At 53.7% G+C, this 68,375-nt stretch overlaps 2 protein-coding genes and 2 long non-coding RNA genes across 5 annotated transcripts in view; 3 read left to right on the top strand and 1 right to left on the bottom strand.

Moving 5' to 3' along the window:
• LOC132317723 (maestro heat-like repeat-containing protein family member 2B) overlaps positions 1-3,820 on the bottom strand; it is an 18,044-nt gene extending 14,224 nt beyond the window's left edge. Inside the window, exons 1-7 of the mRNA XM_059822822.1 lie at positions 3,710-3,820; positions 3,060-3,199; positions 2,239-2,361; positions 1,545-1,710; positions 1,044-1,142; positions 403-554; positions 1-13 (exon numbers count right to left, since the gene is read on the bottom strand). The exon at positions 1-13 is cut by the window's left edge and continues 131 nt beyond it. Coding sequence (XP_059678805.1) covers positions 1-13; positions 403-554; positions 1,044-1,142; positions 1,545-1,710; positions 2,239-2,361; positions 3,060-3,199; positions 3,710-3,725 — 709 coding nt within the window. The 5' untranslated portion in view covers positions 3,726-3,820. The remainder of the gene's footprint in view (positions 14-402; positions 555-1,043; positions 1,143-1,544; positions 1,711-2,238; positions 2,362-3,059; positions 3,200-3,709) is intronic.
• A 7,527-nt stretch (positions 3,821-11,347) lies between these two features.
• On the top strand, positions 11,348-24,485 carry LOC132317685 (uncharacterized). Of its 2 annotated transcripts, XR_009484158.1 has the most exons (4): positions 11,348-11,396; positions 14,301-14,471; positions 21,910-23,327; positions 24,388-24,485. It is a non-coding gene; the product is annotated as an uncharacterized LOC132317685 (long non-coding RNA). The 2 variants fall into 2 exon arrangements; XR_009484157.1 differs by lacking the exon at positions 24,388-24,485 and having other exon boundaries at positions 21,910-23,396.
• Positions 24,486-26,291: 1,806 nt separating this feature from the next.
• On the top strand, positions 26,292-43,845 carry LOC132317722 (maestro heat-like repeat-containing protein family member 2B). The gene is made up of 33 exons (XM_059822821.1): positions 26,292-26,457; positions 26,969-27,108; positions 27,807-27,929; positions 28,458-28,623; positions 29,026-29,124; positions 29,615-29,766; positions 30,156-30,299; positions 31,092-31,161; positions 31,273-31,386; positions 31,866-31,939; positions 32,281-32,400; positions 33,426-33,533; positions 33,729-33,888; positions 34,274-34,314; positions 34,581-34,722; positions 35,307-35,359; positions 35,799-35,906; positions 36,113-36,232; positions 36,418-36,540; positions 37,368-37,523; positions 37,762-37,878; positions 38,195-38,262; positions 38,623-38,758; positions 38,864-38,959; positions 39,393-39,497; positions 39,723-39,846; positions 40,177-40,233; positions 40,799-40,812; positions 41,330-41,482; positions 42,080-42,183; positions 42,431-42,593; positions 42,890-43,086; positions 43,704-43,845. The coding sequence occupies exons 1-33, from the start codon at positions 26,442-26,444 to the stop codon at positions 43,843-43,845; spliced, it is 3,705 nt and encodes a 1,234-aa protein (XP_059678804.1). The 5' UTR covers positions 26,292-26,441.
• On the top strand, positions 33,868-34,617 carry LOC132317684 (uncharacterized). The gene is made up of 3 exons (XR_009484156.1): positions 33,868-33,888; positions 34,274-34,314; positions 34,581-34,617. It is a non-coding gene; the product is annotated as an uncharacterized LOC132317684 (long non-coding RNA).
• Positions 43,846-68,375: the final 24,530 nt, after the last annotated feature.

The following is a 68,375-nucleotide window of genomic DNA, read 5'->3' as shown; positions in this document are numbered from 1 at the left end:
CAGCCTGCTTGTCCTGAAGAGGGAAGGGAGAGGCTCTGCTTGGAGGGCTGAAGGTCTGCCTAGCACTCAGCATCGCCTGCACACCAGTCTGCCCTTCCCACTGGGAGGGGTTTCCCTTTCCCTTCTGCCCTGCAGCAGAAGGGCTCACTCCAGAGGAGAGAGAGCAGTTCCCCACGCTCGCACCCCAGCCCTCCCTGCAGAAAGGCCCCAGGACTCGGCTGCTTCCTGCCAGAGAGCCTCCAGCCCCAGGCACAGTGACAGCAGGCTCCCGGCCTGGGATGCTTTCTCATTCAGACTGCTCCCTCCCCTCACCCCTCTGCTCGCACCCCACCAGCCACAGACAGACCCACCAACGTGGACATCCCCGCTGTGGCCCCAGGCGTGGAAAGCAGCACTTCTTACCTCTTCTTCCTCGCAGCCCAGCCAATTTACCAGCGCGTAACGGAAGACTGGGTAAATGTCTTCACAGAGCTGCGCTTCCCCGTTGCGAGGGAAGGCGCATTGCTCCTGGCTGCCGAAGTATGTATTGACCCCTTTTGACCATTGCTCCAGAACTGCACCAGGAGAAAGGGAAGGGCAGCACGTGAGAGTCTGCAGCAGGGACGGTACCTTGCACCCTCACCCAAGCCTGCTCTAAGGACGGTCCCAGGCTCGGCAGGGCTCAGCCCAGGACCAGATCTGCATCTGAGGCCAAGCTGTGCCCTTGAGGTGTCTGGTTTCAAACACCCACTGTTTCTCTCCTCCTCCCCATCCTTTTCCTCCTCAATGGCCTGTTCCCCTCCAGTATTTCCCAGGGTAAACAGGGGAACAGAAGCCATGGGAAGGGACCCAGGAGTTCCCCTGTGCAGCACCGTCGCGTCCTGCCCACAGAAACCTCCGGGGCTTCTCCCGCTCCTTCTGCACACTCACAGTGGTTTGGGATCGCCAAGGCCTGACCTCACTGTGGGCTGACACCTGCCATGTTCCCTCTGAGATCACAGGGAGGCATCAACGGCCACCCCAGCCCCTGACCCTGGGACCCCAGCTGAGGAGCCGACACTCACCACTGCAGACGGCGCGCAGGATCCGGCCACTCCCCACCCAGCTCAGCATGGCACGCAGGGCAAGCAGCGTCATTCCCACGAAGGGGATGCACCGCAGGGCTGCAGAGAAGGCAGGGACAGAGGGACCGAGAGGGTCAGTGAGAGACACGGGAGACCGGGGTCGATCCCTGGCAAGGCTGGGGCTGCTGGGCCATGCGGGACATGCCAGAGGGTGTGGGGAGGGCTGCCTTCCCCAAGGGGGACACAGGAAAGCCCTTTAGGGAAATGGGGAGGACAGTGCGGGGCAGAGACCCTGCGGGTTTGTCTCCAGTGGGTTCCCATCCTCCAGGAACCAGGACTGGGCTAGTAAGGCAGAGCTGCCGGCCAGCCCTGGCACAGAGCAAGGAGGCATGGCGACTTCATAGCCCCCCAGTTCAACACAGAGCCTTCAGGAAGGGGGAGGGTGCTTTCTCCCCGTTATCACAGACCCCTACCCAAACCAAGAGGCCCAGGGTGCCGTACCGTAGCTGCGGGCCATTTTGCCCAAGGTGAGGAGCACGATCTCATCAGGGACCTTCCCCATGGCCTTCAGGTGGCTCTGGAGCTCAGACATGACAAAGTGGAAGCGGGAGCGGGCCAGAGCCACCAGGACGTCGCTAGCAGCCATCTTCACATCATCTGTCACACCCTGAAAAAGTGCCACAAGTTAAACACTCCCGAGAAAAAGGCTGAGGCACTCGGACAGGCTGAACGCCCCTGCCTCACCTGCAAGACCCCACGGGGCAGTTTGCTCAGGCCGGGCGCCTGCTGCCTCTTGTACCCTGGGGTAGGCGAGCAGCTCCCCGGTGAGACGAGGGAGGCTTTTCCCTAGCACAGCCCTGTGCTGCTGCCTTCTCTCCCTCTCTGCAGAGATGCCAGGAACAAACTGTCACAGACTCAAGGACCCCCTGGGGCCTCTCCACGGGGCTGCTGGGTTCCCAGGGCTGTTCCTCAAGTGAGCTTGAACCCAGCTCTCGCTCAGTTAGAAACAGCCCCGCGTCCACCTCTCTGCACTACTCTCTGCATCTCCTCTTCAAATGCCCTATAAGGAGGAGTCCCCTTCGGACCTCCACTGGGTCTGAATAGTTGAGGAACATCTCTGTGCTGCTCTGGATTTCCCCAAAAACCAGGGCCAGAGGCAGGCTGCTTTGGCAGCCTTGAAAGAGAACAAGCTCACCTGGGCTGCTCGCATGTCACTGGACACCTCTGCTATCAGGCGGTTCACGACACCGCTCTGCAAACTGCCATCGTCTCCTTGCAAGAAGCTCTCCAGCTCCCGGTATGTCTCCACTCGGTCACCCTGGGGACAGACCACACATAGGAGTGATGGGACTTGCTTTGCCCTCGTTGCCAGGGACCCACGAGAGAGACCTACTGCCCCCCAAATCATCTCTCTGCCATGGGCACGAGGTACGAGCTGCAGGCATCGGTCAGGACAGCCATGGGGAATGGCAAGATCTTCCACGGCACCTCTGACACTACCAGAGAGCCAGACAGGAAGGTTGATTCCACCAGGGTAAAGGGCCATGCGGGAGCCTAGGAAGTCATTCCCGAGGATGGGGGACGGTGGAGGTCAGACGGACAGTGCCAGGCGAGGAAGGGGAAGATGTGGGAATGAGACCAGTCCCTGAGGAGGGGGAGCCATGAACTCCCTGCACCTTGGGGCACAGTGTCGCTCCCCTCGCACAGGCAGGAGCCCAGGCGCTGGGACAGTTCTGGAACCAAAGCTAAGGTGGGGCCTTGAGCACTTGGGCAAAGGTGCTGGAAAGATGCTGGGATTTATGCCAGAGGCTTTGCCTTGTCCAGGAGAGCACTGCAAGCTCCCAGGGAAAGGAGGGAGGGAGCAGTGGCATTAGTCCAGCTGGAGCGGCAGGATCGGCGCTTGGGGACGAAGCGCCTGCAGGAGGGCAGAGGTGCCATCAGGCGAGATCCCCCTCTGCCACGGCACCTGGGGAAGTCAAGGGCTTGGAGGGGAGCCCTCGAGCCCCCTTGTCTCACCTCATGGTCTTGCAGCCGCTTTAGCAGAGAAGCCCCACTAGCCACAAAGGTAGTGACGGCTTCAGGGACAGCCTTCTTTGCCCTGCCTCCATCCTCAGGATGTGCAGGTCTGGACTGAGAACCAAAGCACGGGCAGAGAGCTGGAAGAAAAGAAAGAAATCATTTTGCTGGCTGCAGGGCTTTGCACCAGGGAGGGGGGAGGATCTTCCCAGCCTCTCCCACCACTAACACACTATGCTGGGCTGTACTGGCAAGAGGGCAGTCATTGGGACGAGAGAAGGGAGTCTTCCCCTCACTGCGGCACTGGGAAGACCGCACTGGGAATACCACACTGGGGGACTGGATCCATTCTGGGCTCCCCAGTGACAGAATGGCAGCAATGCGCTAGAGCGAGTCCAGCTCGGGGGCCCCGAGCTGGGCGGGACATGGACATGGGACCCTGCAAGGAGGCGCTGGGAGGGCTGGGGCTGGGCAGCCCCACCAAGAGTTGGCCGGGCCAGGTCGTCTTTGAGCAGTCCCCAGCTGCCCCACGGAGGGCAGGGAGAGGATGGAGCCAGAGCCCTCTCGGAGGTGCCTGGCAGCAGGATGAGAGGTGACGGGGACGCAGCCCCCAGCAGGCAGCAGCCCCCAGCCCCCCACCACCCCCTCACCTCTGAGTGCTCTCATCCTCCTCAGGGCAGCAGGATCCCCCAGATGGACGCACTGCTCTCTCTGGGTCCTCCTCCTGCAAACGCCATGAGAAACTGGGGCAGCACCAGCCCCTTGGGAAGATATAGAGCCTGCCCACTGTGACACCCGTGTGGGGCGCGGCGCCTCACAGAGGGCTGCTGTGACACAGGGACACGTGCTGGGGACACGCCGCGGGGCGGGGACCAGACACGCAGCACCCTGCGGATCTCCACAGGCCCCAAAATGCAGGATTTCCCCATTCTCCATCACTTGAACTCACTCATGGGCCCCAGTCCAGCCTGTCTGGGCCCTCGGGGCACAGCTGCTCCTGGCCCATCCCACCCTGGGGGCCGTGCTGGGCCTTCTCAGGGGAAGGCCCGGGCCCTCGCCCTGAGGCCTCGCAGCACGAACAGGCGGAGGGTGCCCAGCCCAGCCCCGGTCGGGCGCCCTCCTGCTCCCTCCCTCAGTGCCAGTGTCACCGAAATCGGGAATGGAACCCCTTCACACTGGTCTATTAAAGAGCAGGCATTACTTCATTCGGCACCGGGTGCGTGGGGGATCTCTCCAGCCAGCATGCACCCCGGGCTGAAATCATGACAGGGATTTAAAACAGGTGACAATGTTAGTTACGCCTACTGCTCCTACCCCTTAACTAACTATTGGTTAGTACCTTTCTTACTTCATCTTACAGATACAGTTCCAATTCCCTACGCATGCCCAGAGGGGAGGGGGCTTATTTGGGTTGGGGGCGTTTTCTAGCTAGGAGGTGTGGGTTTCACATGACAATGAGGCAGGTCAGCCTTAAAACAGTTTTGGCACTCTATTCTATTTTCCTAGACTTCGACCTTGTGGTAATCCTTACTGTTAGTTAGTGGAGACAGTTTTTAACTGTAATTTTATGTCTACATACCAGGTGCACGCATTACAAAGTATCTTCTTCACATTATTTCCATTCCTTTTACACTACTTTGACCCTGCGTTTCAGGATGTTCTGTAACACCAGCACCAGGCCGAGCCACTGACTGCGGGGGCCTGGGGTTGCGGCCGTCAGCTCCTGCTGAGGCGTAGGAGCCCCCAGGTGTGGGGGGGGCTGGCTCTCAGCCTGCGGAGAAGTGGCCTGTGGAGAGGGTCCAGGTCGGGCTGGTGCCCTCCCCTGCCCCAGCCTTACTTTCAGGGGCGCAGCGTGATGCTGTGTGGTTACGCACGGGTGGGCCGGGAGCGGCGAGGGGCTTCTGCAAGTAGGTTCCCAAGTGCTCGGTTACTGTGTTGCTCCTCTTCCATACTGCCCCTTCTGCCTTCCGTGCAGCGGATCAGCCTGGGGCTGAGTCAGGTGGGGCGAGACCTTGGCTGTCCTAAACAGGTATTCCCCCCTCGGGGCAAGGCGTCTTGGTGCCAGGCCTCTGCAAAGGGAGGACAGACTCTGGGTTGGAAAGGGCAGAGCCAGCCATCAGAGGGGTCCCTCTCTCTCCAGCCAGGTCCCCCACAAAAAGACAATTCAGGTGCCCAGCAAGCCCCTCTCCGGCGTCAGGGAGGTACTTACCAGGGCGGCTGCCGCTGCAGCTCTTGCTGCTGCCTGTTGGTCTCAGTGACGTGCTTGAATATGTCCCAGCCTGCTTGATGCAGCTCCAGCCTTTCCAGGACCCGGACCGCTCCTGGAGAAAGGTGGCTGCAACAGCAGGAAAAAGTCATCCCTCAGCTTCTGCTGGAGACCCCTTCTGCCTCCACGCCCGTCCGGCCTCTGCACCCACCCACTCCTCCGTCCACCCGCACTTTCGCCCCGTGGTGAGTTTTAGGCCTTGGCTGTGGGGGGAACCCTGGTCATGCCCATGTTAGGAGGAATTAGGTACACTTGCTTACTCTTTTATTACATGAGCAACAAATCACACACACACACAGAATCACAGAATCACCAAGGTTGGAAAAGACCTGTAAGATCATCAAGTCCAACCATCAACAAAAAGAAAAACAAACAAACAAAAAAACCCAACACACATCACACACCACCATGCCCATTAAGCCATGTCCCGCAATGCCACCTCCACACGTTCCTTGAACACCTCCAGTGAGGGTGACTCCACCACTTCCCTGGGCAGTTTATTCCAGTGTGTCACCATTCTCACAGTAAAGACATTTTTCCTAATGTAGATAACAGCAGAAAAGCTTTGGAGAAAAGCACCTCTTCAAATCTGTTATAAAGCTGTTATCTTCAAAAGCTACATACTTATTGGGAAGAGTTGAAGAGATGATTTAAAGGGAATATGTGAAGGAGAAAAAATAGTCTGTAAAGACTTACACCTCCTGTGCTTTCCAGTATAAACCTCCCCTGGCGCAGCTTGAGGCCATTTCCTCTCATTCTATCGCTAGTTACATGGGAGAAGAGACCAAGACCCACTTCACCATAACCCCCTTTCAGGTAGTTGTGGAGAGCGATGAGGTCTCCCCTCAGCCTCCTCTTCTCCAGGCGAAACAACCCCAGTTCCCTCAGCCGCTCCTCACAAGACTTGTGCTCCAGACCCCTCACCAGCTTCGTCGCCCTTCTCTGGACACGCTCCAGCACCTCAATGTCCTTCTTGTAGTGAGGGGCCCAAAACTGAACACAGCATTTGAGGTGCGGCCTCACCAGCGCTGAGTACAGGGGCACGATCACCTCCCTACTCCTGCTGGCCACACCATTTCTGATACAGGCCAGGATGGCGTTGGCCTTCTTGGCCACCTGGGCACACTGCTGGCTCATATTCAGCCAGCTGTCGACCAACACCCCCAGGTCCTTTTCTGTCAGGCAGCTTTCCAGCCACTCTTCCCCAAGCCTGGAGCGTTGCATGGGGTTGTTACGACCTGAGTGCAGGACCCGGCACTTGGCCTTGTGGAACCTCATACAATTGGCCAGGAGAAAATGCAAGGAAAGGATGAGGAGAAACAAAAGGAAATGGATGAGGAGAAAATGCAAGAAAAGTTGAAGGAGAAAGAGAAGGAGGAACACAAGAAGGAAGATGAGGATAAGGAGGAGGAAAAAATAGGATGAGGATGGGATGAAAAGGAACAGAACGTGGCGGAGGAGGAGAAAAATGAGAAATGAGCAAGCGGAGGAAGACGAGGTGGTGGAGGAGGAACAGGAGGAGAAGAAATAGGAAAAGGAACAGCAATAAGAAGAAGAGGAGGAGAAGGTGAAGGAAGAAAAAGTAGGAGGGGGGATAGGAGGATGAGGCGGAAGAGAAAGAGGAAGAGAGGAGGAGGAATAAGAGGAAGAAAAAGAAGCAAAAGAACAGAAGGAACAGGAGGATGAGGGTAAGGAAGAGGAGTGTTAACAGCATAACTGCATAACAGGAAGAGGAGGAAGAAAAACAGAAGGTAATAGAAGCAGGGAGAAGGATGGAGGAGGAGGGAAGAGGAGGAGGAGGAAGAACAGAAGTAAGAGGAATGGGAGGAGGAGGACGATGATGATGATGAAGAACCAGCGGAGGAGGAGGAAAAGGAGGAGGAGGAGGAGGAGGAGGAAGAAACACCTCCACATTCACACTAGAGTGTCAGCACATCAAAATTCTTGGATGGAGCACCTGCTACATCCCTTTGTCCATGGGGATTCACTAAATCCAAGCCTACTGGTGAAGCCATTACTCACAGGAGTTGTTCCATGTTGTGGCCATCACTCCTCTCGGGAACAGACGGGAAGGCTCTGAATGACAATGGCTGTCAGGACGCGATCCGGAAACAGAAGACGAGTGCAAGAAGATTCCCATCACCTAATGGCATAGAAATAATTCTAGCTCAATGCAATGATTATTGAAAATGAAACACACAGAACAGCATTCGCCATCAAAATTCTTTCAGTGAGCTGCAGGCTGATGACCTTACCATCACTGTCACAGGACCCCAAAAGAAAAAATGACTGGCAAAGAGTAACTCTACCCATAGCCCATACCTATCTAGCCTTCAAAAGTAGAGTAGAATGGCTCAGCCTACAGCTCTGAAGGTATAGACCAGCCTATACTTATATCTTGTGTCTGCCTATGCGATGATCTGTCCAGAAAGTCAAATCATAATTACCTTTGAAAGAGGGTGGAACTGAAAGGGGGGAAGGGGGGGAGAGAGAAAGAAATTGCTGAAAAAAAGGGAAGTGTAGGCACCCAATTAAAAAAGAAAGGAGCCGAGTTATCCCAAAGACCATCTCAGCCCAACTCACTTTCGCTGGCGAAAAGCTGTGCAGCTTGGAGGAAGAAAACCTGACTTGGTGCTGGGATGCACACAAATGTCTGAGTTCAGATCTGAAACAGCAGAAAAACCTTGACACAGCTCCTTTTCATTGTCCTCATACACGCGTGCATGCTTTGACTTCGTTTCCCTGAAGTCCTCTCAGACTAACAGGGAAGTGGCTTCTGTCCAGTCCGTGTGCCATGAAGAGAAGCAGTTTTGACCACTAAGGGGGCAGCAAATAACCGCATCTGCAGAAGCAAAGGGGCAGCCGCACCTTGGCTTCGGAGATGCCCAAACCTGCCCTGAGCCCCAGGAGCCCCCAGCGCTCCGGCATTTGCTTGGCCCTGAAGTTCTGTGGGGCCTGCCAGCACGGGGGAGCTTCGGGAACAGAAGCGAAGGACAGCGGCCAGTCCCCGCGGGGAGAGCGACGGGGGCTCTGTCCTTCCTTCCGGCCACAGGAGGATGTCCTGGGCCGCGCCAGGACGGGGTGTCTCTCCTCCTCATTGCCCAGAGGAAGGCGAGGCCTGAGGAAGGCCCTGGGCTCAGCGCAGAGCCCTGCCTCCTGCCAGGTGCCGGCCTGGCCGATGCGAGAGGCTCCCATCACGCAGCTCCTCCTGCCCAGGGCTGTGGCTGGCAGCACAGGCACACCTGCTTTTCTGGAGAGACTGACCACGCCAGAGCAGATCCAAGGGAGCGCCCCTCCTGCCCCGCTCCCTCTCCCCTCCCCGAGCAGGCCCAGACCCCTGAGAGCACTCAGGGACAGGGAGGGCAGAGCTGTGCACGCGCCTCGTGCTGCGGAGCGAACAGCCCCCGGTGCAAGGGCCCTGCTCGAAGGGCCCTGCTCGAAGGGCCCTGCTCGAAGGCCCTCTCCCCCAGGCCCGGCGTCCCGGCCGGCTGAGCACTGCGCTGCAGCACAGCGGGGCAGCAGGCACGGGGCAGCTCGGCGAGGAGCCCGGGCTGCCTGTGCCCACCCAACAACAGCCACGCCATTGGCCGTGGCTGAGCCAATCAGCGGAGCTGGCGGCAGCCTGTCAGCCCCAGGCAGCCTGAGGCGGGGCCGGAGGGGGCAGAGGCTGAGCAGGCTGAGGAGGAGGAGGGGAGGGCGGGGCCCTCGCCAGCCCTGGGCCCGAGTGCTCAGCCCCACAGCCAGGGTCAGAGCGGTTCCTGCTGCTGCCCCGGGGGTCCCCAGCTGGAGCCCGGACAGCTGGAGGTGAGTGTTGCCTGTCGGCAGGCCAGGGGAGGGCAGAGTTGCCTCCTCGCCGAGGGGCGGCTCCAAGCTGTGGAGCAGGCATGCTCTGGTGGGGACAGACCGGGTGCCTTTGCTGTCCCCAGGCCTTGAAGCGGGTCTCATGCTCATGGACAACCCCATCGCTGTTGACAGCCTTTCATAAAGGGGGCTTTCCAGACGTGGAAGCTGTTTCTCGCTCCTGGTGAGACCATGCACCGGGGCTTTGTTGTCAGAGAACTCGGTGGGGAGCGGCCCTGGTTGGAGGCAGCTCCCTTTGGCAGATGTTGGTGCCTCTCTCTCAGCCCCAGGTTCTGATATGTGCCTTTCCCCCCACCGATGCTGTGCTGCCGGCTTTTGGGAAATGGGGGTACAGAGGGTGGATGGTTTTACTGGAGCCAGGAGAGGCCGTATTAACTGTATGTGCGAAGTGACGGAAACAACTTGAGGGTTTTAAGGAGTCTGTCAGTTGTGATTAAGGCAGCGAGTGAGATACTCCCTGTAGGAGCTTTCTGAGAGGGCCAGAATGGGGCAAGACTGCATGTAAGGCCAGAAAAGGCTGTGGCAGCAGCTGAGCTATCAAACTCAAATAGGAGATGATTTGGGCAATATCTGGTGGAGTCATCCTCTTGTACGTGTTGCGCAGACTGCGTAAGGCCTGCCTGCGGGCAGGGAAGGGAGTGTGAAAGGAGTGTTGGAGTGCCAAGGAAGGGGGATGGGAATGACTCATTTCTCAGTTTTCATTGGGCTGTCTGTGTAGCCCATGTAACTCATCTTGCATTCAGAAAGAAGTGCCATGCTTCTGGTGAAAAGAAAAAAAGAAAAAGGTAATTTGTGACAGAGCTAGAACTTGGAGTGAGATTCCCATGCTTAGTCTTACCATTCTAGAGTGTTAAAAACATTTCCTTGAAACACTTTCCCAAAATCACAAGGCGTGACTTTCTGAAAGAGCTGTTTTCCTAGGAGCTGCATCTCAGCTAAGGCAGATTAGAGATTGTTGCTTGCTGTTAGTCACTGGGGCTGATGACAGGTCACCCAGCAGTTCTGGCAAGGACAGAACAAGATAGATACATCTGGTTCCCTGTGCTGACTGTAATTTCTGGAACGTGTCTTGCCTAAGTTGGTCTTCACATTTTGCAGGTTGTAGGTTTGGCAGGATCTATTGTGTCATTAGCAGGATGGTAATAACAAAGTCTGGTGGGATGGGGTTGAGAATCAGAAGGGTAAAAGTGAGAAAGAAACTTGTGAGTTGAGATAAAAAGTTTAATAAATAAAAAGAAATTAAAAAAAAAAAGGAAAAAAAAACCCGAACAACAGAGAGAGGAAAATAAAACCCAAGAAAAACAAGCGATGCAAATGAAAAGAATTGCTCACCACCAACTGACCGATGCTCAGCCGGACCCAGAGCAGTGGCCCTCCTGCCACCCTCCCCCCCAGTTTTATTGCTGAGCATGACATCCTATGGTATGGAAAATCCCTTTGGTCAGTTGGGGTCAGCTGTCCCAACCGTGTGTACCCCCCCAGCTTCTTGTGCACCCCCAGCCTACTCACTGGCGGGGCACTGTGAAATCTGAATTTACTACCTTATGAACAAGTGCATAACTGCCACTGTGAACTGGCACCTATGCGTGTAGCTTTAATGTTCTCCACATGTTTACTACTTCCTTGCCCTCTTGAAAGCCAGAATAAAGAAAAGGTAAGTACAGTGACGTGGATTTCTTAATCTCTAATACTTGATACTTTCTACAATAGTGGGAAAAAATAGATGAAGGCACGCCAAACCGTAGAAACGGAAGACCTGAACTCTCAGCTGACAAATAGAGAAAGCTTTTCTGAACACACAGCTGCTAATTCAGCATGGCAAATCTGCAAGAAGCAGGATAGTTAGACTTCAGTTTGTGGTTGGAAGTAATAATGTATATGCAAAGAATCAGAATTCTGTTACGTACAGATTATTTATTGTGGGGTTCTTAAAGAGTAAATTGGGCGGGGAGAAAACATAGAAGACTTTAAAATCTCTAATGTGGAAAGCATATGCAATTTTGGTGTGCCATCCAATCGATCATCTCGTTGTGTCCTATCTGAAACATGTTTTAACTTTGAAGCATGTTCAATTTTATCGTACTGTTTTAACTTTTTCATACTTCCAGCAGGACCTTTGATATTCCTCTCACTTTGTCCGGAGCAGTATTCTACGGGAAAGACTAAATTACGAAGAAAAGACACATTATTTTGTCATTGTTCAAGCAAATGTAAGTATAGCTCTCTTAACGACCATTTGTGCCACTGATTTGGGGGGGGTTTAGTTTGGAGATTGAGATTTTTCAAAGGAAAGGAAAAGTCTCGCTGAACTACCAGGTCTGATAATACTCTTCTCCTGAAGATCTTATTTAAGATTTATCTCGGTTGCTGAAAGCTTAGACATATTATTACTGGTTAAAAAAGCTTGCTCAGTGTGTGTAACAAGACAACCTTTTTGGCACAAGGAGCAAGTTGCAAATTCATAGTACAGCCCATGCATAAAAGTGCCTTCTGGTGTCACTAAGTGGTCATTTTCTAACAAATCTAGCGATGCTAATTTGATCTCAAACGAGTTTAATGGCTATAATTTGGTTGTATCCTTCAGGTTTGAAATGCATTTTTCTATGAAGGTATGATTTTTCTTTCAAGTTGTCTTGCAAGCGTATGTGGAGGTTTTGATAGAGTGGCTGGCAGTGGATAATGCATACGGAGAAGAGTGATGTTTAAACTGTATCTTATGTATCTGTCATCAGAGAAGTTTTTTGGTGCCCTTGAAGGCTGTGAAAGCTTTTTTCCCTTTTTGTCCTTCCGACAATAGCCGAAACGAAAACTTCTCCTCTGTTCTTTACCTCTGTTGTGACACTACTTTGTTTGTGGGAAAATGAGAATGCTCTGAAGCAACTTTAGATAGCTTGCTCCTGAATTCACACATTTATATTACTGTCATCCTGCTGATACAGAATTGTAGATACATTTTACAATCCACTTCCCTACATATTTTGTGGCATGTTCAGCATTCCCCCAATAGAAGACAGGCTCTGAGGATGTCTCGGTGCTTCTCGCACTCAGATATATTTAAAGATGCTCCTGGCCCACACAGTTACGGCTGTTGGAACAAGTCGTTTTACCTGGGTAACGTAACTTGCTGATCTCTTGAAAAGGAATACGTGAAGGCTCAGAACTGATTTGCCTTGTTGTTTTACCAATAATTTATTCTGCATTTATTCTGCTCTTTTCCTTTGATGTCAGAGCTGTGAGTTTCATGAGACACAGCACTCCTAGAAAAGTAACTGGGGTAGTTGAGCAGGTCGTGGTTTTCAAGAGACGGGCATGGCATGCAGCAGTGCGAACACCTCGCGTGAGGAGGGAAGCCTGTCACGCTGGGGGAGCAACTGGTGAAGGCACAGCTTGGGATCCATGGTGGCAGTACAACAAAGCAATCTCATCTTAATTTGTTCGTTCCTTTGAATATATGTCCTTAGACAGTAAATTGTCACCTTTGTGGTACTGGGTTTGGGACTAGAGCTGTGCTGATAGCCTCTGTATCGTGTTTTTTTATCATAGGGCAGCTTGCATGATGGAAATGTCTTGCAAGGCCATGTGTTTTCTTATGAAATCAATAACTCTGTATCTGTGCTTTGACCCAGTATTACTCAAGAGCACATATTGGGGGAATGTAGAAAAGATTGGTTGATGATGAAGGCTGCTCCTTGTAGCTGTTACTGTTTTTCATCATTGACCATGAAGAAAACTGAATTCAGAAATTCACGTATTTAGTAACTGTAAAGGTAAAGGGGTTCCAAGAACTGAGTGGACTCCAAAATAGGAAAAAAAATATAAGTATCCAGTCTGATTCAGAGCAATGACCTATTCGTCTTACGCAGATGACGATATTAAACAGCATAAATACTTAAAAAAAATTGCTTTTTTCTGTCAGTGTTATTCTAGGATAGGAGGGCAAGACTTAGCTAATGGCCCATACTCCCTCCGCAAGATTTTCTTTTTGTAAAGAAAAGCTATCACAACAGTTGCTTCATGAAAATGGAAATATTTTTGACTATTTTAAAAAAAGTATTGGATAGTCATGCTGGTTTTTTGCTATGATAACAAAAGAAGAAAGAAAGGAACGGTGAACTGTTGCTAGCGTGTACATTGTTCAGCATATTAAAATAATCCAGGTGGTTCCCACAATTCAGGAAAGTATAGTTTTATTCTGTACCATCTGGAAAGAGAAAAAAGAGACAATAAAGAAGTTGCAGTAGTCAATGGTGTCTTGTGTACCCAAAGAGTTAAAAAAACCCAAAACAAACAAACAAACAAACAAAGTGAAACCATGATAGATTGAAAAGAACCTGTCACGCAGCATGGAGACTTTTTTGGGATGCAGCATTGTAGCTGCTTTATTGTGGACAGAAGTGTTCTTCAACCTTTAAACCATGAGCAGTATAACTCATTCTCTAGACAAATCAGCTTTCCACATGGAGTACAGTTTGGAGATCTTAGATCAATCTCATTGCTGTCCTCTGGCTGGTTATTTTTTTTGAGGGGGGGTGGGGGGTGGGAGGTGGGGAAGGAGGTGCTAAATCTTTCCTAAATTGTGGCATGCAGAGGTGGATTGAGCATTACAGTCCATGGCCTTCCCACTGCCAATTAGAAAAGTAGCTGTTACTGCTTATGCTTTCCGTTTCTGTAAGTGAAAGTCCTTTTACTTACAGATAGGATCCGGTAGAGCTACACAAGGCAGCATAAGAGTACATTTCAGATTTTAAGTAAGGCACAAGGGACTCTCTATCTCCTACAAATATGCTCCATTTTTATATATATTTAACAAGACATGTATCTTCATCTCACACATTTCCTGAGAATTAATTTCTCAAAACTGTATTATTTCTGAGTAATAGATGTCTCACACCATTTCTTAATTCAAGAGGTAAATTTTTACCTCTTAATTGTATTTCTGAACCTTTATGAAATTAAAGGCTGTAGCTCGGAGGCGGAAGTTTCTGTAATTAGCTATTTCCTAGAACCTGGATAATTATGGTGCTTATATGTTTTGCCCTTCGCTTTAACTTCAAACTTTTTTGTAGATTCTGAGTTCAGAAAGTCTCACCAGATGTAACTCGTTTGCTCCACAGGACTGAGGACAGAATCTTAATGAGCGAAGGACAAGTACAACCAGCCTGACAGTAGATGTGCTCGATGGGGACGATTTGGGACCAATGTTTCTTCCTTGTGTCTTGGTGAATAATACTCGTGACTGTAGACCTCTCACCTATCAAGCGAGCTTGCCAGAACTGACTGATCCTGTAAGTCCTCTTGATTTTTTGCGAGTTTTATGTGTTTATTTTTTATGTTAGTTTTATTTCATATATATTTTTTAATAGATATAAAAATGTATATAAAATCCATTATTATATATATTGTAAAATGCATATATATAGTTATAAAATACATTTTATTTTTATATGTTTATTTTGCAAGCGACTGTCGTCTTTTTCTGTGGACGCAGTTGAGAACTGTAACTAGAAAGGTCATGTACGCTTTATGCCACATTTTATGTGCTAAACGAAAGAAAACCGTGGTAAGAGGTATGTAGGACTAGATGGTGCAGTTCTAGCTTTGATACAGTGGCAAACTGCTTGTTTCCTACAAGGGCTGAGTCTCTCTGAAATTTGGTAAATTGTGGAATTGCTTTTCCTGATCTGTCCGTGTTTTGCTCTCAAAATACCCTGAAGAAGCACCTTTGAGAAGGGACTTGACACATTATTCCATTCAGGCTTGTTACAGACCTTAGGAGAAAGATTTTTTGGAAGAGGAAGCATTAGTCACTAGTCCCTGAAAAGACTGTGTGTTGCTACGGTCTGGTTTTAATCAAGAGGCACTAAAGAGCAATGTTTTTTCTCATGTAAATGCTTGCACTAAGTAGATCCCTTAATGCATCAGTTAGGGTAGGGATAAAGGTCAACGTAAGGCTCATTTCACACTGGAACATGCGCAATGAATCACAAAAAGGGGCAGCTGAGAGCTTTATAATTTCTTGATGAAAGATGGTGCCAACTCCCCTTCCTTACAGGAGAACTGCTGCTTGGTATAATGGAGATGTGCGTCTCTGTGGTGGGTGAAGCAGAAGAATTAATTTCCTGACTGATATTGATACATGACCTTTGATTCATGTATTTCAGAATAAGAAAAGGGAGAACCAATTGAATCACTAGGTATTACCCCTCCGGATTGACATTGACATTAAGAGAACATTGAGTATTGACATTAAGATCATGACTTCCCTTGTTCATTGCAGGACACGCTCTCTGTTCTGCTTCCCCCGACCAGGAGACGGGGGAGGTTTAGGCTCTAAGTGTGGAGGTTCTTGCTATCCTCTCTGCCTTACTCATCCTCTCTGCCTTACTCATCCTCTCTGCCTTACTCATCCTTGCCGTCCTGTGCCTCGTAGTCTTTTGCCAACCTGCACGTTACGGTTTCCTGCTTTGTCTGGCCTCAGGGTCCCGCTGCAAATATGCTTGAGCAGGGTCACCAAGCACTGCTGCCACTGTGCTTGGTTGATTCAGATGATACTCTTAGCGAGTTTCAGAATCTCCCACAGTTGTTTTATTCATTTTAGGACCAGCTGAAATTGTGTCTAATATACAGCAGTTGATCAATTGCTTTTGCACAGGTTAACAGTACAGGCTCTGGTTTAATAACCAGTACAATCTCAAGGAGGTAAGACAGGGCTTATTGTAATCAAGGTGTGTGATTAGTGTGCCTTCTGGATAAGGGAGGGCTGGAAGAAGCTTCAGGGAGGTGGTATAAGTCTGTCTGGACCCTTTGGGAAACTTCTGGGAGAAGACTGGGTCTTGCAGGGCACGTGCACCTCCAACAGAGGTGATTTCTCTCTACTGGAGAATCACTTCCTAACAGCTGCAGCCTGATTTGTAAGGTGTAGCAAGACTGGAGCCTTGATATTCAGCTTGTAACAGCAGCAAATCAGCTGTGAAAGGGAAGGGGAGAGATGTTCCATATTTAACCTTGTTGTACTGACTTACACTTCTTTTTTTTGCACTTCTACATGTTGGCATTTGATAACCCTTTGTAACTGTGTTGTTTGTTTTTGACTTTATGAATAAATGCTTTTCTTTAAATTTTACATTAATTTGGCTTGGGCTTAGTGTCATTTTAAGGAAACTGGGCGACCACAAGTTACTGTCCAGCTGAGTATGCGGCCTATGCAGGGTGACAAGAGTATGACCCCATTGTATCTGCACGGATCTGATGGAGTGCCCAGTACAGAGGCAGTGAGGCAGAAATTATTAATAACCGCTGTTTGGTCGTTACCTTGGTTTTTGTCTGGTTATCTTAAGGTATAATGCAGATCATAGAATTTTCCTGATACAGCTCTCACAGATGAAAGGAATCCAGCTCTGTATGCGTTCCTGCCCTTCGTCAGGCACATACGCTGTGCTGGGAGACAAAGCAGTGTCTGCCAAGGAGCGTGTCTAGGCTAGGAAAAATCTGACTAGTGATTTAGGTGCTGAGTTGCCAAATGTATTCGTTTAACTTCATAAGCTACAATCTGTTCAGGTGTCGGCTTTTTGTGTTTGCTTTTTGGCTTTTTTGTGTCAAACTGCACTTTGAGAAATCTGATCTATGAAATAAGAAACCGGTTCTGTTGATAAACTACCGGCTCTTTGCTCTTTATCTATTTGTAGTGCTGTAGCAATTTTGATAAACTGAAGTGGAAGAAGGATGTTTGAACTCAAAGTTTTACCTTGGTACCTCAAATATTTACCTGACTTGTAAATGATGATTCCTTTAGAAGATATAGATGGTACCTAAAAAGATTCAGCTAGTAAATAAATGTATTACATTTGTGCTGCAAAAAGCAGTGTGATAAAGTGCAGAGAAGCCTGAGCATCTGGACTAGCCAGGGGCTGGCAGTGGACTCCTGCGATGCTCTGATCTGACAAAGCAGCCTGGGCAGAGGACCTCGTTCAGAGATAGGTTGGCGACTTCTGCGTGATGTGAAACGGCTGCATTGCACCACGTAGACGAGACCCATCTGAGTCCGTGATGCTGTAAGACTTTAACTACGATGTCAGGTTATATAGAAGCTGATAGTAGCCAATACGCTCCTCAGAATGATTTGTCTGAAGTTACTCGCACCAGTGTTTTGGTTTTTTTAAAGATCAAAATTTACTGCACTGTAGGTGTTGAACCTCCAGTGTGTGTAGCAAAAGGAACAGAATGCTGATTGCTGAGGGTTTTTTGATGGTAGCCACTACATAGGCCAAAGGACTATTTTTAGTCCAACACCATCTTTTTTTTTTTAATTTGCTTTTTAATTTTTCAATGAACATGAGAAGGAATATTAATGACTCTAGAACAAAGTTGAAGTATGAATTATTCAGAAGCAGTAGCTTGAAGAAGAAGTCCTGCTTTACAGGGCAAGACGTCTACTCAGCTGACCCCTAAAGTAAAGCATTTCATGTAACTGGTAAGAATAATATTTTTGTTCAGTCTTGCGCAATTACTTACCTTTAGCTGGCATCTATCCATGAATTTACTGAGGTCAGAATCATATTTCCTTTCCAAGCTTCTTTCCCTTCGACGCTCTAAAGCAGTTGGATAGATTGGCAATGAAGAATCCGTACAGCGTGAGCTTTGTTTATGGTCTTTGGTGTGCAGAGATGGAAAAGGCCAGCAAAATTAATGGATCTCTTTGTTACCAGAGAAGCAATTTATTTTCCTGAAGAACAATATCAAGGTTTACACTATGCCCTCTGAGAGTTGGTCTGACTCATGGCAGTATTAATAATATTATTAAATCTGCTCCAGGCTGGGCACAGTGCTGTATAATTACAGTTTCTACACTTGTAAAAACCTGTTTTGCAGTTCTGCCATTTGCACAGACAGTGTAAATTCCCCCGAAGCTGCAGGTCTTCCAAGCAGAGCCAAAGGTCATCTCATGGTCCTCTCTGGGTGTGCATATAGGGTGAAATGTTGTGAGAGTCCCTTCTCGGTCAGCTGGGTGCTGCCTGTAACCGACCGAGCTTTGCCACAAGGTGCGACGATCTTCATTGGTGGTTGCCTGGTTTTGTGAGTGTCACTTTTGCAGTGCCACCAATGAGCTACTGTAATTGATTGCTATCATGGCCTTATTAGGTCTAGGATCACAGCTAAGGTCATATAAACATCAGTGCCTCTGGTATCAAATGCTTGTGAGGTGCTTCTGCAACTTTGTAGAGGAGGCAGAAACTCGTAGTTCAGAGTAAACAAACTTTGGATGTTTTTGCAGCACGTGAGCTATTCTGAATGCTTAATCCTGCGGTAGGTGAGTGGTAAGTGTGGGCTAAACTGCCTCACCGCTGCTGAAGCGCGGACACAGAGCTAAGTTAACAGCCTGTGATCTGCACCTTAGATTAGGTATTGCTTCCCTGGGCAGAAATTTGCTTGTGAAGTGCTACCTGTTGAGTCCGATTCAGTGCCCATGACAGTGATGGAGTAAACTGCTTTACAAGTTCCCAGACCAGGAGGGAAAAGAAATAAATCTACTGAGTTTTGAGTCCTCTAATAATCATTGCAAAAATTATTATCTTGCAAAAAAGTCACCAAAGCCCACGATAAGACAGCGTTCAGAGTCATTGTTCAAAGTTCTGTCTCATAATACATGTGCAAATCCTTTCACTTCATTTCCGTTAGGGGAATGCAAAGCACAGCTTCAGTATTGTCTTCCAATGAGCTAGCATAAACCTTTCAAAAATTCAAGTGTCACAAACCAAATATATTGCCTTATAACAACAGGAAAAACCATGTCCCATGTCTTTGCTAGATGAAAGGATGCATGTATGAACTCCTGTGTCTGCTAATTGCTCCGTATGCTTCTGTGTGCGTTCCCTAGTTGTCGCCATCTTACTTTCTCTCTGGGAATGAATTTACTGTTGTTAGATAAATTCCGGTTTCCAAGAAAACCTGTGGTGTTTGTTGTTTGGGTTCTTCTTTTGCTGTTGTTACATAGTTTTATATTTACCTTAGTGTTTCTGTGTCTGATCAAATCTGGTAAGTAATTTTTTTTTTCCCCATTGTCTCAGGAAGCCTTCAATAAATTAGCATTTATTATTAGGATGTGCAAGTCATCAAATGGAGTTAAAAAAAGACATCCTCGTGAATGTCTCATAACATTGGAAAGAAAATTTCTCCTCCCTCTTTCCCCTTCGGTCTGTTCCTGGCATGCTCACTTTGTGAAGGTTTTGTCCATTTCTATACTGAATTTTTTCCATCATCATGCAAAGAAGAAAAGCCAATTAGCAGTAAAATGTAGATTAGGTTTATTTAATCAGTTGCTGGACTAGTTTTGCAACGAACAGATTCATTATCAGGTTCCATGGGGTAATTATCAGTCCACATGAACACTAATATACTCCATGACACCTCAGAGGCTTTCTTTGTACCAATTCAAGATTCAACACTTTAAACACGTAGCTGCATTGTGAGACATCGCTTATTAATGCACCACTGAAGTATCTTTTTACATGAAAAGCATTTATTTTTGTACTAATTATCCTCAGTATCCTTAGGAGTTGTGTCAGCAGGGACCTGACAAAGTCTGTGGGCTCAGCTGCCCTGTTGAGCAGAGACTCAAGGAGATGGGTAGACAAAAGGCTGAAAAAGAAAAATAAAAAACTTCTGCTAAGAACAGTGTGGTCGAGGGGGGTAAAAAAAGACATTGAGGAGCAGGAAGCACCCTCAGAAGCCCTCAAGCTGTTGTTAGCAAGAAGGACCTCTTTAGTTAGATGAGTTTGGATTCAGGGGAAGAAAACTGAACTTTTAAGAGGTGGAATTGTAATCCTGCTGGTTAAAAGCCTTGCTCGATCAGTCAGGGAGCGAGTCCTCCCTGAAGAGCACTGCGTGCATCCTGCAACACATAGTTTTGAAACTGTGGAAACTGCTGACTTTTAATGGTAAGGTGAAGTGAACGGTTTGGCTCTACTGTCACGGAAATCAAGAGTTACAGTATTTTTTTATTGCAGAGTTTAGACCATTGTATATTCTATATTTAAAACTGAGTAGAGTCTTTTCTGATCACTTCAACAACCTTTTTTATTTTATTTTATTTTTTTTACAAGGAGAAAGGTTTTGACTACTTCATGCAAGGGACAAAAAAGTTCATTGACTTTCACATACGCAAAGCAATATAAACCATCATAATCTGAAGAATTGTGGCTATACAGTAAACTCATCAAATCCTCAATATATCTTGACGGAAGGTACATCTTACTTGGAATCCAGAATCACTTGAAGAGTTTCCAGTTAGCAGTGAAAAATTGTGTTTTGCATCAGACTGATAGTTATGTCAAAAATGGCAGGTGCTTTTTAAAACTCAGCTTTCATCTTTGCATTTCTTGCTGAAGCTCTAGGGGCAATCACAAGAGTTTTTCTCCAAGCCATTTCCCATTCCCTTGCAGTGTTCTAGCTCAGCATCGTACGGCGACGTACTGTAGCGGCTGCAGTAAAATAACTTTCATACCACCTTCCGTGGTGTATTGCTGTCCAGCAGTTATTTGCATTTATTGTTTGGGGAATTGGGAACTGCCCCTTTATGGTACCTTCTGGGCCCCAGCACCTATTGCAGTAGGGAGACCACGGCGTATGGAGGGAAACGGGTTATTCTCTGGGTGGGAGAAATGGATGTGCCGTAAGGGGGAACTAAGGTTACAGCAGTACAGGAAAGGCTAGTTTTATTGCGGTGGAGAAGAAAAAAGGAGTTTGGTGGAGGACTGAAGTCAGTGGCGGGGCCGCTGTTGGGAACGCAGCCCGCTTCTGTACGCAGCCAGGTTTAATCACCTCTGTACAAATGAGTTTTATGCTTATTATTGATAGCTGATTAACATTGCAGAGGATGTGCTGGTTTTTCAGTACCTCCAGGCCTGAGGATGACAACCACTTACCAATTCTTTCTGAAGTAATTTCATTGCAGTTCCTTCCTATCCGACTGTACAAATCCCAATTCCTTCCAAACAGAAAACCTGGAAATTTTCTTAAAGACACACATTAGTATAAAACCTGCTGCAAAACAAATAAACAAATCTCAGATTAATGAAACTTAGCTAACTGTACTGAAAAATGTCTGAAAGTTTTGGAAACAACATCTCCCGATCTTAGTTATAGCAACAGCTATTAGTCAAAGAATAAAGTTCATCAAATGTTCTGGGTATTTTTTAGATTTTTTGTTGTTGTTGTTTTTCTTTTTCCTTTTTAATTTCTATTTTTTGCTGCGGGAAATACCTACCCATAGAAGACTTTTTATACAGGTATCTACTATGCAAACTAAAAGCAAACAACCTTCCCTGAGTTTTGAGAGTAACTTGCTAGTTCAGCCTGAGCTTCCATACAGATGCTAAGTAAGATTTTTGTGGCACCGAAATCCCCAGTCTTTATAATTTGGCAAATGAAGACGTTAGTCTGAGTTGAAATAAATGTGTGTGGTTAAAATCAAGTGCAATAAAGACCTTACAATGTATAAGGAAGGGGCCTTTTTTTTACCTGTCTGAAGGATAAAATTTCACAGAAAGGCAGGAATGCTTCCCCCTGATAAAGGTGATTTCTTTCTTGGCTTTTCTTGTAAGCATGACTGCTTAAATGTGCGTGGGGGTGAATTTACCCCTGCAGACAGTCAAACTGCATGCAGCTAAAAAACCAAGTTAGATTGCCAGTTTTTATTGCCAAATCATTTTTTTTTCCACTCTCCAGGCCACCCAAGACGGTCTTGAATCGCTCCACTCCATCCATTTCTGCTCTTCCAGTAAAAGGCTCCAGCACCTGCTCACAGCTGCAATGAGAGAGGATCAGCAGCTACCCCACAAGCCAGGACAGGAGTGTGCAAGTGCAGACCTGTTGTAAAACAAAGAGTGGGACTCAGAAGAAAGACTCCACTGAGAGGCCACTAACAGTCAAAAGCTCAAGAGCAGCAAAAGGCAGGACTTCTACCACCGTGTACACGGGTTGAGGCAGGACACAGGGAGTACACAGACCCTTCACAGCATCTATCATCATGCAAGGGAGTTTTGATACCAACAGCTCTTGCCAGGAGCAGCATCCTCTCTTTTGTACCCAGCGGTGTTTTGCACCCAAACTAAGGAGCAAAGAAAGTTGCAATCAATGTCTGAGACCAGGCCAGCTCTGAAGAAGAGGGTGATGGGAATGCCTCGTGACTGAGGGCGCTCTGAGGAATAACCATGAGAAAACACTTGCTCCAGAACCTTGTCCAAACATCTATGTGACCCTTCTTTCTGATGGGACAGAGGAGTGACAAGAAAGGGAAAGATGCATCTGAAACCACACGCTGCCAGCAAGAGAAAGGCTTTCGGTGAAACTTAAGGCCCCAAGAGCCACCAAAGGAACGTGAGGACTTGGGAGGCCACAGAGACTCCGTTTACCCAAGGAGAGCGGGGAATGGCACAGACAGGGACAAGGAAGTGCCCCAGCTCATTCAGAGGGAAGGGAAGAAAGGTGTCCACTGCACAGGAGTGTAAAATAATAAAAATAAAAAAAACCCACAGATGCAGAGAAAGACAAAGAGGAAAAAATACGGAAGCACATCAAGCCCTCAGAGATAAGTTAAGAGGCACGATCAGAGAGAAGCAAAATAAGCCGTGCAACAGGGCAGAGCAGCTGAAGTCTCACAGGCGTGGACAAACAGAAGGAAAGTACTTTGTAAGTCCCAGAAAAAGTGTATGATGGTGGTGGTACCAGGAAACGTACAGTAGGGGAAAAAGCAAAACAAGCAATGTGACGATAACAAGGATTTACTAGAGAGCAGGAAACTTCCACCACCATTTTCCCTCCCCATTCCAGCAACTGTCCCGAGATATCTGGGCACACGTCACGCGGCGGGAGCTGTGGCTGTGTGAAGTTGTCTCCGGACACTGGACAAGGCTTTCACTTGGTCGTGCATAAAAGCCTTGAGGCATCAGATGGTCTCGTGCCTGCCCTGTGTACCATATAAACTGTGAGGAAGCAAATCAGTAAGCTGCCAAACTTTTGGAAGAAGACACCTCTCCTGTCTCCTCCAGAGCTCTCCGACTAGGCTATGATGAGAACTTCAGCACCAACAGTCACAGTGAGATTCCACCTCAATTGGCTCTTACCTCCAGAAGACAGCAGAAAAGGTTGTTGATGCAGGAAACCACCAGACTCAATTCCAATGCAGCCAAGATTCACACTGCGATCAGTTCCCCCCCCCCACCTCACAGGAATCCCTCAGCTCAGTCTCAAGCACACACAGCCCCATCTCCATCTCAGAAGAGATCTTTAAGCCCCCAAACAAACCACTGCCTCATCCCCACATGAGCGACCTGCCCTGATCCTCGTTCCTTTTCCCTCCATCCCTGGCTGTACCACACTGAAACGGTATTTCTTTCCCTACTCACATAACCACACCATATCCAAACACAGTAATAATCCTGCATAGGAAAACCGTCTGCAGTGCCCAGGGACTGCTCTTCCCCAGTTGCAGCACAGTGCACCACAGTGTCATGGTGTCATCACTGATGTAGTGCTGCACACTATACAACAATCAGCAGAAAGCACAGGAGGTATAAGTCTTGACAGACTATTTTTTCTCCCTCACATATTCCCTTTAAATCATCTCTTCAACTCTTTCCAATAAGTATGTAGCTTTTGAAGATAACAGCTTTATAACAGATTTGAAGAAGTGCTTTTCTCCAAAGCTTTTCTGCTGTTCATCTACATTAGGAAAAATGTCTTTACTGTGAGAATGGTGACACACTGGAATAAACTGCCCAGGGAAGTGGTGGAGTCACCCTCACTGGAGGTGTTCAAGGAACGTGTGGAGGTGGCATTGCGGGACATGGCTTAATGGGCATGGTGGTGTGTGATGTGTGTTGGGGTTTTTTGTTTGTTTGGTTTGGGGTTTTTTTTTGTTGATGGTTGGACTTGATGATCTTACACGTCTTTTCCAACCTTGGTGATTCTGTGACTACGTGTGTGTGTGATTTGTTGCTCATGTAATAAAAGAGTAAGCAAGTGTACCTAATTCCTCCTAACATGGGCATGACCAGGGTTCCCCCCACAGCCAAGGCCTAAAACTCACCACGGGGCGAAAGTGCGGGTGGACGGAGGAGTGGGTGGGTGCAGAGGCCGGACGGGCGTGGAGGCAGAAGGGGTCTCCAGCAGAAGCTGAGGGATGACTTTTTCCTGCTGTTGCAGCCACCTTTCTCCAGGAGCGGTCCGGGTCCTGGAAAGGCTGGAGCCGCATCAAGCAGGCTGGGACATATTCAAGCACGTCACTGAGACCAACAGGCAGCAGCAAGAGCTGCAGTGGCAGCCGCCCTGGTAAGTACCTCCAAACAGGGAAGGTGCTTCCCCCGGCTGCAGGGCCAGCCCGGGGTGGGGAAGAGGGGACTTCTCTGACACTCCTCGTGAGACAGAAGCAGGTTTTGGAGCCTGGCGTTGGACTGGAGCTCCCTGATGCCGGAGAGGGGCTTGCGGGGGACCTGGCTGGAGAGAGAGGGATCCCTCTGATGGCTGGCTCTGCCCTTTCCAACCCAGAGTCTGTCCTCCCTTTGCAGAGGCCTGGCACCAAGACGCCTTGCCCCGAGGGGGGAATACCTGTTTAGGACAGCCAAGGTCTCGCCGCACCTGACTCAGCCCCAGGCTGATCCGCTGCACGGAAGGCAGAAGGGGCAGTATGGAAGAGGAGCAACACAGTAACTGAGCTCTTGGGAACCTACTTGCAGAAGCCCCTCGCCGCTCCCGGCCCACCCGTGCGTAACCACACAGCATCACGCTGCGCCCCTGAAAGTAAGGCTGGGGCAGGGGAGGGCACCGGCCCGACCTGGACCCTCTCCACAGGCCACTTCTCCGCAGGCTGAGGGTGAGGCCACTTCTCCGCAGGCTGAGAGCCAGCCCCCCCCACACCTGGGGGCTCCTACGCCTCAGCAGGAGCTGACGGCCGCAACCCCAGGCCCCCGCAGTCAGTGGCTCGGCCTGGTGCTGGTGTTACAGAACATCCTGAAACGCAGGGTCAAAGTAGTGTAAAAGGAATGGAAATAATGTGAAGAAGATACTTTGTAATGCGTGCACCTGGTATGTAGACATAAAATTACAGTTAAAAACTGTCTCCACTAACTAACAGTAAGGATTACCACAAGGTCGAAGTCTAGGAAAATAGAATAGAGTGCCAAAACTGTTTTAAGGCTGACCTGCCTCATTGTCATGTGAAACCCACACCTCCTAGCTAGAAAACGCCCCCAACCCAAATAAGCCCCCTCCCCTCTGGGCATGCGTAGGGAATTGGAACTGTATCTGTAAGATGAAGTAAGAAAGGTACTAACCAATAGTTAGTTAAGGGGTAGGAGCAGTAGGCGTAACTAACATTGTCACCTGTTTTAAATCCCTGTCATGATTTCAGCCCGGGGTGCATGCTGGCTGGAGAGATCCCCCACGCACCTGGCGCCGAATGCAGTAATGCCTGCTCTTTAATAGACCAGTGTGAAGGGGTTCCATTCCCGATTTCGGTGACACTGGCACTGAGGGAGGGAGCAGGAGGGCGCCCGACTGGGGCTGGGCTGGGCACCCTCCGCCTGTTCGTGCTGCGAGGCCTCAGGGCGAGGGCCCGGGCCTTCCCCTGAGAAGGCCCAGCACGGCCCGCAGGGTGGGATGGGCCAGGAGCAGCTGTGCCCCGAGGGCCCAGACAGGCTGGGCTGGGGCCCCCCATCAGCGCTGATGTTCTGGGCTGAAAATGGGAAAATGGGGAAAAACTTTGCCGTGCATGTTTACTGGAGGCTTGTGGCCTGATGCTGTCAGGCCCTGGGTGCCAGCGAGGCTTTCCAGATGGCTGAGTAACGCTGTGCGGCTGTGAGCGGTGGCACAAACTGCTCCGGTGGCCTCGGGTCCCTGGAGGGGGACGTGGATCGGGGATCGGGCTGGGAAGGGCTCTCGGGAGAAAGTCCTTGCTAGAACTGTTCGAGGACCATGAGTGAGTTCAAGTGATGGAGAATGGGGAAATCCTGCATTTCGGGGCCTGTGGGGATCCACAGGGTGCTGCGTGTCTGGTCCCCGCCCCGCGGCGTGTCCCCAGCATGTGTCCCTGTGTCACAGCAGCCCTCTGTGAGGCGCCGCGCTCCGCACGGGTGTCACAATGGCCAGGCTCTATATCTTCCCAAGGGGCTGGTGCTGCCCCAGTTTCTCATGGCGTTTGCAGGAGGAGGACCCAGAGAGAGCAGTGCGTCCATCTGGGGGATCCTGCTGCCCTGAGGAGGATGAGAGCACTCAGAGGTGAGGCGGTGGTGGGGGGCTGGGGGCTGCTGCCTGCTGGGGGCTGCGTCCCCGTCACCTCTCATCCTGCTGCCAGGCACCTCCGAGAGGGCTCTGGCTCCATCCTCTCCCTGCCCTCCGTGGGGCAGCTGGGGACTGCTCAAAGACGACCTGGCCCGGCCGACTCTTGTCGGGACTGCCCAGCCCCAGCCCTCCCAGCGCCTCCTTGCAGGGCCCCATGTCCATGTCCCGCCCAGCTCGGGGCCCCTGTGCTGGACTCGCTCTAGCGCATTGCTGCCATTCTGTCACTGGGGAGCCCAGAATGGATCCAGTCCCCCAGTGTGGTATTCCCAGTGCGGTCTTCCCAGTGCCGGAGTGAGGGGAAGACTCCCTTCCCTCGTCCCAGTGACTGCCCTCTTGCCAGTACAGGCCAGCACGGGCTGTTAGTGCTGGGAGAGGCTGGGAAGATCCTCTCCCCTCCCTGGTGTAAAAGCCCTGCAGCCAGCAAAATGATTTCTTTCTTTTCTTCCAGCTCTCTGCCCGTGCTTTGGTTCTCAGTCCAGACCTGCACATCCTGAGGATGGAGGCAGGGCAAAGAAGGCTGTCCCTGAAGCCGTCACTACCTTTGTGGCTAGTGGGGCTTCTCTGCTAAAGCGGCTGCAAGACCATGAGGTGAGACAAGGGGGCTCGAGGGCTCCCCTCCAAGCCCTTGACTTCCCCAGGTGCCGTGGCAGAGGGGGATCTCGCCTGATGGCACCTCTGCCCTCCTGCAGGCGCTTCGTCCCCAAGCGCCGATCCTGCCGCTCCAGCTGGACTAATGCCACTGCTCCCTCCCTCCTTTCCCTGGGAGCTTGCAGTGCTCTCCTGGACAAGGCAAAGCCTCTGGCATAAATCCCAGCATCTCTCCAGCACCTTTGCCCAAGTGCTCAAGGCCCCACCTTAGCTTTGGTTCCAGAACTGTCCCAGCGCCTGGGCTCCTGCCTGTGCGAGGGGAGCGACACTGTGCCCCAAGGTGCAGGGAGTTCATGGCTCCCCCTCCTCAGGGACTGGTCTCATTCCCACATCTTCCCCTTCCTCGCCTGGCACTGTCCGTCTGACCTCCACCGTCCCCCATCCTCGGGAACGACTTCCTAGGCTCCCGCATGGCCCTTTACCCTGGTGGAATCAACCTTCCTGTCTGGCTCTCTGGTAGTGTTAGAGGTGCCGTGGAAGATCTTGCCATTCCCCATGGCTGTCCTGACCGATGCCTGCAGCTCGTACCTCGTGCCCATGGCAGAGAGATGATTTGGGGGGCAGTAGGTCTCTCTCGTGGGTCCCTGGCAACGAGGGCAAAGCAAGTCCCATCACTCCTATGTGTGGTCTGTCCCCAGGGTGACCGAGTGGAGACATACCGGGAGCTGGAGAGCTTCTTGCAAGGAGACGATGGCAGTTTGCAGAGCGGTGTCGTGAACCGCCTGATAGCAGAGGTGTCCAGTGACATGCGAGCAGCCCAGGTGAGCTTGTTCTCTTTCAAGGCCGCCAAAGCAGCCTGTCTCTGGCCCTGGTTTTTGGGGAAATCCAGAGCAGCACAGAGATGTTCCTCAACTATTCAGACCCAGTGGAGGTCCGAAGGGGACTCCTCCTTATAGGGCATTTGAAGAGGAGATGCAGAGAGTAGTGCAGAGAGGTGGACGCGGGGCTGTTTCTAACTGAGCGAGAGCTGGGTTCAAGCTCACTTGAGGAACAGCCCTGGGAACCCAGCAGCCCCGTGGAGAGGCCCCAGGGGGTCCTTGAGTCTGTGACAGTTTGTTCCTGGCATCTCTGCAGAGAGGGAGAGAAGGCAGCAGCACAGGGCTGTGCTAGGGAAAAGCCTCCCTCGTCTCACCGGGGAGCTGCTCGCCTACCCCAGGGTACAAGAGGCAGCAGGCGCCCGGTCTGAGCAAACTGCCCCGTGGGGTCTTGCAGGTGAGGCAGGGGCGTTCAGCCTGTCCGAGTGCCTCAGCCTTTTTCTCGGGAGTGTTTAACTTGTGGCACTTTTTCAGGGTGTGACAGATGATGTGAAGATGGCTGCTAGCGACGTCCTGGTGGCTCTGGCCCGCTCCCGCTTCCACTTTGTCATGTCTGAGCTCCAGAGCCACCTGAAGGCCATGGGGAAGGTCCCTGATGAGATTGTGCTCCTCACCTTGGGCAAAATGGCCCGCAGCTACGGTACGGCACCCTGGGCCTCTTGGTTTGGGTAGGGGTCTGTGATAACGGGGAGAAAGCACCCTCCCCCTTCCTGAAGGCTCTGTGTTGAACTGGGGGGCTATGAAGTCGCCATGCCTCCTTGCTCTGTGCCAGGGCTGGCCGGCAGCTCTGCCTTACTAGCCCAGTCCTGGTTCCTGGAGGATGGGAACCCACTGGAGACAAACCCGCAGGGTCTCTGCCCCGCACTGTCCTCCCCATTTCCCTAAAGGGCTTTCCTGTGTCCCCCTTGGGGAAGGCAGCCCTCCCCACACCCTCTGGCATGTCCCGCATGGCCCAGCAGCCCCAGCCTTGCCAGGGATCGACCCCGGTCTCCCGTGTCTCTCACTGACCCTCTCGGTCCCTCTGTCCCTGCCTTCTCTGCAGCCCTGCGGTGCATCCCCTTCGTGGGAATGACGCTGCTTGCCCTGCGTGCCATGCTGAGCCGGGTGGGGAGTGGCCGGATCCTGCGCGCCGTCTGCAGTGGTGAGTGTCGGCTCCTTAGCTGGGGTCCCAGGGTCAGGGGCTGGGGTGGCCGTTGATGCCTCCCTGTGATCTCAGAGGGAACATGGCAGGTGTCAGCCCACAGTGAGGTCAGGCCTTGGCGATCCCAAACCACTGTGAGTGTGCAGAAGGAGCGGGAGAAGCCCCGGAGGTTTCTGTGGGCAGGACGCGACGGTGCTGCACAGGGGAACTCCTGGGTCCCTTCCCATGGCTTCTGTTCCCCTGTTTACCCTGGGAAATACTGGAGGGGAACAGGCCATTGAGGAGGAAAAGGATGGGGAGGAGGAGAGAAACAGTGGGGTGTTTGAAACCAGACACCTCAAGGGCACAGCTTGGCCTCAGATGCAGATCTGGTCCTGGGCTGAGCCCTGCCGAGCCTGGGACCGTCCTTAGAGCAGGCTTGGGTGAGGGTGCAAGGTACCGTCCCTGCTGCAGACTCTCACGTGCTGCCCTTCCCTTTCTCCTGGTGCAGTTCTGGAGCAATGGTCAAAAGGGGTCAATACATACTTCGGCAGCCAGGAGCAATGCGCCTTCCCTCGCAACGGGGAAGCGCAGCTCTGTGAAGACATTTACCCAGTCTTCCGTTACGCGCTGGTAAATTGGCTGGGCTGCGAGGAAGAAGAGGTAAGAAGTGCTGCTTTCCACGCCTGGGGCCACAGCGGGGATGTCCACGTTGGTGGGTCTGTCTGTGGCTGGTGGGGTGCGAGCAGAGGGGTGAGGGGAGGGAGCAGTCTGAATGAGAAAGCATCCCAGGCCGGGAGCCTGCTGTCACTGTGCCTGGGGCTGGAGGCTCTCTGGCAGGAAGCAGCCGAGTCCTGGGGCCTTTCTGCAGGGAGGGCTGGGGTGCGAGCGTGGGGAAATGCTCTCTCTCCTCTGGAGTGAGCCCTTCTCCTGCAGGGCAGAAGGGAAAGGGAAACCCCTCCCAGTGGGAAGGGCAGACTGGTGTGCAGGCGATGCTGAGTGCTAGGCAGACCTTCAGCCCTCCAAGCAGAGCCTCTCCCTTCCCTCTTCAGGACAAGCAGGCTGTGCTCAGGGCAGTGGCTGCCATGATGGAGGTCCTGCTGCGTGAGGAGCAGCACCGCGAGCATGCCTGGGAGCAGCTCCTCTGGCTGCTGCACCAATCTCAGGAGGTCCGAGACACCTCCCGGGTCAACAAGGTGAGGTGTTGCGCAGGGCCCGGCGTGGCTGCTGGGGTGGGTCTGCGCGAGTGCCACGAGGCACTGGGGAGCTGTGGGGTGCCAGGAGGAGCTGGGAAGGCCTTAGAGAAGGAACAGGGAGGGGGAGAGCAGAGGAGGCCTGAGACTTCCCCGCACTCTTTGGGCAAGAAAAGAGAAATGCGGGGAGGGGCCAGAAGGGAGGCAAGAGTCCCCGGGGCTCGTCTTCTCAGGAAGGGAGGCATTGCCATCTCTGTAGGGCTCTGTGTGTGGGAAGAGCTTTGCCCTAATGCCCAGGGCCGTGTCCAGTCCCGTCCAGTGAGGGCTGAGGTCTGATGAGTGGGAAGTGCCGGGAAACGGAGTTGTCAACAGCGGGCTCTGTTCAGAGGAAAGAGACCCTGCCGATGCTGCTCTGAGGGGAGGGCAAACAAGAAGCCCCATCCAGGAGGGTTTGTGGTTTTCCCTGGGAGCTGCTGTTAGGGACTCCCCTTCTCCCAGATGTGCCTTTAGGTAGCTTTAGCCTCCTCTTCCTCCCCCATTGTCTCACAGACCTTCCTGCAGGCCAGGAACACGCCAGGATTTGTGAGACAGGTGCCACATAGGTTCCTTAAGGCTGCAGGAGGCCTGATCCTGGCTGTTCGGAATGGGCCTGAGGGGCAGCCCTGTTCCCACAGTGATTTCCCTCTCAGCCAAGTCGCAGCAGGACTCTGGGAGAGGAGGGCAGAGAGCACCCTTTCTTTTCAGTCCCCCTCAATGCTGATGCAGATTTCTTTAAAACAGACCTTGTTCCCACAGCTCCCTGACGTGACCAAAGAGCCTGGCCTGGCCCCTAAGGCAGAACTTCCCCGCTGCATCGCGCTGCAGGGTAAGGAGAGGAGACTGGGCGATCCCCCGTCGTGCTGTGGCGGCTCTCTCCCTGTCCTCGGCAGTCAGAGGCAGCTGCCTGCTAGTGCAGAATGCGATTTCTTCCCTGCAGCACGAATATGCCCTGAGGAGACGGGCATGTTTCTGCACTCCCCGGAGAGCGGTGGGAGCAAGGCCGGTCGCGTGGCAGCCCTGGGCCTGCTGGGAGCGCTGGCCCACTCTGACGGTCAGTGCCATGGGCAGGGACAGAAGGCAGGGGTTGGGGCTGCTGGGCTGAGAGCAGGAACAGGCTGAAAGCGGTGCACCTGCACCCAAAAGGAGCTGCAAAGAGCGGGTCCCCCAGCCGAGCTGATGCCCTGCGACAGGGCTCGAGCTCTCCTCCGGCAGTTAGAAATGGTGGCACACCAGGGATGATGCTCCAAGCTCAGTAACACGGGCAGGCTGGTGGGTGGGCGGGTGGGCTGGTGCACAGGAGCTGCTTGTACCCAAGTCATTTCTCACGTGCTCTGTGTTACCATATTACCATAGCTTTCAGTCCCTATAAAACAGCTGTGCCTCTAGAAATGGAGTCGCTCTGGCTACACTGCTGCCTCCTGTGAAGTCAGAGTCAGGCCCCGCTTTTCTGTCCCGTTGGTGTGCGAAAAACTTGGAAGCTTCTGCCATTGGGGCTCTGCCTCAATGCACACCTCTCCATATCTCTTCCAGCACCTGCAGTGAGAGAGAAGCTGCCCCAGGTGATGGAGGCCATGGGGTCAGTGTGCAACGACCCCAGTGCCCAGGTGAGCTGGTTTGGGAAGGGACAGTGCCACCAGGGGAGGCAGAGGAAGCCTTTCCCTCAGGGCAGAGCTGGGGTGCCTGGGGAGGTGCCGGCGCATTGCCCAGGCAGTGGGTGATGGCTCCTCCCCGGGGAGAGCTGGCAGAGTGGAGCGGGGAGGTCGCTCTGCTCTGTGGGGCAAATGCCCGTCCAGCCTGGTGCTAAAGCCCAGCCCTGATGGCAGGAGCGAAAGCTTCTGCCATGCGCTTGTCATCTCTCCGCGAGCCACAAAGGCTGCCCCCAAGCAAAGGTGGCTTCCCTTTGGGTTTTGAACAGGAGGACCGTAACCACGCTCTCCCCTGGCAGGTGCGGAGGGCAGTTCTGGAGTTCATCCGGGAGCTGCTCAGCTCCGGCTCCCAGAGCTGCTGGGCATGGGATGTGGTGGGGCACATCTTCAGCGAGTTCAGCCGGACCTCAGGCAGACTGGTAAGGGCAGAGTGGGACACCTGGGGCTTCCAGCAGTGCCTGGCCTGTGCTGAGAGCTTCTGCAGGCATCCTTGAGCATGGAGAGCTCCACGCTGCAGGGCCATCAGCGCCGGCGCTGCCATTGGAATGACCTGCAAATGGCTGTTCCTCGTGTGTGTGTGTGCTGATGTTGGTGGAGACGTCAGTGAATGATGAGGGTTTGCACCCGGGCGTGCCACCTGGGACTGTGGGGCTGCCTGCGCACCCCACAGGCTGAGCTGTGCCCACAGATACCTTCAGCAAAGCTGCCTTGCAAAGGGAGGGGTCTTCTAGGGACAGGACATCCTCCATCCTTAAGTGCTCACAGACAATCAGCAAAACACAGCCACTGCAGCCAGATGGGCCTGGCTAGAGGATCTTTCTGTGGTGTTCTCAGACTCTGGCCCTCCAAAGCATGCCCTGCCCATCCAATAGCAGTCTGGGGACCCGCATCCCTTCTGGCAAGGGGACAGGCCGTCTGGCAGTCCCTTTGGTGAGTGTTTCCAGCTGGGTGCCCAGGAGATGAAGGATGGGCATGGCTGAGCCTTTTGCTGACTTGCTGAGGATCTTCCCTCTGGCTAGAGCCTCCCTCCAACCGGGGCATCTGTGGGTGTGGCTTTGCTCCAGGGCTCGGGGAGGCTCTGCTTTGGGAGCAGGGCAAAGGAAAGAGCCAGCTTCTCCTCCACATCTGTCGGGCTGGGCGTGCTGCTGCCAAGGCTGGCATCGAGCACAGCCCTGCTGAAGGGCACGTTCCTCACCATGGCACGACAGCAGCATTTGGGCCCTGGGGGACCGTGCAGACAAGCAGTGTCTCTTTCTGCTCCCAGGCTTCCTAGTCCTTCCCAGGGTCTGGGAAGTGGTTCCCGAGCTGGGTCTGGCCGTCCTTGTCCTCCTTCTGGAGGTCAGTGCTCCTGGGAGGTTGGCGCAGGAGCACTGGTGAGGCCATGCCTGAGCCTTGTCGGTCAGGAGCTGAGAGTAACAGGGGTTTTGCCAACTCTGTCTTACAGGTGGCAGGAGGCCTTTTTGCCTGGGTAACACCGGAGGAAGGAGCTCTTCGAGCCCTGTGTGTGGACATCCTGGGCTCGCTGGACGTCTCTCTGAGAGGGATGACCAAAGTAAGTCACCCTGTGCCCTGCTGCTGTGGCCACTTCTTGCCTTCAGGACATTTTTCTTCATGCTTCCCCATGCTGTGAACCTCTCCCCTCACATGTGCTGAAGCACACAAGGCTCAGGGAACCGCAGACTGTCACTTTTGTCTTTGAGCTGAATAGAAATGCTGATGTGGTGAATTGCCTGGTTCTTCTCTGCAGCTCCTGTGGCCGAGGTTGCTGCAGTACGTAGTGCCAGCCCAGTACAGTGGCATGCTGATCCCGCTCTCCCACTGTCTCCGAGCCCTAGTTGAGAGACGGGAGAGTGCAGGGTGTGAAGAAGACGAGGAGGAGCCTGATGCCGTGGACTCCCAGGAGCGAGGTAGAAGCTAATGGGTTCAGCCAGGGGCTTGGCCAGTCTGTGTCTACATGCACCCTGCCAGCCCTCAGCAGAAGCCTGGGAGAACGAAAGGGCGGAGCCAGGCTCTGCTGCTGGGCACGAGGGGCTCTGCCCTGCATTGCCCCTTGCCCAGCGCAGAGGCCTGCCTCTCCTGCTCGCAGCACTCTCCTGGCGAGCCGGGGCTTGTTCCTGGCCATGCTGGAGCTGCCTTCGTCCCGTGCTGGGCAGCCCTGGGGATTTCTCCCGGGTCAGCGCTGTGGCAGCACAGCTGCTCTCAGCCCTCAGCCCTGTGTGGGGCATCGGAGGCACGATGGGCAGGGCACGGAGGGGGCTTGTTGGCTCACCCAGCCTTTCTTCCTCCCCACAGCCCGGCTGCCGGCTCCCCAGGCCCTGCTGGCTCGGCTGCTGGTGAGTAGTGGGGCCCGGGGGAAAGAGCTTTTCTGGCCAGGGGTGGTGGGGGAGCCCAGGGCAGAGATGCTGTTGAGGCCCGTGCCGGGATCCCCCAAGGAGGAGGCAGTGTGCCTGAGACTGCCTGGGCCTGTCCGGTATCCCACTCCTTTCTTGGGGCTAGCAGCACCCCGGGTGCAGGAGCGGCATCGAGCTCCCTCCCTCCCTCCCGGGAAAAACTGCAGCTCTGGTGGCAGGAGTGACCCTTCTCTCCTGCCCTCGCCTAGGTGGTGGCAGCAGCTCCTCACAAGAGCGGCGAACGTGCCGTCGCTGCCTTGCAGCTGCTGCAGGCCCTGCATGGCAGGATACACCGAGCCTTGGGGGTGGTGTGGACTACCGAGATCCCCCTCCTGCTGCAGTACTTGGAAGGTAAAGTGCGGGTGGGGAGGGAGAGGCTGGGGGGAGGGAAGGGGGTCAGGAAAATGCAGCTTCCCAGCGTGACGGAGGAGAATTGTCCCCAGTTCCCCAGCACTTGCTCTGCAGCCTTTCCCCTTCCAGGGAGCCAAAGCTGAGGCTGGGGGCAGCCGTCCCCCAGTGTCGATTTGGCCCAGGGGATGGATGGGGCTGTTGATGTCCTTTTGGAGGGCAGGTCTTGGCGGCACCCCCATGTCCTGGCCGGGATGGTGTTTGGGGGAGGGACAGGACTGGTGCTCCTGGAGGGGGTGCAGCCCCTGGCTTTGGAGAACCAAGTTGCCAGGCCAGGCCAGGTTTGCAGCAGCTGTCCTTGGCAATAGCCTGGGAGAAGAGCTGCAAATCAGTGGCCCTGACAAATGTTCCTGGGATCCCTCCTGTGTCTTTGGCCTCACAAGGGCTTTGGTGTAGGTGCTTGTAGGCCCTTTCTAGCCTGATGGCCTGGGAATGTTGGGAGGTCTGACCGCAGAGGAGACCACAGGGCTCGTCTTTGGTGTGAGCTTAAATAGCAGCGAGGGCTTTTGCTTCCTCTTGCTTTCTAGGGAAAACCAAGAGGTCCCTGGACTCTGCAGAGTGGGAGCATCGTGTGCTCAAGGTACAGCATCCTTGGGGGGTGTCACAAATAGAGGGGGAGAAGAGGGAACAGACAAAGTTGTGGGAGGAAGCTCGGGGCTGCCTGTGTAGGCAGCAGGAGTTGGGGGCACCTCCTGAGTGCCCTGTGCCTCCCCCCGCAGTAGGTGCCTGCCCGCTCAGAGGAGCTGCTGTCTGCGCACGTGCCACGGCTGATGGCTAATGCCCTCTATCGCTGTGGCACACGCCTTAGCACTGCCTCCTCCTCTATGTCTGGCATGCCGGGGGGGTCTCGCCTGAGGTGTTAGGGGAAGAGGGAGGCTGGTGAAAAGAGGGCTGGGTGGGGCAGGGGAAGAGTCTGCCGTTCCCAGTAGCTCCCCCCAGCAGTGTCCCGGGACATGCGAGCGTAGAAAGCATCCTGGCCAAGGGCAGGGGAACACTCGCTTCCTCTCTGTTCCCCACAGTTCCTGCGAGCGTCGCTGGAGCCCATCGAGGACAGGGCCTGGACCATGGGCCTGAGCCAGGAGCTGAGCCAGCAGCTGGGCAGCTCTGCCCCTGGCTCCTGGGAGAAGGTGTGTCTCCTGCCCCGCGCCAGGGCTGGGGCTCTGCCCACGCAGGCGGTTTTCATTGCTTCCCCTTCTCTTGCCCCCAAAATGCGCCTCCCTGGGCTACTCCAGTGGCTGGCTACCACCAGGGGTGGTCGGGTCTGTCTGGGGCCAGACCTTTCCTGACAGGTCGGGCCGTGACCACATCTCGGACGTGGCCTCTTCTCTTGCAGCTTTTCCTGTACAAGGCCCTTGGGACAGTGCTGGCAGCTTGTCAGGATCTCAGACACGTCCAAGGGCAGGTGCTGAGGTTCCTGCAGGAGACAAACCCTGTGCAGCTGTCTGAAGCCCAGGTGAGGTGATGTTCATGTCCTGCGTATCCCCTGCCTGTTCCTGGGGGAGAGGCAGGGCTGCTCCAGACCTCGATTTCCTCCATGCTGCCATTTCCCCCTTGCCGCAATGTCCTGCCTGGCCGTTGTTGCTGGCCATGGCCGAGTGCCTGTGCTGGAGCCAACTCCCTGTTTCTCTGTGGTTGCAGGGAATGATTTCTGTTGTGTCCCACACGGCTGAGAGCCACTTCCATCTGGTCTTGGACACGGTGACCATGTTCTCCACCGCTTTCACCAGAGGCTGGTTTTATCAGACTTCCATGAGCTGGAAGGTAAAGGAGCCAGGGTTTCCCTGTTTGGCTTTCCTTTTTTGGCCTTCTTTCACTTCTACACCTGCAGCAGCCAAGTTGTGGCAGCTGCCTTTAGATAAGCATTCGTGTAAGAGCTAGCCGAGACCTCTGTTTCAGAGGGGACGTCCTGACATTGGGGCCCCTGAGGTGTCTTTGGAGAGGAGGGGGTTTGACACCGGGTGGATCAGAGCCACCCAGCTGGGGCAGCTGCAGCAGTTGCTTGCTTGCAGCCACCTTGCCCCTGACTTAACTTCAGCAGGAGCTGGCGACAAGGGGGTGGGCACGGTGTGACACTCTGACCCTTCCCCAAAGCTGAGGGCCAAGAGCAGGAGCCTGGTGAAGTCTCGCTGGCTCTGCTCCCCACCTGGGGGCTGTGGGGAAGCCTTTCAGGGCAGGGCAGGGCCCTACAGAGAGAGCGGTGCAGCCTGGCCTGGGGAGGTGAGCAGAGTGGGCTCATCTGCACCCCTGACGAGCACGGGCTGCGTGTCTGCGCAGGACCGTGACAGGCTATGTCAGATACCTTTCCACAGAAAGGTTCCAGGCAGCTCCTCGACCTCTCAAATCAGTGGTAAAAGAGCCAGCAGTGTGTGCGATGCTGGCTGCACCTCATCCCCATCCCCATGCGAGATCCCAAGCTGTGGGATGGGAACAACTTCTGGCCTTGGAACTCGCAGCTCGAGGAGTGGCTTGGGGAGCTGCTGAGAGGTGCCCAGGGAAACAAGGAGCTGGTGAGGGTGCAGGGCAGGGCCTGCCGCAGGAGCCTGCCAGAGTCCCGGGGCTGACCTCTCGGGGCATCTCTGTTGACACAGGTCCAGCGGTGGCAGAAGATGGAGAGCGCCCAGGCCATTCGTGCTGCTCTGATGCGCACCTACAGCGGCATTGCACTGCGTGCCCCCAAGGAGCAGCTGCTCACCCGCGTGGATAAAGAAATCGTGGGCAACATCCTGCGGCTCTCCAGAGCTAAACAGAGGGTAGGAGCATGGGGCACACAGGGCAGGGATGCCTGGGTGTCCCAGCTCCAGCCCCTTGGGGCTGGGGTGCACTGAGGTGGACGGTCCCTTTCTAAAGATCTCCCAAGGAAGGGTTTGTCCTCAACATCCAGATCCAGCCCCCCATGGGTTTCCCCTGCCCATGCTCTTCTTCCACCTCTCAGCCCTTCAAAGAGTTGAAGGGGTGCTTTGCTCTCTTTGGCCTCAGGACTTGCAGCTCAAGCTCGCCCTGGTGCAGAGCATCACCGAGGTCAGCTGTGCCATCCAGGCTGTGGGCAACTGCGGCAGCTTTGAGCTGTCCTTAAAGCAGGAGGCAACGTGGACCTTGCTGGTGAGTGCCTGTAGCCGGGGCGGTCGCACGGGGGAGTTTTGGGCTGTGCCATCGGACTCCTTACCCCAGAGGCACGATGGTCTCTGGGCTTCACGTGAGCTCCTGGAGCTGTGTCCGGAGCTGGTGGGGCTCTTGAGTGCTGGTGCTGGGTGGCTGTGGTTGGGGAGCAGGGGCCCTCCTGCGGTGCCTTTGGGGATGCGTGGGGGTGACGGGGCAGTGTCTGCCCAGGCCTGGCAGCAGAACGTGTCCCCAGGGGAGGCGGGAGGGCTGTCCCGTGCCCCTGCCAACTCTGTGCTTCTCTCTCTGGGACTTGCAGGACTGGATCAAGGGGGAGCCCTGGGACTCCCTGGTGTATGGGGTGTTCCAGGCCCTGGAGGAGTTGAGGTGAGGTCTGTTCCCCGGGCTGTGGGGACTCCCAGTGTGCCCCATCCCAGCTGGCTGGGGCAGCCCCAGTGGCCTTGAGCATGGGGCCGGGAGCTGCTGGGGCTGTGGAGTGGGAGGGTGTCCCCCATGTCGGGTGTCTCCCACAGGAAGGGAGCCCCCGGGGTTCCTTAACCTGGGGGCAGGGGTTTGCCTGCTGCCTGGGAGGAGGCAGGAATTGCTGGCGCTGAAGGCAGTGCTTGCTGGCGTGGGCGGGGGTGTTGGATTTGGGGCCCTCGATTAGGAGGAACCCAGGTGTGGTTTGAGCCACTCTGGAGACAGTAAATCTCCTTTGTGTTTTCTCTTCCTTTTTCCTCTGGCCAGCAAGCTGAGGCCACCTCTGAGGCGGGAGGAAAATCACAAGCTGCTGGCAGTGTGCTGCCAGACTGTCTTGTCCTGTCCTTCCAAGGAGCGGATGAAAAAGCGCAGGAAGACAGTGAGGGCAGCTGTGAACATGCAGGTACCCACCGGCCAGTGCCTGCCCACCCCTGGGTCAGGATCCCCCCTCAGTGCGCCCCAGCAGCCCCCATGATGCAGAACCTCAGCTCTGCTTTCCTGCTTTCAGCTTCTGCACAGGAGATGCTTGGAAGATCTGGGCCATCTCCTAGAAACCTTTCTGGAGGCAGAGGTGACCTCTGCCTGCTTTGATGACGTGGTCCATGTGAGTAGCCGTGAGGCAAGAGGGAAAGTGTTGCAGGGGCAGAGAGTGGAGGCCTTAGAGGGTGTTAGGAGGTGGATACCTTTCCTGCGGGAACGTGGGGCTTTGGCTCCTTGCTCTGAGGCTGTGCGTCTGGCCGGGGCCAGGGGCTGAGCTGGGCGACGGGAGCGCCCGGCCACTGCAGCCTCAGGCCAGGCAGAGCAGTGGGCCCTGTTGGAGGGAAAGCCCAGAGCCAGCCCTGAGCTGGCTGAGAGCAGCCTGGAGGAAGGCTGGAGTGGGGAGATGCCGGCAGGGTAGCAACAGCAGGCTCAGGGCAGAGGCGGCTGGAGGGAGCGAGGCAGTGGAGGCAGCAGTGCCAGTGCTCGGTGGGGCACTGGGAAGGGGCCAGAGAAGGAGGGAAAGATGCCTGTTGTGAGAGAGATGCACCCTGCCTCAGGTCCTGAAGGGCTGGCTCATCTCAGCCAAAGAATGGGAGCGGGAGAGAGCCCTGCAGGTTTGCACCCACGTGCTGGGAGTGTGCAAGGAGCGATTCGAGCTCATGGTGAGTAGAGCGCCCCCGCGTGCCCTGGCGCCCTTTTCCCATCATTCATGGCCCCAGAAGGGAGCCCTGCCCAACTGGGTGCTGGGTTTTGGGGCTCCAGGGATTACGGGGCAGCCCTTCTGCCTGCCCCTCTGCCCGGTCGCTGCTCAGGGAGCAGGATGGGCGATAGAGGCGAGCGGGTGCTGGGGCTGCCTGCGACCCTTTTCCTGCTGCTCTCCCCTGCAGAGAGGACGTCCTTGCAAGCGGTTCGGCTCCCTGGTGGGATTGCTGGCGACTCTGACCAGCGACTGCCTGGCCACGTCCTGCCAGAGGGCATGGGTCTGCCTTGGCTACCTTCTCCAAATGCAAGGTGAGGAGAGTGGGCGCTTCCCAGCCTTGCTCAGCCTGATCCTCCCTCCCTTCCCGGCCTGGCACCACTGGGATCCTGCAGGGCCAGGCCCTGTCCCCAGGAGGGAAGCGGGAGGCAACGTGCTTGGCTGGTTTTGTGCCCCCACCCTGTTAGCCCTCTGCCTCCCTGGACATGTCAGGAAGGATCCCTGGGAGAGGGTCGCTGAGTCCCACCTCCGCAGCGCATGTGTGCGGTTGGTCAGGGCCATCCCCCACTGCTGTCTGAGAGCAGGACATTGCCACCAATGCTGGGGACTGTCCCCCTCCATGTCTGCCCCCCTCCATGTTCCAGGAGAGACAGAGGATGGTCAGACAACTCGCTCGGATGAGGCCCCTGACATTCCAGAGGGTGCCTTCCCCCTTGCTCCCTGCCTTGAGCCTGGAGAGACAGGCAGCTCCCCAGGCAAACTATCCAAACTCATTGCCGGCAGGGAAGAACTCTCCTGCTGAGCACAAGAGAGGAAACCAATTTGCTGCCCAGAGCAAACTGGGCAGGGAAGAGGGATCTGAACTGCAGACCCGGGGCGTGCCGCAAAGGGTTGTGTTTGAACCGTTTCCTCTTCAGGCAGCAGGGTCTGCCTGTGCTGAGGCAGTCACGGGGAGGTTTCCTGCCTCCCAGAGACGATGGTGGCCTGTGTGGGAACAGGGGACACAGCTGCTGGGATCAGAGGCCAGTAGCTGCTGAAACCCTGAAGCCCCAACAAATGGTTCAAGGAGGAAGAGGGCTTTTTCCAGCCCGGGATTTGTCAGCCATTTATCGGGCTCAGGAAATCCTGCTGCACCGAGTTCAGGAGGGCCCTGGGTTTCCCTGTGGCTTTCACTGCCACCCCCTGCGTTCTCCTTGAGCAGTATCTAGGGCCAGAGGTTGCCTTTCTGTGGGCGTGACTCCCCTTTTCTTCTGGTGTTTGTTCCAGCCAGGACCATGGAGGTGGTGCCTCAGGCAGATGAGATCAGGTGCCTTGGTGAGGAGCTGAACAGCCCAGACACCGTGCAGACCTGCGCCAAAATAGCAAAGGTAACTGGCCCCAAAAGAGCGGGGTGGGGGCCCAGCTCCTGGGCTCCTGCACGTCTCCCTGCTCCCCTCCAGAGTCCCTCGCTGTCTCCAGAGCAAGCTGTCCAGGATGGCTGTTGTTAGCAAGTAGCAGGAGGCTCTGAGACAAGACTGTCCTTTAGGCATGCTGGAGCAGATACCGTATATGTGTGCGTGTGTGATTGCTCTTGTCAGAATACAAATTTGGTACATAATAAGCAAACAACATGGGGGGCGACACTTCCCAATCGGGTAGCTGCATCAGATGTAAACAGCACTGTATGCACAGCAGGAGGAAAAAGTGATTGCCCGCTGCCTGACTGCCGAACTAACAGTTCTGTCAAGTTTCCTTTCCATTCTGAATTGCTGGAGCAGAGCTGTGACGTGGTCTCTCTTGTTCCTGACTTCTCTCCAGGCTGTTTGCAAGTGCATCCCTCCAGCGCAGGCTACGGACTTTCTGACTGCCGTCCTGCCCAGCTTGCTGCATGTCACACCCACGTGTGTGAAGCCACTATGGAAGTGGGTGTTCATCTTCCTGGTGGAATGCAGGAAGGAAATAGTCCAGGAGGTAAAGGCGACCTTTTTCCCATTTGACTTTGTCTTTGCTCCTGTTGGCTGTTTAACGACACCCTGTGCAGTTGGCACAGGCTCAAGAAATGCCACCGGTGTGTCGAGCCAAGGGGCTACTGAAGGAGTCAGGTGCCCTTGCAGAGGCCCTGCAAGGCGACTTCAGGGTCTCAAAGAGCGTGTTTGGTTTTGCTCTTGCATCGCTACACACATGTGGGGAGAGTTCTTCAAGCGTTGGGTGTGAAACGTGCCCGTGTCCTCTGTGTGCACAAGGGCACGCAGCTGCTCGTACGGTTGGGCCCAGGCACATGCAGTGACTGAGTCTGTGCGTGTGAGCACGTGCATGTGTGCGTACGTGTGCACAGTTGCCAAGAGCACACCCAGCTCCAGACGTGAGCCAGGGCCAGGCAGGGTGGAAGGGGTGAGGTTTCAAGCTAGGTCTGGACTCTGTGTCACGGGAGCAGGCACTGCTCCTGTGCTGAATGACTGTGTCTGGGCCCCGCAGGAGGGGGTAAAGGATGCACCGAGCCCTTCTTTCTCCTCCATTTCCATTCAGGTGCCAAAAATCCTGAAGACCCTTTGCACCTACATGCGGCAGAGCACCCACAGGCCCTTCCTGCTCTGGGCCGTGTTTCTCCTCGCCCACTTTCACCAGGAGCCCGTCATCAGCAGTCTCCTCCGGAAAGGTCTGCCCATGGACAGGTACGTGCACCAGCCACTTCCCCACTGTAGTCAAACAGAGACCCCACAGCTTGCGTGCACTGAGGTGGTCCAGTTAAGAAGCAGGTCTTTTTTCTGCCTGAGCTGTCTTGAGTGTTGCAAGACTGTGTGCTTGTGTCTCTGCCGTGAGTGGGGCGTTGTAAGCCCCATTGCAGAGGAGGAGAAGGTTTGAGGGCACTGCAGGACTGCGAAGATACGGGCTCAGGGGTGAACATCTGTTCCCTTGCAGTGACATGGTGGAGCTGTGGAGGAGCCTGGGGAGAAGCACCATTGGGATTCAGGTCCTGAGGTGCTTAGTGGAGAAACTAAACAGAGCACGAAACAACTGCCTGGGGACCAACTCCTCCGCTTGTGAGTGGCACAACCATGAGACTGCTCTGGAGACTTTGATGGTACGTTCAATGGCAGACACGTTTCTGTAGCTTTGCATCTGCTTTGTAACTCCTGCTTCGGAAAAGGGGGAGTCAGGTGCCCTTTGCAGATGCCCCTGGAGACTCCCAGGGCGCTGTGCTGGGCCAGCCTCAAGCAGTGTGGGGAGCTGGGACAGTGTTGTGCTCCTGAGCCACAAGGCTGTCGCAGAAGTGACAATTGCGGACAGTAACCCCCCTGCCCCAGGCAGGCAGGGGAACCAGGCTGGTGGGAAAAGGCCTTGCCTGAAGAGGGGCTTCTTGGTCACGTTTCTCTGCAGATCACCCGTGCCATCTCCGAAGTGGTGCTTGCCCTGAGGAGCACAGAGGAGCTCAGGCAGCTGCTTCCCCACCTCCTTCCCAGCCTCCTGAGGTGGGCCAGCGAAACCCTGGGCGAGGAGCGGCTGCTTTCCCCCCTGGGAGAAGGCGGAAGACAACTGTTCCTCAAGGGCCAGGTGCTTGAGGAGAAGCCGTGCAGGTAAGGAGCCGAAGGGGCAGATGGAGGGGCTGGCTTCGGTTCCCCTCGCCAAGGCACGTGCCTTTGTGGGGTTGAGGGAGGGCTTTGCCTGCCCCGCTTCCTAGATGAGCAAACTGCTCGTCGTGGTTGGGTGTACTTCTGCTCCTTCATGGGGAAACTCCAGCTCCCAGGCAGGAAGGTCTGAGGCAGCTCGTGCTGTGGACGGCTGTCATCTTGCCTTCTGCATACCCTTGCATGCACAATAGCTTTGCACTCCCTCAGCGGACCCCCTCCGGGGGGGGGAGCGTGACTCTTGCGGGCAATGGCATCATTCTTCACAAAATGCTGGTGGGAAGAGGTATTAGGTGTTGCCTTGGTTCTCTAGCATGGAGTCAGTCCAGGGGCGTGGAGTTTCTTCTGCTTCAGTGGGTTTGGGGCATGATGAAAATGCCAGTGTCGTCAGCTGCAGTCTACGAAGCATCATTCCCGGGGTATTTAGCTCTGCTAAAGAGAAATCTTCCCCTAAGCTGCTGTGATTTGATCTTTCTTTGGTTTTGTGGTGTTGCTGCTGTTTTGATTTTTTTCTTGTTTTGTTTGCCTGTGTTTTGACTGGGTTTGTGTTTTGTTTCTTTTGCCAGGGTTTTCCTTATGGCTTTAGAGTTGGTGCTAGGCAAATGCATGGCAGAGAAGTGGATGCGGCTGCTCATGAATCGGGCAGCGTGGGCTCTCCTTGAAGACCCCCTGACCCATTCTGATGGGGTGCGTCTCCTGACCAGGTAAGAGCCGCAGGGATGCACATGGCTGCCTCCTGCGGGGCTGTGCCCAGGGAAACGCCTGCAGGACCCTTCCAGCATGCCTGGGAAGCCGTCCTGAGCTGAAGAATAGTATCTGCATTGGTGTACATGAATTTTGGCAACCTGGCCTTCCTGGGTAACTGTGTGTCCCTCGCTTGTGCTCCCTTGTGCAGCGTCCTGGTCCATGCTGGGCTTCTATCACCCTGTCTGAAGCAGACCCTCTTCCCATGGCTGGATTCCTGCTCAGTTAATCTGCGGGTGACAGCTACAGCCTTCTTTGCTGAGGTAAGGCAGGGGGTGGGGAAGGAAGGGTTCAGAGGGTTTTAGTGAGATCCGGCTCCTTGGGACGTCTGTTTTTGTGGGAAGATCCCTGGAGCGGAGCAGACAGGGGAGCGCCTGGCCAGGACCGGGTCCCCACAGCACTGCCTGTGTCCTTCCAGCTCTCTTGGGACTGCAGCACAACAAGGACCCGCGAGTGAAGCAGGCGCTAGAGGAGTCTCTCCACGATACCTGTCCCCAGCCAGCACCAAGGAGTTAATTAAATAAAGCTCAGCACAAGATGCCTAAAGGGCAGTGTATCTTTTTTCCACCGATGGCACCCTTGTGCTTGGCGGGACCACATGTGGGTGACACCGAGGCTGGGGGCTGCCAGCTGCATGGCCCCTCCCGGATCTTCGTGGGCTGGGCACAACGCAGTCATGCCGGGACAGACCCCAGAGCAGGGGTCTCCCCATGGGGTCCTGGGGCCTTGCCGTGCCCTCCCACTGCCCATGGGGATCCCCTTGCCACCCCTCCCACCACGGCACAACCACCTCTGGCACCAGCAAGGGCTGGTGCAGGGAACAGCCCAGGGAACACCCTGACCATACCACCACAGCAGGCTTTGCCCTCCCCGGTGTCCTGCCATGCTGGGCCCCCCCCCAGCACTTGCCCAGGGACAGAGTGGGGGGGTATCAGGGGAAAAGGGGGGCACTGGGGGGAGTAGGGGGCACTGGAGGATGGGTGGGGAGAACCAAGGGAGGCACAGCAGTTTAGAGGGCTGTGGTCAGGGGGCAGAAGGGGGGCACTGGGGGACAAGTAGGGAATGTCGGGGGATCTTAAAGGGTCAGCTATGGCTCAGGGGCTGAGCAGAGGGACAGAGTGTAGCAGAGGGCTCTGGCTGGCCCATCGGACCCCTGCCCACTAACACAGGCCCCACTGGTGCTGGTCCCCAGCCCCTGGGAGGCCTGGGCACATCTGCGTGGGGCAGGGGCAGCTCCACACAGGGAGCCCACCAGCAGAGATGCGGTTTCGTCCCTCAGGCTGCTGGGCACCCTGGCCCCGCTGCGAGCCCATGTAAGCCTCTGGTCCCCTGTCCCGGGGGTCCCACCATCCCTGTGTTCCTAACTGAAGACCCTGCAAAGATTGCTCAAACACGTGCTCCTGCCTTGCACAGTCACGTTCCTTGACAGAGGTGGGGCTGGAGCTGGAAGAGGGAGTCAAGCCCCTGACTGGGTGGAACACCAGGCCTGGGGAGGCTCCTGCTGTGGAGGGGGCACCAGCAAGGGCCGAGGTGCTGGGGGTTTCCCTGGGCACCAGCAGTGCTGAGGGCTCTGGTAATCCTGGGAGGTGAGTGTGCCAGGCACGGGGCAAGCGACTGAGCTGGACCTTCTCCAGCAGCAGGCATTTGTATGAGGGGGGCTCAGAGGGACCCCTGTCCTGCCCCACTGCTGCAGGTCAGTCTGAGGCACGTGTGAGCCCTGGCTCCCTGCACATCGGGCTTTGCGCTGCCCTCAACGGTCTGAGCCTCCTCCCAACCCCACAGAGCTTCTCAGCCCTGCCGGTAACTCCTATTTCCCCCTGACTTGCCGCTCGCATGGACCAGACGCCTTGGTTCAGCTGCATCTCCTGAAAGAAAGCAAAGGACCAAGAAGCCAGAGACATGGGGAGAGAGGTCCCTGCAGAGTGGAGTCCCTGGAGATCATCCCTGGGCATAATCAGAGAGGAGCAGACTAAGCCATGGAAGAGGCTTCTCACTTTATTAAAGTAACCTTCCTCCACACTGCAAGAGGACAGGCGAGGAGAGCAGAGTCCAGATGCACGGACCTGCACACGTTTGCTCTTGAACGGGGCTGGCTCGTGGGGGTGCAGCCTCCAAGACACTAAAACAGAGTGGCTGACACCGACGGCACAGCACGTCTCACCCAAAGCCAGGACAGAAAGCCTGCACCCAGCTGCCCAAACGCCCCAGATGTGAACTGAGGCTCCTGCCCCAGACCAGAACATGGCCAGACAGACCGGGCAGGAGGTAGAGCTGCATTTACAGCACGGCCGCTCGGCTGCAAAGACCCGCTCCGCCTGGGATCGTAACAGAGGCAGGCTGGCTGCTCCTCACACTTTAAGCAGGGGAGGTATTGATTGCCAACGACAACAACTCCACATCTGTCAAAGGCCACGACCCTGCCGTCAGCTGGGGAAAGATGGCCCAGACGGCCGGACAGGCTCCTCGGCTGGGTCCCTTACTGACCTCGCTGCACCTCCAGAACAAGAACATTGTGCCGCATTGTTGCTGCGACCGGAATTGCCATCTCTAAGGTAGGAACTCAGCTGCAGGGCTTAGAAATGAAGAAGTAAACAAAGCTTGCCTCCATTTCCACCATGCACCACTCCTGTTCTGAAGCACGGTGTCTGCCATTTCAAATTACATCTCCCTGCAAACAGGCCCATCTCCCAGCAATAGGGCCAAGACAGGGTTATTTGCTGTCACAAATGTGATACTGTCACTTACGCTTATCTTGCAAATGCACGCTCAATTACTCTTGGACAGAGATTATAACGCTCAACGAGCAGATGCAGACTTATCTGTGCTATGAGGGTGTATACGCACAGCGCGGGAGCAGATTACCAACTGGTAAGATCTTCCTGACAGAGATTTTATATTCTGCAAAGCTTAAGCTTTTTCTGGGAGGAAAGTTTTATATTTGAGAGAAAATCATTAGACTTTCACCAATCAGAAATACTTGACACAGTAGCTCCAACTCAAATTGCTTCCTTTCCTGAAACACCTTGAAAAATTTCATATCAAGTCTCATGAACAAATGGAGTTTTTTTCCCAAATCACCTCCATCACCTTACGAAAAATAGACTTTTGGCTCAGACCCACCGCTGTGGGCCAGGCCAGCCGCAGGGCTTGCAACACACAAACCCGCACAGCCTTTCCCTCGGACACTGCCGCAGGGACCCTCACGCAGGTGGTAACAGGGAGGAAAGTACAGCCTGGGGTCAGGAGGGGAAAGCCTGAGAGGGAAGCAAGTGTGCCACAAACCAAAATATGTCTTTAACGTTGTAGTGACTCACCAACGTTGAAAAACATCAAAACTGAGGCATAACACAGAGCGCTCTGATTTCAGGAGAACCAGATTATTTGTAAATGAATTTCCACCATGAAAATTTTCAACCTTAACATGTGGGGTTTGGGAAACCTTCCCCAGGAAAACTCCAGGACAGGAATCATAATTTTCCACCCCTTCTACTCCATCCAGAACAGCCCTGAATGAGGAAGCTGGACATCACTTCAGCAATTTCTGCAACCACTTGCAAGAACACTGGGTATTCTTCAAACCACAGTTACGGCAACACGGTCTCGGGATGGGTCTTAAACTTCAGGAAACAAGGTGGGAAGTCTGAACCAAAAAGGTAAATAAGGAAAAGCCTTGGGGATGAAGTCACTAGGCTGCCTCAGCATTGCCTGGAGCAGCTCCACACGGGGACCAGCCCCACTTTGGTTTTACATGGGCAGGATAGGACAAATTCATTTTAATACATACTAACTAATTAGTATGAAAGCAGGTTCTCCCACACGCTGGGAGCCCAACTGTGCCTCCCCAATGCCGCACCTTAGGAAGACGGACGAGCACTTCCCTGTTTCTCATCCTCTCAAGAACAACCTTCTGCAAGATGCTAAAGCCCACGACATCCCATCACCAGAAGACAGGAATAACAAGTTCCCTGTCCATGGACTGAGACGTTGCCTGTTCGCACTGCCCGCCGTTCACGTTGCTGCCCCTGTGCACTCGCACCTCTAACACACGTTCTTAAGAGAGAGGCTGTAGCCCTGGCTTCCAAGGGAATTATGAAGTCAGGGGCGAGGAGCGACAGCTCCAGTGTCACTGGCAAGTCATCCCTTCTGACACTAGAGGAGCGGCACATTACAGCTCCGGGAGCAGTGGGGAGGATCTCTTGCTGAATGGATTAATGCAGCACGAGGTGTTGCAAATCCCCTGAGCCCTTCCTCGCTCCCTCCACTCCTTTGTCTCTCCCCTCCTCTCTTCATTCACAATCACCTCCACATTAGTAACAAGCGAGTTGGAAGGCCAGTACGAAAATTTCGGAGCAGACCAAAATCCAAATGCACTTTTGCCCGTGATATTCTACCACTCCTCCGACTTACCTAGTCCTGTCCCAGCTTCTGCTCTTTTACTTGCTTTTCTCCAAAACAGAGGCATATCACGTCCTGGAGAGGGGGGAAACACCCCAAACAACAACAACAAAAAAGGTTTATTAAAGAAAGATCAAAAATTAGGTGGGAGGTACAGTGAATAACAGACCTTTCAGGAGGAGGACTTCCAGGGAGAGTTTTCTGCCCACAAAGCACCAGCGCCCCTGGGAAGAAAACTGATCAAAACTGCAGCCACTGAAGACCCTCTATCCCCTCCTCTGTTCTTACTCTGTTTGATAATCAGTTGATTACTGGTCGGATTCCTTCCCTACTTTCAGTTCTGAGGGGATATTGCTTAATTCTTACAGGCCGCGCCCCTGATTTGAGCCTGACCATTACTGGGGAGGCATTTTTCGCTTTTCCTGGTATTTCTGAGGCCCATACCCCTGGATATACTTGGTTCTGGATTTCCTCAGGTACTTCTGAGCTAACAGGAGTATCTCTGAGGGCCAGACTCAGAAGTTCAATTAGCTGGTCATCCCCACTCGAAGTTCTATTTTTCCTTTCTCAAATTTTATCTCCACTTTTAGTTGTTCCAATAAGTCTCGCCCCAACAGAGGTTTTGGTGAGTTAGGCACAGATAAGAATTTGTGTATTCCCAGTTGTTTTCCCAATCTAAATTAAAGAGGTTTTTAAAAAATACCCCTTTTCACTTTGGCCAGTAGCTCCCTTTACCGTTACAAAATCATCATCCGTAGGTGTTAAAGCTTGGTTGATAGGTTTCATCTTGAGAAAATAAAATCAAGGACGGGGTCTGCCCTTTCTCTGTCATTCTGAGCAGCGGGGCTGCTGCCTCCGAGAAGCACCGTTGAGGCGGGAGGGGCCCCCTTGGGCGCTGGTTGGGGCACACACCACGCAGCACCGCGCTCGGGCCTCGTCACAGCGGTTTTTTTGGGCTCCAGCTCCATCCCCAGCCGGGGGAGGCCGCGGGGACGTTTCCCTGCTTCCCCCCATCCGGGAAACGCGGTACCGGCTCCCCCTCAAAAACAACATCAATTGCAACAAGGCATTCTAATTCAAGGTTCCACTGAAGGGCCATTTCGCCTCATCATCCAATTTATACAAAGGCCACCACTGATGACCCAGTAATGACCAAAAATGGCTCTTCACATCAGTTTTCTGCATGTTCAGGTTAGTTCTTTCAGTCAGACACAGAAATCAGAAGTGATTTCTTCTTCTTTTGCTGAAGTAGTCAGTCTTTTAAGTAGTCATTGCTAAACAATGCAGAAGCTACCAAAAGAAGTTGAAGCAGGTACTTTCCTCCTCACAAGCAGCATATCACTGAAGTGCTTCCCCTATTAAATTCTCTTCTCTACTCTAAAGGGTCCCTATTTTCCCTGCCCCCAAGGTAAACTCCAGAGCTATTCATGGGGTTTCAAAGAAAGGCACATGTAGTTTACCTGCCTTTAAAAAAAAAAAAAAAAAAAAAAGGGACTCAGAGCTCTGAATGGAGAATGTTTACTAAACACTGTACAGACAAATTAACCAAAGAGCAAACATTAATGGGAAAAGCTGGGAGCAGAATGAGAAGCACCACACAACTAAAGCTATCCCAAGCACTTAGGGCTCCATCAAGGACCACAAGCCCTGAGGCTGATGATGGCTGTTGGATGAGTTTCCCTCCCCCAGGTGGAAACACCTCTCACTGCGCTGTGCTCAGACCAAGGAAGGAAAAAGCAATACACACCCCACCCCCACATCTAAAGGCATGCCACTCCATTCAAAGGTAAATTTTGATTTATTTAGATGAACTGCCTGGCCAGTTTTAGCACCTCCCTCTAGAGTATATTGATTTCATCCACCCCTACCCACAAAAACTTTTGACTGAGTGCTGAGTAATGTGGAGTCAGGTGGACTTAGAGGCGCTGCTACCAGGGGACTGGATTTTTAACCTATTTACAAGTATTCGTTGCTTTGAAGCTGCCCGAGGGTCAGCACACCCTCGCTACTGGAGGTTCTTGCTCTGCGCAGGCACTAAGGAAGACATTTCTGGCGACAGGTTATTTTAAAGCACAGCAGAACATACAGTTTATGACCTCCTGAGAATTATCTCCCAGACAGATCAGGAACAAGGGCAAAACTTGTATATTTAACATGCATTTGGGTTACGTCACTGTTAAACATGTTACAAATCTGTAATATAAAAACTCACCTACACACTGTACGAGGGTGAGCAGACACTTCTTTATTGCAGCGCTGGACGCACAGGGGATCGCTCCACCTTGTGTGCGTGCTTAGTTTCTCTGCTACAAAAGTTATATACAATCAAAGTATACATATTCATCACATTTCCAAGAAACAATTAACATACTCATACCATTTCTGAGAACTCATTAATATATGTAAATGCTCGTGACGCATGCGCCTCCAGGTACACAGGTGGTCGTCTAAGGTCCTCTGGTGGTCGGCCATAGTCTTCCTCATGGTGTCCTTTAGTCGAACCCCATCTTTGCGCATGCTCAGGTTGGTTGCAAAATTCCATTCTTGGCATCTTCCTAAGTTTTCCTCGGTTTACCGACAAGGCCTACAATTTGTCATTCTCTTGACAAGCAAATCCTACCTATTCACAATGCTACATTGTTCAGCAGTTAGTTTATGATTAAATCACAGATAAATCATATCTAGTTACCTTCATACAGAATATATGTAATTTAATTTTTATTAATCGCTCTCTGGATTATACCATTCTACCAATATCCATCCTTAAAACAATCAATGGTTGTTTCTATTAATATTGATTGATTGGCATTCTTGATATTCGAATCAAGGTGGGAAAGGTAAGGAACTTTCCAAGCAGCATCACTGGCCAGGTCACATTGTTACAGGACCCAGACAAAACTGCTCTATTCGATTCTTCATCGTTCCATCTCGCTACAATTAGGTCCTTAATACGGAACAGCGACTCCCTGGTGAGGTTCCTATGGTTATTGTTTCTAACTTAACAATCCTAACTTATACCTTTGTATTTTATTCTTCTATTTATTAATCAAACTTAACCTTTCTATATGATCAAATCTTGATTATTCAAAAATCAGAGTATTTGCAACAAACATACACCTCGACCAGCCATTTCACTAGACTGAAGGCCGGCAGCAGCGTACCAGGACAGTCCTTTCTGGTCACTTCCCTCCTGGGTAGAAATCCTACAGACTTCCTTTAGTTCAGCCCATAAAACACCACCTAATTTAATGCCAGAAATCCAAAGAGCTACACTGAGGGTTTGGGGTTTTGGTTTTTTTTTTTTTAACAGAGCATGGCAGATAAAAAGCAAGCAAACAAACAAAACCCCCGGTAAACCCCTGATGCACTAATGAGGAACAAAAGGTTGAGCCCAAGCTCAGTCCCAGGGCAAGCAGGCTGGCAGAGGGGAGAGGACGCTGCTGGGGGACCGGGCTGCGGGGCAGGAGGCAGCCAGGGACCAGAGCTCTGCCGGCACTGCGGTGCTGCTCCAGCCCGGCACGGCGGCTCACCCAGCGGGACCCGGCAGCTCTTCCCTCCGCAGACCCGTTCTGCTCTGAACCCGAGCTGCAGCTGCTGAATATTCATGAGCCGCCGCTCAGGCCGGCTCCGCCCCCGCCGCGGGGAGCCCCGGCAGCGCGGCCCGGCGGGGAGCGGGGCCGGGGGAGAACGGGGCGGCGGGGGGACGGGGACGGGGACGGGGACGGAGCCGGGCCGGGCCGCGGGGCGGAGGGGCGGGGAGCTGCGGGGCGGGGGCTCCCGCAGGGACACGCTGCAGCGGGGCTGCTGCCCGCCGCCACGGAGCGAAGTGCGCCGGGAGGAGGGGCCGTGTGCGGCAGCGGGACCGGCACCGAGACACGGCCTCTGCCGCGGCTCTGCCGCTGCCACCCGTCACTGGAGGAGCGCTGGGTAACGACTGCATCATCGACGGCGTGACTATCCAGAGTCCTCCCCCTCCGCAGGATGCCTCCTGCCCCCTCTCCTCCTCCTCTTCCACTTCTCCTCAGCAGTCCTTGCCCTCCTCCTCCTCCTCCTCACAAGCCCTTGTGCTCAGGAGTCCTCCTCTTCCTCCTCCTCCTCTTCAGGAGTCCTCATCTTCCTCAGGAGTCCTGCTCCTCCTCCTCCTTTATAGCAGTCCTCCTCCTCAGGAGTCCTCCTATGTCCTCCTCAGAAGTTCTCTTCCCATTCAGGAGTTCTCCACCTCTTCATCAGGACTTCCCCTCCTCCACCTCCTCAGGACTTCTCCTCAGGACTTCAACAGAGTTCTCCTCAGGAGTCCTTCTCTTCCACCTACAGGAGTCCTCCTCAGGAGTCCTCCTCTTCCTCAGGAGTCCATCTCTTCCTCCTCCTCAGGCTTCCTCCTTCAACTCCTCAGGAGCCCTCCTTCTCTTCCTCCTCCTCCCCCTTCTCAGGAGTCCTCCTCTTCAGGACTTCTCCTCCTACACAGGATGCCTCCTTCCTCAGAGTTCTCCAGGAGTACTCCTCCTCAGGCTTCCTCCTTCAACTCCTCAGGAGCCCTCCTTCTCTTCCTCCTCCTCCCCCTTCTCAGGAGTCCTCCTCTTCAGGACTTCTCCTCCTACACAGGATGCCTCCTTCCTCAGAGTTCTCCAGGAGTACTCCTCCTCAGAACTCCTCCTTACCTTCCGCCCCCTCAGGAGTCCTCTTCCTCCTCCACCTCCTCCTCCTCAGAAGTCCTCCTTCACCTCCTCCTCTGGACTTTACCTCTTCCCCCTGAGGAATTCTCCTCCCCGCCCTCCTCAGGTGTCCACTCCCTCTTTCTCCTCAAAAGTTCTCCTCCTCCTCCTCCTCCTCCTCAGAAGACCTTATCCTCCTCAGTAGTCCTCCCACTTGTCCTCATGAGTGCTCCTTCTGCTCTATACGAGTCGTCCTCCTCAGGACCCTTTTCTCCTCCTCCTACTCAGGACTTCTCTTTGTCTAGGTTCTCCACCTCAGGGGTCCTCCTCTTCCTCCTCCTCCTCCTCAATGGTCCTCCTCCTCTTCCTCCTTCTTCTCCTAAGGAGTATTCTTATTCCTCCTCCTCCTCTTCCTCAGGAATCCTCATCCTTCTCCTACTCAGGTCTCCTTCTTGTACAGAATTCTCCTCAGGAGTCCTCGTCCTCCTCAGGAGTCCTCGTCCTCTTCCTCCTTCTTCTCCTAAGGAGTCGTCTTCTTCCTCATCATCATCAGGAATCCCCCTTCTCCTACTCAGGACTCCTTCTTGTACAGAATTCTCCTCAGGAGTCTTTGTCCTCCTCAGGAGTACTCCTCTTGAGGAGTCCTCCTTCTATTCCTCCTCCTCAGGAGTCCTCCTTCACCTACTCAGAAGTCCTCCTCTTCAGGAGTCCTCCTCCTTCTCTTCCTCCTCTTCAGGAGTCCTCCTATGTCCTCCTCAGAAGTTCTCTTCCTATTCAGGAATTTTCCACTTCTTCATCAGGACTTCCCCTCTTTCTCCTCCTCAGGACTCCTCCTTCAAAAGAGTTCTTCTCCTCAGGAGTCCTCCTCCTCCTTCTCAGGAGACCATCTCTTTCTGCTCCTCAGGATTCATCCTTCAACTCCTAGGAGTCCTTCTCCTCCTCTTCCTCCTCGGGAGTCCTTCTCCTCCTCTTCCTCCTCGGGAGACCACTCCTTCTTTCTCCTCAAGAGTTCTCCTCATCCTCCTCAGGAGTGCTCCCGCTCAGCCTCATGTGTGCTCCTTCTACTCCATACGAGTCATCCTCCTCAGGACCCTTCCTCCTCCTCAGCACTTCTTGTCTAGATTCTCCTCCTCAGGAGTCCTCCTCCTCTTCCTCCTTCTTCTCCTAAGGCATCGTCTTCCTCCTCCTCCTCAGGAATCCTCCTCCTTCTCCTACTCAGGATTCCTTCTTCTACAGAATTCTCCTCCTCAGGAGTCCTCCTCCTCTTCCTCCTTCTTCTCCTAAGGCATCATCTTCCTCCTCCTCCTCAGGAATCCTCCTCCTTCTCCTACTCAGGATTCCTTCTTCTACAGAATTCTCCTCCTCAGGAGTCCTCGTCCTCCTCAGGAGTACTCCTCTTCAGGAGTCCTCCTTCACCTACTCAGAAGTCCTGCTCTTCAGGAGTCCTCCTCCTTCTCTTCCTCCTCCTCCTCAGGAGTCCTCCTCCTTCTCTTCCTCCTCCTCCTCAGGAGTCCTCAGAAGTTCTCTTCCTGTCCAGGAGTTTTCCACCTCTTCATCAGGAGTTCCCCTCCTTCTCCTCCTCAGGACTCCTCCTCCTTCAGAGTTCTCCTCTTCTCGAGTCCTCCTCTTCCTCCTAGAGGAGTCCTTCTATTCAGAAGTCCTCCTCCTCTACCTCTTCCTCCTCAGGAGTCCATCTCTTCCTCCTCCTCAGGATTCCTCCTTCACTTCCTCAGGAGTCCTTCTCCTTCTCTTCCTCCTCAGGAGTCCTCCTCTTTCTTCTCCTCCTCCTACACAGGATGCCTCCTTCTTCAGAGTTCTCCTCCTCAGGAGTCCTGCTCTTCCTCAGGAGTACTCCTCCTCAGAACTCCTCCTCAGGAGTCCTCTTCCTCTTCCTCCTCCTCCGCCGCCTCCTCCTCAGAAGTCCTCCTTCACCCCCTCCTCAGGTGTTTACCTCTTCCCCCTAAGGAATCCTCCTCCTCGTCCTCCTCAGGAGTCCACTCCTTCTTTCTCCTCAAGAGTTCTCCTCCTCCTCAGGAGGCCTTATCATCCTCAGGAGTCCTCCCGCTTGTCCTCATGAGTGCTTCTTCTACTCGATAGAAGTCGTCCTCCTCAGGAGCCTTCCTCCTGCTCCTACTCAGGACTCCTCCTTTTCTAGATTGTCCTTCTTGGGAGTCGTCCTCATCCTCAGGAGTTATCTTCTTCCTCGTCATTCTCTTCTTATTCCTCCTCCTCCTCAGATATCGTCCTCCTTCTCCTACTCAGGACTCCTTGTACAGAATTCTCCTCTTCAGGAGTCCTCATCCTCCTCAGGAGTACTCCTCTTCAGGAGTCTTCCTTCTCTTTCTCTTCTTCAGGAGTCTTCCTTCTCTTTCTCTTCCTCAGGAGTCCTCCTCTTCCTGCTAAGGAAACCTCCTCCTCAAGAGGAGGACTCCTTCTCTTCTTCCTCAGGAGTCCACCTCCTCTTCCTCCTCAGCTGGCCTTACGCTCCCCAGGAGTACTCATCCTCATGAGTGCTCCTTCTATTCTAGAGGTGTCGTCCTCCTCCTCCTACTACTCCTCAGGACTCAATTCTTTGTCTCGATTCTCCTCCTCAGGAGTCCTCCTCCTCTTCCTACTCCATCTCCTCAGGAGTTTTCCTCCTCCTCCTCCTCTAGACTCCTTTTCCCCTTCCTCATGAGTCCTCCTCCTCCTATGGTGTCCTCCTCCATCTCATCTATAGGAGGTCTTCTCCTCAGGTGTCCTCCTCCTCCTCCTCCTCTAGAGTCCTCTTCCTCACGAGTCCTTGTCCTCCTATGGAGTTGCCGTCATTCTCATCCTCCTCCACAGTCCTTTTCCTCTTGAGTCCTCCTCCTCCTCTTAAGGAGTCTTCCCCATCCTCCTCCTCTTAAGGAGTCTTCCCCATCCTCCTCCTCCTCTATTGGAGTCCTTGTCTTCAGGTTTCCCTTTCATACTCCTCCTCAGAAATCCTCCTCCTCATCCTCAGGAGTTATCCTCTTACTCATCGTTCTCTTCCTCCTCCTCTGCTTCCACCTCAGGAGTCCTTCTCCTCCTTTTTCCTGGAGCCCTCCATGCCCTCAGGTGTCCTCCTCCTCCTCCTCTTCTTCTTCCTCCTCAGGAGTTCTTCTCCTCTTCCTCCCCCTTCTCCTTCTCCTCAGAACTCATTGTAATCCTCCTCCTCCTCAGGAGTTCTCCAGGCATCTCGCGGAGTCTTTTGACCTCTTCTTTAGAGAGAGACATGAGATCCCAGGTAGCAGCCCCAGACTCCTCCAAGGAAGCTACCCGAGATGTCTTTTCTCCTTTAAAGGAAACTCTCTCCTCTGGGATGCACCTGAGACTCCTCCCAAATATCTCCCACAGAGTTCTGACTTCTGATTTAGGGATGTGGAATCCCGGGTAGCAGCCCCAGACTCCTCCAAGGAAGCTACCTCAGATGTTTTTCCTCCTTTAGAGGAAGATCTCTCCTCCGGGATACGCCTGAGACTCCTCCCAGGCATGTCCCAGAGTCTTCTGACCTCTTCTTTACGGTCCTGAGATACCAGGTAGCAGTCCCAGACTCCTCCAAGGAGGCTACCTGAGATGTTTTTTCTCCTTTAGAGGAACACGTCTCTTCTGGGATCCACTCAAGACTACTCCAAGGCATGTCCCTGAGGCTTTTGACCGCTTCTTATGCACCTTAGACTCCACATAGTAGCCCCAGACTGCTCCAAGGAAAATTCACAAAATATTTTCTCTCTTTTAAAGGAAGATCTCTCCTCAGGGATCTGCCCGAGACTCCTCCCAGGCATCTCCCAGAGCCTTTTGACCTCTGCTTCAGGGACATGAGATCCCGGGTAGCTGTCCCAGACTCCTCCAAGGAAGCTACCCGAAAAGCTTTTCCTCTTTTGGAGGAAGCACTCTCCACCAGGATGAACCCGAGACTCCTCCCAGGCATCTCCCAGAGTGTTTGGACCTCTGCTTCAGGGACCTGTGATTCCAGGTTGCATCCCCAGACTCCTCCAAGGAAGCTTCCTGAGATGATTTTTCTCTTTTAAAAGGAAGATCTCTCCCCTGGGATCCACCCAGGACTCCTCTCAGGAAGATCCCAGAGTGTTTGGAGATATACTTTAGGGACATTAGTTCCCCGGTAGCAGTCCCAGACTCCTCCAAGGCAGCTTCCCAAGTATATTTTTCTCCTTTGGAGGAAACTCTTTCCTCTGGGATCCACCCGAGACTCCTTCCAGGCATCTCCTGGAGTGTTTTGACGTCTGATTTAGTGATGTGAAATCCCGCGTAGCAGTCCTGGACTCCTCCAAGGAAGATACCCAAGAAGTTTTTCCCTCTTTTGGAGGAAACTCTCTCCTCTGTGATCCACCCGAGACTGCTACCAGGCATGTCCTGGAGTCTTTTGACCTCTGATGTAGTGACGTGAGATCCCAGGTAGCAGCCCCAGACTCTGCCAACAAAGATTCACGAGATGTTTTTTCTTCTTTAGAGGAAGTTCTCTCCTCTGGGTCCACCCCAGATTCCTCCAAAGCAATTTCCAGAGTCTTCTGACCACTGCTTCAAGGACCTGAGATCCTGGGTAGCAGCTCCAGACTCCTCGAAGGAAGCACCCAGAGTATATTTTTCTCCTTTGGGTGAAACTCTCTCCTCCAGGATCTGCCCAAGATGACTCCCAGGCATCTCCAGGAGTTTTTTCACGTGTGCTTTAGGGACCTGAGACCCAGGGTAGCAGCCCCATACTCCTCCAAGGAATCTACCCAAGATGGTTTTTCCTCTTTTGGAGAGCAGAGTGGATGGGCAGAATCACCTCCCTTGACCTGCTGGCCATGCTGCTTTTGATCTAGCCCAGGATACAGCTGGCTTTTGGGCTGTGAGCGCACATTGCCAGCTCATGTCCAGCTTTCCGTCCACCAGTACCCCCAAGTCCTTCCCTGCAGGGCTGCTCTCAATCCATTCATCCCCCAGCCTGTATTGATACCGGGCATTGCCCCGACACAAGTGCAGGACCTTGCACTTGGCCTTGTTGAACCTCATGAAATTCGCATGGACCCACTTCTCAAGCTTGTCCAGGTCCCTCTGTATGGCATCCCATCCCTCTGGTGTGTCATCTGCACCACTCAGCTTGGTGTCATCTGTAAACTTGCCGAGGGTGCACTTGATCCCACTGTCTATGTCATTGATGAAGATATTAAACTGCACTGGTCCCAGTATGGACCCCTGAGGGACACCGCTTGTCACTGATCTCCATCCGGACATTGAGCTGTTGACCACTGCCCTCTGGATGCGACCATCCAACCAATTCCTCATCCACCGGACAGTCCAATTCAGAGAGAAGGATGTTGTGGGGGACTGTGTCAAAGGCCTTACAGAAGTCCAGGTAGATGACATCCAGAGCTCTTCCCTTGTCCGCTGCTGTAGTCACTCCGTCATAGAAGGCCACTAAGTTGGTCAGGCAAGACTTGCCCTTGGTGAAGCCATGCTGGCTGTCTCGAATCGCCTCCCTGCCCTCCATGTGCCTTAGCATAGCTTCTAGGAGGATCTGTTCCATGATCTTCCCAGGCACACAGGTGAGGCTGACAGGTCAGTCATTCCCAGCATCCTCCTTCCTGTCCATTTTAAAAATGGGTGCAATGTTTCCCTTTTTCCAGTCACCAGGGACTTCACCTGGCTGCCATGACTTTTCAAACAGCATGGAGAGTGGCTTGGCAACTACATCAGCCCATTCCCTCAGGACTCCGGGATGCATCTCGTCAGGTCCCATAGACTTATGTACGTCCAGGTTCCTCAGGGGGTCACAAACCTGATCTTCCCTTACAGTGGGAGCGACTTTGCTCCCTCAGTCCCTGTCTTGCGGTCCATCCACTCGAGAGGTGTGGGAAGAGAAGTTGCCCGTGAAGACTGAGGCAAAACAGTTGCTGAGTACCTCAGCCTTCTCCTCGTCCATTGTTACCAGTTTGCCAGTCGTGTTCATCAGGGGGGTACGCTTTCTTGGACCTTCCTTTTCTGGCTGACATACCTGTAGAAGCCCTTCTTACTATTCTCTGTGTCCCTGGCCAAGTTCAGCTCCAGCCACACCTTGGCCTTCCTGACCCCATCCCTGCACAACCGGGCAGCGTCCCTATACTCTTCCCAGGATACCTGTCCCTGCTTCCACTGCCTGTGCATTTCCTTCTTGCCCTTTAGTTTGACCAGCCAGTCTCAACTCAGCCATGCCTTCCTTTCCTCATTTCTTACACCTGAAGATCGAGAGCTCTTGCACTCTCTGGAAAGCGTCCTTAAAGATCTGCCAGCTCTGTCCTGCTCCCTTGCCCTTGAGGGCAGTTTCCCAGGGGCTCCTATTGGCTGACTCCTTGAACAGCTGGAAGTTTGCTTTCCTAAAATTCAAGGTCCTGACTTTACTCTTTGCCTGACCCACATCCCTCAGGACTGTGAACTCCACCAGTGCATGATCACCGCAGTCCAGGCTGCCTCCACTCTTAACGTCACCAATTAGCTCAATTGCATTGGTGACCGTCAGGTCCAGTATCGCACCCGCTCCAGTGGGGCTGGGTGACATTGTGTGCTTAGCCCACCTCCACAACCTGACCTTTATCCCCCTTAACCCTGCTCAAGCGATAACCACCAGTGGCGGTCGTGATGGCTGCATCTGGTCGTGATGGCTGCATCCGGCTCAAAGTGGATTCAGGAGACAGATAACAACACAATAGCCAAGGGCTGATGTGGGCAATGTGCCCACCTAACCACAGTGCTGGTCAAAGTCCCACTCAAGCCAAATCTGGAAGAAAGAAACTAAGATCTCTGTGGTCGGTATGCAAATATGACTAGGAGTCAGTCATCTTACCCCCATAAATAGTGAGCAGCCCAAGAGACCTTTGAGCTCTCCTGCACGGCAGCGGGCTGCACGACGGGATCTCCCCTTGAGCAGGGACGCCTCCCAAGGTTACGCCTGCCGCAGAGTTCCCTTATGCCTCGGTGTTGAGAGAGTCCTTGCCACAGCAGATCCTCGGTAAGTGACTAATAGCTTGCTAAACTTTGTAAGCCTCACTAAGATTATATCTTTGATTGCTTGTGCACATATAATCCTTTAGACATAAACCGTTGACCAAGTCCAAGACTAAGTTTGGATCCAGCCGCACCTAGACTCCTCCAAGGGAAGGAGTTTAGAATGCAAAGGGGGTCCTCTCTGAACCTCGTGAGTCAGCGGGAGGGTCTCCCTAACAGTTCTGTCTGACCCTGTCCTCTATGCAGTAAATAATCAAGTGTCCCTTGCCATCAAATCGTGTTAAACCACTGTCACATTTACTGTGAAACAGCGATTTAACAAGGTTTGATATCAATAAACATATTGCTGCTTCTCTCTTAGGAGCAAAGTGCATCTATCATGCCATCCACGCCACGCTGTCCATTACCTGGCTTAAGAAGTTATCCTCAGTGCTCTCCGGGAGTCTCCTGCATCACCTACAGCTCGCCGTGCTACTTTTCCAGCAGATGTCGGGGTGGTGGAAGTCCCCCAGCGGGACGAGAGCCTGCGAGTGCGATGCCTCCTGTAGCTGGAGCGAGGCGGCTTCGTCAATATCTCCCCTTGATCTGGTGGCCTGTAGCAGACACCAACCATAAGGTTACCTTTGTTTCCTCAGTCTCTAATTCTCACCCACAAGCTTTCAACTTGCTCGTGGCTGTCCTCCAGAGACAACTCTTCACAATCTATCCATTTCTTGACATAGAGGGCAAGCCCTCACCCCCTCCTCCCTTGCCTGTCCCTTCTGAACAGCCTGCAGCCATCCATAGCCCCACTCCAGTCATGGGGTTCCTCCCACCAGCTTTAAGTAATGGCAACTAGGTTGTAGCTTTCTAGCAGCACGGTGGCTTCCAGCTCCTCCTGTTTGCTGCCCATGCTCCGTACATTGGTGAAGAGGCACTTCAGCATGTCACCTCCTCAGAGGAACACACATTAATTCCTTTGAGGTATTAAAAGAAGCGTGAGCAGCAGGTCAAGGGAGGTGATTCTACCCCTCCACTCCACTCTGGCGAGAACCCAACTGGAATACTGAGTCCAGCTCTGGAGTCCTCAGCACAGGAAAGACATGGACCTGTTGGAGCAGGTCCAGAGGAGGGCCACAAAAATCGTCAGAGGGAGGAACAAATCTCCTATGAGGAAAGACTGAGAGAGTTGGGGTTGTTCAGCCTGGAGAAGAGAAGGCTCCGGGGAGACCTTCTTGCGGCCTTTCAGTACTTAAAGGGGGCTTATAAGAAAGATGGGGAGAGACTTCTAACAGGGCCTGTAGCGATAGGACAAGGGGTAATGTCTTCAAACTAAAAGAGGGTAGATTTAGACTAGACATAAGAAAGAATTGTTTTACAATGAGGGTGGGGAGGCACGGGCACAGGCTGTCCAGAGAGGTGGTAGATGCCCCATCCCTGGAAACAGTCAAGTTCAGCTTGGACGGGGTTCTGAGCAACCTGACCTAGTGGAAGATGTCCCTGCTCATGGCAGGGGCGGGGTTGGACTAGATGACCTCAAAGGTCCCTTCCAACCCACAACATTCTATGATTCTGTGATTTCACTGTTGTTTCCCTGTTGGCTCCTATTACCTCAGGAGCCCCCGGCTCATCTCTGTAAGACTTCACCTGTGCTGCCCTGTACCCAGCACGTCTCAGAGCAACAGGCTGAGGGCCCTCGCTAGCACCCTGTCCCGCTAACCTTGGCGTGTCATCCCACAGCTTGTCAGGGCAAGCCTGATATCATCTCCCTCCCCTTCCAAGTCTAGTTTAACGCTCTGTCAATGAGACCCGCTAGCTCGGCAGCAAAGACCCTCTTCCCCCTTTGAGAAATCCCATCCGACCCCAGCTGGCCTGGTGCCGTGTCGGCCTTCCCATTATCAAGAAACCCCAAACTGTGATGGAGACAGGAGTCACAGGGACATGTATTAACAGACCGGGTCCGTCTGTTTCCTTCCAGCGCGCGGCTCCCCCAGCCCAGCTCCGTCTCAGCCCCCCGACGCCCCCCCACCTTCCTCCCTCCCCCCGCAGCTCTCCCACCGGGCCGAGCAGGCGCTCCGCTGGGTCACCCCTCCGCAGCTCTTCTCGCTCCCGCCCGCCGGCACCAGCCCCAGGCTCCGGCACGCCCGGCAGCCCGAGGCCCGGGCGGCCGCCCCTTCTCGGGGGGGCTCTCTCCGGCTGCCGCCGCCGGCCTGGCGAGCGCAGAGGACGCGGCTTTCTGCCGGCGGGGCACCGCAGCCGAGCTCCTCCCGGCTGCCACGCCGGCCTCGCCCGCTCCGGGCGCCAGCGCTGCCCCGGCCGCTGTCGAGAGCCGCGGGGGCGGCCGCGGCCCGGCGCGCCCAGACCTGCCGCTCCGCTCCGCTCCGCTCCGCTGCGGGCCGGGCCGGCTCCGGAGCGGCTCCCCTCGGCCACCGGCCGCTCCTGTCCGTTACAGCGCGGGGCGACCGCCCGCCGCCGCCCCGGCCCCGCCCCGGCCCCGCCCCGGCCCCGCCCCGGCCCCGCCCCGGCTCTGGCGGCAGCTGCCGGCGGCTCTCTCCGCGGCCCGGGCGCTTCCCGCCCCGGGAGCCCCCCGCTGCGCCCAGACCTGCCGCTCCGCTCCGCTCCGCTCCGCTGCGGGCCGGGCCGGCTGCGGGGCAGCTCGCCCCGGCCACGGCCCGCGCCTCTCCGCCACAGCCGGGCAGCGGCCCCAGGCCCCTCCGGGGGAGCTTCCCGCGGTGCTGGAAGCAGCTCTCTCCTGCGGGACCCGCCCGCCACTCTGCCGGGCGGAGGCACCGCACCCCCTCGGCCGCCCCTCCTGCCGTGTCTGGGACCGCGCCATAGCGAGGGGGTTCGGGTGTCCCCGGGGACGGGGACGGGGACTCACCCCGGTCGCTGGGACACGCGTCCTGGCGAAGAGGACGGTGCTGTGCGAGGGCCTTCGAGGGGGCGGTGACACGCGGAAACAAACTTCACAGCTCACACAGAGGTGTAAAGCCGACAGTGGTTTATTGCGGTCCCGGGTGCAAGGGGATTTCTCCTCCCGACATGCACACCGGGTTAAGATCATGACAGGCATTTAAAACAGTTAACAAAGTTAGTTACGCCTACTGGTCCTACCCCTTAATTAACTCTTGGTTAATACTTTTCTTACTTCATCTTAAAGTTACAGTTCTCTTTTAATTCACCACACATGCTCAGAGAGTAGGGGGCTTAATTGGGTTGGGGCTTTTCTAGCTAGGAGGTGTGTTCCTTAGCATTCTAATGACATTATAATGAGACGAGTTAACTGTAGGGCACTATTTTGGCAGTCCATCCTATTTTTCTACAATTCTTCCTTGTGTTAATTGTTATTGCTAGTTAGCAGAGAGTTAGTGAGACAGTCTTTATCTCTAATATTTCTAAGTGCCAGGTGCAGTTGTTATGAAGTATCTTCTTTACATTCTTCTCACTTACTTTAAACCCTTGTTTTTCAAGACGTCCTGTATCAATTTCCCCCTTTTCTTTCCCCTAAGCAAATTCTTTGGCTTTTAAAAGTGGTTCGTTATGTTTCATTATTATTTTTAGTGTCCATAATTGCCCAATAAGTTCCTTGAGTTTACACCAAAGGATAAGATTTACTATTGTTAATGTTGTCATAGCTATTAGTAACACCAATATCGGGTGGGTCATTATGTTTAAGATTTTGGTAGCTGGCGGGGAATAACCCCTAAACACATCCCACCAATTGTGCTTTCCGTCTGCCTTCACTCGTTCCACTGCTTGGTGTATTTCTTCTGCATCATGATGGACAGTAATTAAAGTCTTTCTTCCACTTTCTTCAACTTGTTTTAACAACCTTTTTAAATTTTCATGATGCAAGAGTTTTCTTATTAGAGTGAGATTCATTCCAATAGGGGTGGGCTGTATATCCTGAATTGATGTATAATTAAACTGTAGCAATTGATAAGTAGTAACAGGAGCCGTGTAGTTAAAATCACATCCTGTAAGACTAAAAGTTGCAAATGCAAATATTTGAATGGTTGCTCGTGTCCACCATTTGATCATCTACTTGTACAAAATCACATTGAGATCTCAGACAAACACATCCCATACCCCTGTAAATTGTGATGGTTCTTAGGGTCTCGCTGGGATGCACCTCAAAGTGACAAACATTTTGGTCAGTGTCAAGACAGATATCTTACCCTTTCATGGCGTTTCCTTCACAAATAAATCCTTGCTGGTCTCGTACGACACAGGCCTCGACATCAATAGTTTGCCACTTATTCCTGTTTTTCATAGCCCATACCCTATGTTCTGGGGGATAAAGTACAGTTCCATGGTAATTTAATCCTAGCACAACCATCGGGTGTATGTTATATACTAAAGCTTTATATATTGTTAGTACAAAAGCTGTAGCTGCGTTGTTAGTAGGGTCAAAGGTAAAATTAACCAAATGCCACCATGATTGGAATATCCTTTCAAATTCCATTGCATTACTCCAAATCACCTTTCGATTTCTTTTGGTAGGATTCCGTCTTCACCTTCCCTAATGATTGCAGCTGCTATTGTCTGTATCCATAATTGAGCTTGGATACAACTAAGTGCTGTAGAAACATTAGTCAGAGCCGCATCTAATGCATTTATAATTAGTGCCTTAATTAATTCCTTTCTCAAATTTTATTTCTGCTTTTAGTTGTTCCAATAAGTCTCACCCCAACAGAGGTTTTGGTGAGTTAGGCACAGATAAGAATTTGTGTGTTCCCCATTGTTTTCCCAATCTAAATTAAAGAGGTTTTTAAAAAATACCCCTTTTCACTTTGGCCAGTAGCTCCCTTTGCCGTTACAAAATCATCATCCGTAGGTGTTAAAGCTTGGTTGATAGGTTTCATCTTGAGAAAATAAAATCAAGGACGGGGTCTGCCCTCTCTCTGTCATTCTGAGCAGCGGGGCTGCTGCCTCCGAGAAGCACCGCTGAGGCGGGAGGGGCCCCCTTGGGCGCTGGTTGGGGCACACACCACGCAGCACCGCGCTCGGGCCTCGTCACAGCGGTTTTTTGGGCTCCAGCTCCATCCCCAGCCGGGGGAGGCCGCGGGGACGTTTCCCTGCTTCCCCCCATCCGGGAAACGCGGTACCGGCTCCCCCTCAAAACCAACATCAATTGCACCAAGGTATTCTAATTCAAGGTTCCATTGAAGGGCCATTTCTCCTCATCATCCAATTTATACAAAGGCCACCATTGATGACAATATTTTATTAAAGTCTTTCTGCTCACGCTTCCTCCTGGCAGCTCTCCTACCTCCTCCCAGTGAGCTAAAATACAGCCTAGAGGGCTCCTTTTCAAGATTCCGCCCCTTTGTTTACCTCCCATAATGAACACCCTGCCCGCAGGGGCTTATTCCTCAGCCTAAGAACACAACCTGATTGAACTGACAGCAATACTACCCTATCCAAGGCAAAAGACGCGATGGCGTACTCGCCCCACAGCGAATGCACCGAAATTCAAGACAATTATCGAAAAGGAAATAATGTACTTATGACACTCCAAACACTTAGCACGAACAAACAAGCAACACCAATGGCAAATCAGACAGTGCTCCACGCCAAATAAACCCGTCACTATTCTGTTCTACATCCCCCTCCATACCAGCGACATTCTTACTGGTTCCTTATACCTTTTATATTTCCACAAAGCACCTGCCTAAGCTGGCCTGAGCGCTCAATCTTATTCCATTTAGACCAGTTTCCTTGACACCCACTACACCAAAAATCGTCTCGTCCCCAAACCGTCCTCAAAGGTTCTGTTTACAACCAAAACATTCAGAAACATGTATTGGGTTGCATGAAAAATCCTGATATCTGTGTATAGGACAATAAGGGATAACAATCGGTTCCATTAACACAGTCCGTCATACGCTTCGTCCGTCTCCGGCCGCTCTCCTCGCAAAGAACGCAGAACCGCAGATCAGGACTCCGCACTCGCCCCGCAGTCCGACTGCGCCTCACTCACTCAAACACTCACCCAACTTACAACAACATTAATTGTGTAATGAAGCACTTTTCACAGAATACACGGTACCGGGCACAAAACTTCCTGAGTATATAGATTGTAATGACTATCATAAAATGCCAATTAGAGCCACAATAATATGAATTTCAGTTCCCATGGGTTATAATAGTTGGTACAAACGACGGCACCCCCGCGTACTTCCCTTATTCAGGGATTCCCGCGTTCCTGTAGCTATCCCGTACTCCCGCAATTTCAGCGAAGAGCACCCCCCACGTACTTCCCTATCCAGGGGTTCCCGCGCCCGCGTACTTCCCTATCCAGGGATTCCCGCGCCCGCGTACTTCCCTATCCAGGGGTTCCCGCGCCCTCACTGCTGGATTCGAATCCCACCCGGGGTGAGCACAACGCTCTTTACCTCCCGTAGGACGTCTCCTCACGACTTACAGGTTCCCCTCCTTAACACACCGGGTCCGCTGATGGTCCGTGTCTGTCCCTGCAGTGATCGGGCGAGCGAGGGAGGTCCTCCGAGAAACCTCGGGGCGCGCCGAGGATGTCCCCCTCTCAGCCGGTCCCGCAGCCGGGCAGAGGGTCCCGTCTGGGGTGCCAAAATTGACACGCGGAAACAAACTGCACAACTCACAGAGAGGTATAAAGCCGACATTGGTTTATTGCGGCACCGGGTGCAAGGGGATTTCTCCTCCTAACATGCACACCGGGTTAAAATCATGACAGGTATTTAAAACAGTTAACAAAGTTAGTTACGCCTCCTGGTCCTACCCCTTAATTAACTATTGGTTAATACTTTTCTTACCTCATCTTAAAGTTACAGTTCTCTTTTAGTTCACCACACATGCTCAGAGATTGGGGGGCTAAATTGGGTTGGGGCTTTTCTAGCTAGGAGGTGTGTTCCTTAGTATTATAATGAGGTTATAATTAGACAAGTTAACTCTAGGGCACTGTTTTGGCAGTCCATTCTATTTTTCTACGATTCGTCCTTGTGTTAATCGTTATTGCTAGTTAGCAGAGAGTTGGTGAAGACAGTCTTTACCTCTAATATGTCTAAGTGCCAGGCGCAATTGTTATGAAGTATCTTCTTTACATTCTTCTCACTTACTTTTAACCCTTGTTTTTCAAGACGTCCTGTAACAGCAACAACCGACTGAGTGTGTGCGATGGCGTGTGGGGACGTGGGAGTTGTTGTGGAGAAGGAGTCTGGGATTTCATCAAGACTGGGATCCTAAACTAACCTCAGTTAGTGATTTTAATAGTAAAAGATGCCCCCCTCGGAGGAGATTTTAGGTGCAAGTACAGGTCCACCTCAGTGTAACGAGTGACATTAAACGAAGACAGGCGCAGACGGACTTTGGTGTGAGCGACCAGTCAGTGACTGCGACGTGGTTCTGTCTCTGTCGCTGTTCCCTACGGAGGACCCCGCGTGTGTCCCAGGGGTGCGCTGGCTGATGGGCACTGCCCGGCACCCCGCTCTGCAGAGCGGCGATACGGACCGAGGTCTCGGCCCCCGGTGCTGACGGGCGTTGTGCACAGCGGGCGAAGAGCCCCGGTGTAGGGACCGGGACCGCACCCGCAGCCCGCCCGGCCCCGCCGCCTCCCGCGGCCCCCACCCGCGCCCCCGCCCGCCCCTTCTCCCCCGCGGCTCTGTCCCCGCGGCAGCTGCAGCGGGATGGCGCTGCTGCCCGTCCCCAGCGTGCGGGGCAGGGCTGCGCACACGGAGCCCGAGGGGTCCCGTCCCGTCGGGCAGAGCCCGGCGGAGACCTGCGCGGGGGACGGGCGGGAGCGGCGGCAGCAGGAAAACGCTCCCGAGCCGGTCCCCTCCCGGGGCCGGCCCGGGCCGGGCTTCCCGAGCGGGGCGCGCCCCCGGGAGCGGGGCGAGCCCGGGCGCGGCTGGCTACCGAGCCCGGCTGGCTACCGAGCCCGGCGGCGGGGCCGGGCCGGCCGGCAGCGCTGAGCACCGGGCGCAGTCTGCCGCGGGTGCGGCCGAGGGCCGGCGCGGGCTTCGTCCCGGCGGGCACCGTGCGCCTCCGGGGAGCGCCGGGACGGCGGCAGCCGGCTCGGCCCCTCGGCCTCGGCGTCCTCGTCGCCGCCCGGGACACGGGGACCCCCGGGGCGCTCCCCGGCCCCCGGCAGCGTCCCGCCCCGCCCGCCCCCCCACCCCCGCCGGAGCCGGGCAGGACGCGGAGCTGCAGCGCCCGGTGCGCGGTGCCGAGGGGCCGGTTCCTGCCCGCCATCGCGCTGCCCGCCCCGCCCGCCCCTGCCGCTGCGCCCCGACCGGCCGGGGGGGTCGGCTGGGCCCGGCTCGGCTCGGCTCGGCTGCTCTGGGCTCGGCTCGACTCCGCTCGGCGAGACTCGGCACGGCTCGGGTGATTTCGGCTCCGATCCGATCCCCTCGGCCCGGCGGGACCCGGCGGGGCGGGTCTGGGCCGGGCCCGGTGCCGGTGCCGCAGTCCCCGCCCAGGCGAACCGGCCCGGGCGCTGCCCACGCA

Source organism: Gavia stellata, chromosome 11, assembly GCF_030936135.1.
Source record: "Gavia stellata isolate bGavSte3 chromosome 11, bGavSte3.hap2, whole genome shotgun sequence".
Lineage (NCBI taxonomy): Eukaryota > Metazoa > Chordata > Aves > Gaviiformes > Gaviidae > Gavia > Gavia stellata.
Note: the sequence above shows the minus strand (reverse complement) of the source record. Positions and strands in the feature narration are given on the sequence as shown.

What these genes read in the sequence shown, in the direction of transcription:
- LOC132317722 (XM_059822821.1), top strand. An exon ending in AAAGGTCTGCCCATGGACAG is followed by an intron (nt 42,184 to 42,430) that starts GTACGTGCACCA and finishes GTTCCCTTGCAG; the next exon opens with TGACATGGTGGAGCTGTGGA. An exon ending in CTTGAGGAGAAGCCGTGCAG is followed by an intron (nt 43,087 to 43,703) that starts GTAAGGAGCCGA and finishes TTCTTTTGCCAG; the next exon opens with GGTTTTCCTTATGGCTTTAG.